The sequence below is a fragment of the Cottoperca gobio genome, chromosome 14 (assembly GCF_900634415.1).
Source record: "Cottoperca gobio chromosome 14, fCotGob3.1, whole genome shotgun sequence".
Lineage (NCBI taxonomy): Eukaryota > Metazoa > Chordata > Actinopteri > Perciformes > Bovichtidae > Cottoperca > Cottoperca gobio.
Genome location: NC_041368.1, coordinates 24022953 through 24095041, shown reverse-complemented (window position 1 = coordinate 24095041; position 72089 = coordinate 24022953). Strand labels below are relative to the sequence as shown.

General features: G+C 38.7%; 5 protein-coding genes across 5 annotated transcripts in view; 3 read left to right on the top strand and 2 right to left on the bottom strand.

Annotated features, from left to right (window-relative positions):
- The window catches only part of LOC115018555 (dual specificity protein kinase CLK4-like), a 6068-nt gene extending 852 nt beyond the window's left edge, over positions 1–5216 (bottom strand). Inside the window, exons 1-10 of the mRNA XM_029447606.1 lie at positions 5180–5216; positions 4933–5015; positions 4462–4615; positions 3926–3992; positions 2602–2715; positions 1690–1856; positions 826–920; positions 562–691; positions 346–428; positions 144–223 (exon numbers count right to left, since the gene is read on the bottom strand). Coding sequence (XP_029303466.1) covers positions 144–223; positions 346–428; positions 562–691; positions 826–920; positions 1690–1856; positions 2602–2715; positions 3926–3992; positions 4462–4615; positions 4933–5015; positions 5180–5216 — 1010 coding nt within the window. The remainder of the gene's footprint in view (positions 1–143; positions 224–345; positions 429–561; positions 692–825; positions 921–1689; positions 1857–2601; positions 2716–3925; positions 3993–4461; positions 4616–4932; positions 5016–5179) is intronic.
- A 31642-nt stretch (positions 5217–36858) lies between these two features.
- LOC115018546 (tripartite motif-containing protein 16-like) lies at positions 36859–39682 on the top strand. Its single transcript, XM_029447593.1, has 3 exons — positions 36859–38407; positions 38567–38797; positions 39488–39682. Exons 1-2 carry the CDS (start codon positions 36922–36924, stop codon positions 38749–38751), a joined length of 1671 nt encoding a protein of 556 aa, XP_029303453.1. The 5' UTR covers positions 36859–36921; the 3' UTR covers positions 38752–38797; positions 39488–39682.
- Positions 39683–43636: 3954 nt separating this feature from the next.
- Positions 43637–52361, top strand: LOC115019054 (rho GTPase-activating protein 24-like). Its single transcript, XM_029448383.1, has 9 exons — positions 43637–43685; positions 44313–44426; positions 44752–44959; positions 45043–45175; positions 48008–48081; positions 48309–48430; positions 48678–48912; positions 49112–50053; positions 50499–52361. The coding sequence occupies exons 1-9, from the start codon at positions 43637–43639 to the stop codon at positions 50737–50739; spliced, it is 2118 nt and encodes a 705-aa protein (XP_029304243.1). The 3' UTR covers positions 50740–52361.
- Positions 52362–54913: 2552 nt separating this feature from the next.
- LOC115018438 (putative monooxygenase p33MONOX) lies at positions 54914–61660 on the bottom strand. Its single transcript, XM_029447357.1, is given in 10 exon segments — positions 54914–56005; positions 57330–57481; positions 57647–57750; positions 58045–58172; positions 58611–58692; positions 58694–58726; positions 59017–59192; positions 59482–59546; positions 59619–59748; positions 61521–61660. Coding segments are annotated over 8 exon segments (915 nt in total). The 5' UTR covers positions 59507–59546; positions 59619–59748; positions 61521–61660; the 3' UTR covers positions 54914–55790.
- A 3500-nt stretch (positions 61661–65160) lies between these two features.
- LOC115018816 (GATA zinc finger domain-containing protein 10-like) lies at positions 65161–69522 on the top strand. The gene is made up of 3 exons (XM_029448037.1): positions 65161–65894; positions 69312–69356; positions 69469–69522. Exons 1-3 carry the CDS (start codon positions 65409–65411, stop codon positions 69520–69522), a joined length of 585 nt encoding a protein of 194 aa, XP_029303897.1. The 5' UTR covers positions 65161–65408.
- The last annotated feature ends 2567 nt before the right edge of the window (positions 69523–72089 follow it).

Below are 72089 nucleotides of genomic sequence, written 5' to 3'. Positions count from 1 at the left end.
TTATTTACATATTTGGTTTTGAGGAAATTCAAAAGAAACGGAAAGTAATCAAGAGACTACATGTGTGTGTGTGAGAGTGTGTGTGTGTGTGTGTGTGTGTGTGTGTGTGTGTGTGTGTGTGTGTGTGTGTGTGTGTGTGTTACCTTGTCTGTTTCAGCAGGTGGGGGGGAATCGGTCCCAGGATTTTCTCCATCATGGCCAGATGTTCTTTACTGTCATGAGTCTGAAACAACAGACAGGCAGGGTAGAGACAGGTATGTTGTTTCTGTGTGTGTGTGTGTGTGTGTGTGTGTGTGTGTGTGTGTGTGTGTGTGTGTGTGTGTGTGTGTGTGTGTGTGTGTGTACCGGGAAGATTGTGCATCCCAGGTAAAACTCCATGAGAACACAGCCCAGACTCCAAACGTCACACGACTGGTTCCAGCCCAGATCTGTGCACAAACACACGATTAAAACATGAACATGAATCATTACACATGCAGCTTAACTGGTCCAATTTAGTAATTATGTGTGTGTGTGTGTGTGTGTGTGTGTGTGTGTGTGTGTGTGTGTGTGTGTGTGTACCCAGTATGACCTCTGGAGCTCGATAGTGGCGTGTTGACACCAGGGATTCATGGTGTTCGTGGTCAAATGTGGCCGTACCAAAATCCACCACCTTCACATCCAGACTCTTCAGTGTCCTCTCGTCACACTTCTAACACACACACACACACACACACACACACACACACACACACACACACACACACACACACACACACGTAAACATCCTTCACTACTTGGCAAACCTTGAAATGAGCATTTGATTAGCTTTAACAAATCGTTCACCGTCTTGTCGTTGTGCTGCAGGTCGTAGTCGGAGCAGACAAACAGGATGTTTTCCGGCTTCAGGTCGGTGTGCGTCAGCTTGTTGCGATGCAGGACTGTGAAACACACAAGAACACAAACTGTTATTGTGATTTTATGCACGTTTCCATCCTGTTGTAGGAATATAATGATTTGGGAGCATCGAGATAAACTGGCTCTCCAGTTAGGTGCCATTAAACCACTGCAGAAGAAGACATCATTGAAAGAGCGCCAGTCGAACCTCACAGTGATGGAAACATCTTTTCGATCCATTTCTTTGTGATCTTTCAACTTTCTTTCCTAATTTCTGGTGTTTTTTATGCATAGAAAATACACAGAAACCAGTGGACAAAGCCTTTAATGCTCTACTTTGTATCAGAGAGAAAAGTGTTGACCAAGCACCACCATGAAGTGTTACCCGTGGTGACAGTGTGAGGAGCTCGGGGCTGAAACCATCAACATCTTTCTGCTGAACTGAATTTATCTGTTTGCAAACTAATGAACGTGAAACTGTGCAGCTGATGATTTACGCAGGAAGTGGCAATTCAGACAACGCAGCCACGGGTTATTTTATATTATAATATGTGAGTTTTATGAACAAAGAAGTACAAAAATCTCAGATTCTTATGCAAATTCTGCCTATCGACAACACTTTGAATTAAAGCATCCGACCAGTTTATAAAAAATGGAAGAAAACAATGGAAATGAGTTCATTTGAATCTGTGGGAACTGAACTTTGAACTTTGAACTTTGTGGGAAGTTGCACAACAGAGGTCAGAGGTCAGAGGTCACAGGGCTGGTAGAAAGTGACCAACACACACACACACACACACACAGTTGACTCACAGTAGACGGCTCTGAAGATCTGGAAGGCCATGTGTCTGATCTGCTCCACGTTGAACGGCAGGAACTCGTTCTGCCGGAGGAACTCGAAGGTGCTGAGGCCGAGCAGCTCGAACACGATGCAGATGTGACCTTCGTGATCGAACCAGTCCAGCATCCTCACACAGGCACTGGCAGGAGAGAGTCGGGGATCCACATGAGGCGGAGCATTACCTCACGCTCAGAGTTAAAGACCATCACATGAGGGATTAAACAGGGATTTTAAATTAACAGATTCTTTTTAGCCGACCGAAACTGAAGATAAAAAAGCATCAATTATCGCAGTGTGCTGTGAGAATAACCACAATATCTGTGGCGTTACTGCGAAAGGCATTCTGTAAATTATTTAAAAACTTTAAATTGCAATATCATAAAAAATAACAATTCATAACATTTTACTTGTTTAAGCATTTTGAAGACTTTTGAAATATTGATTTAAGACCTTTTAATACCAATGAAGGCTTTATCAGCTTATTAAGTTCAATGTCTTTGAAGACTTCTAAGATAAAGTCCCCCCCCCCGGATTGACTCCGAGGGTCTTCTGCAGCTACACAGTTAAAGACAGAAGCAGCATGAACAACGTTTTTAAGATCTGTTCTAGGATCATCGGAGCATTCGTGTTCTTGCAGGTGGATTCTCTCTGTAACTATGTTTTGTCTGCTTGTCAAACCAACCATTTCAAATCATTCATCCCCTCTGCAATCGTTCTTTTAAATGCCCATTACCATTAGGTACCATTATTTCTAAAATTACACATTTGAGCTCCTTTGTGTGATTATTTGTTTGTATGTTGTTGTACGAGTTGTGTTTCTCTGTGTACAAGCAGCTCATAACTAACTTGGTGTGATTAATCAAGTAGTTTTGAAATACACTCACAATGTGTTGTCATCGTCCAGGCTGTTGATCTCCTCCAGCACTGCGATCTCAGACTTCGCTACTTCACGGAAACACTCAGTGCTCCTCAAAATCTTCACGGCCACATGCTCCTCCCTGTTGAACATACAGAGAGGTTCACACAGATAGTTTACATGATCAACTGTTTCTGGTTTCTGGCAGTTGGATCATAAATCAGGATGTTGTCATGATGGAACACCAAAAAGGTTCTAAGGACCTTTTCACACCTGAAAGTCCTAACATAGGTCTGCACAAAGGTTTGTGTTTGTGTTGCATTGTAAACATATGAACTAAAGAAATACACGACATATCTACGTTCCGTCGCCGTCACCATGTGAGCTGCGTTTCCTGATACTTGACATTGATTGGTTTGTCGACTGCGTGTTGTCACTTCGGCTGGCAGCCTTCTAATGCAGTTTAAATGAACTAATGCAACGCCCGTTTGTAACATGTGCCCGTTTGTAACGGACCAATTGCTTGGCTCCTGGTCTTCCTGCTTGCAGTGTTGTCAGGGGGCGTGCCTGTTTGGAGCAGTTATGGCCTCGGAAATGTGCTTTTCTTTCGTTATCAAGAAGCATTCTCGAGAACGGCTCATCCAATCAACATCATATTCGAGACTCTGTTGTTTCTTCAACAATACACCCACCGAGTGTAAAGTTGATTGGTTGGTCTTCAGCTATACGAAGGAATGTCATACTTACATAACTTCCTTTTCGTTAGATGATGCTGTTATAGTGCCAAATGACACCAAATATGTCAATGTTACTCATATCTCATATCCACCAACAGTGGCTGCAATAGCACAAAGCGTTTTGGGTTATATGCCATTGTTGGCAATATAATGCACTGTTTTGCTATAGGGCCAGTTATAGCAAAATCGTAGGGAGCCAAAAATCTAAAATCCAAAAAAATAACTTTTTCTGGTTTAGACCAGAGACGCTCTGCTCAAAATTTGTACTTACTGTTCAAATTTACAGGCCAAAATACTTCATAGTTAGACGCAGCACTTTTATAAAGTCGTCCTACTTCTCTTCCTCTTCTCCCCATGTGCTCCATTTTGTTTTGATGTGTTATTCTTTTTTCCGTATGTGATGATAACCTGCCAGAACTTAAATAGACTGAAAGTCTGGACCATCCAGAAAAAAGAAAATTCACACTAGAAATTAACTATCAAACTGAAAAATCCGGAACAAACGAGATAGGGGAGGCAGGGCACTAAGTCGATACAGATTTGGATCGGAGAATCACAAGCAGTACAGCCACCCAACAGTTAGAAGGTCAAGGTTCACTCAGCATGCGTGCTTACTTGTCTCTATCAATACACTCCACCACTTTTGCAAAGGATCCTGCTCCCAGTGTAAATACCACCTCATCTGGGAAGGACAGAAAGACATTTATCAGTGAAAGCAGAAATGTCTTGAAGGGTAACTGGTATTTCTAGCTGGACCCTATTTGTTTATGTTTGTGAATAATGGGGACAACAATTTAATTGGTCCAGTATTGAGAGAGAGCGCTGCAGAAACAGGAAGCAATGTAATCCAATTGGGTAATTGCGCACCGTGACACTTATAATGACAAGCTGAGCCTGTCGGTGGCAAAAACAAGCACTTTTAGTGGACGTACATTGATGGTGCAGAATTGCCCAATGGGTTTATACTGTGGCCTGTTTAGCCGACTGCAGCGCTCTCTCTCAATGCTGGACCAATTACAGAAATAATGTTTCCATTAGTCATTTAGACTCAAAGACATGAGAAATAGCGTCCAGGTTGAAAAATACAGAAGTTACCATTTAAAAAGGCAAATATCAAGGAGACCAAACACTAAAGACAAAGTCTGGTGTACATCTTGCTTTCATCACGAGACCGATATGATAGTCTAGGTGACCCTCTTCATCTTCTTCACGGCTCTTTCCCTCGTGACTCGTCTTCACTTCGTCATCATTCGCGGTCTCACCAAGTAAAGCAGATTCCAGCTGGAGACTGGAGTTGTCGTCAGGCTGAGTTTAGAGGCGATGCCGCACATGGAGGATGGTGTTGGTGGTTGTGTCGGTGACATATGGACAAGACAGTGGAAGAGAAAGACATTTTTTTGTTGAGGGAACCGATGCAATGCTAACTTCAGGGTCGGCCTATGAGAATACGTCATCCCAGCACCACTCTGTATAGAAAGCTCTCACAAACTCAAACGTTCAACAAAATAAAATAAAAACTCATCTTTTTGGCTACTCTAGTTGTTTATCTGGTGAAGTCTGAACACACTTATTTATCAATGATCTGGGTGAGAGAAGGATGAGGACAAACAGAAGAATCGTACCGAGTCTTCTGTGGAGCTGCAGAGCGAGCGCTGCTTGAAGCTTCCCGTCTTTCTGTCAGCGTCTGATTTGGGGTCGTCATCGTCTACCAGCAGAAGAAAAAACAGAGAGTTGATTTCCTGCAGCGCGAGTACATTTGAAACTATAACTTTAAACATTTTGGTTAGAAGTGACATCACAAGTGTGGGGCCATAATTCAGATTCAACACATTCAGCCTACACTGGACATGATATGGACAGTACGGTCACCTCTCCAAGACCCATGTTTGCTGTCCTTCTTGCCCATCGTGCTGCTGGACACACTGGGCTGTGCGCCCACAATGTGTGGCCTCTGCTCCAGCCTCTGGAGGATTACAGATTACTAAACACATAAGAAGAAGAATCTCAGTCCGACGAGGCTCGAGTGAGAACAAAACATGGACCGACAACGTCTCTATTGCTTTGATCTTTACAACCAGTAGTTGCTAGCTTCCGCTAGTGAAAGAAAACAAATAAGTTGAGAAATGAGTCATTATAATAAATAAGAATCTTAACATAAAGACTTAGCATCAAGTATTAAGTTTCTCATTTTTAGAACATTTTATAAAGACACAATTTCCCTTAGCATGTTGAGTGTACTGTTCAGTATCTTCTGTATGTTAGTGGACATGTTGACACTTAATTAAAGTCATTTCCACTTTCTGAAAATAATAACAGAATGAAAGTTTATGATTACTTTGAGAAAGTGGGGATTCATCCTCCAAAATGTCACAGAAATATCCAATAATTATCAAAGTTCTACATAAATTGGACTTTCAGACTTCAAGGACCGACCTTGATTGCCAACGTTAGCTAACAAGACAAAGAATTATAATTATTTGGATATCTAAACGTGCGACTCATAACTCACGAGATCTGTTGCTGCAGTGAAGAACCCTCCTCCGCCCTCCTCCGCCCTCCTCCGCCCTCCTGCCCTTTGTCTGCAGGGACAAAGATTTCCTTTAACCCCTGATCTTAGTTTCCACAGCTAAACATAGAGCTGCATCCCTCCAACCTTCAAACCTGTTGGTGTCTCCATCGCTACCCCTCCCCTGGTTAGAGTTACGACCGCCCCCCAACATGAAACTATAATGGGCCCTGCGGGGAGACTGCCATATCTGATGTCTGCTGTAAAATCCCAAAGTAAAATACAAAAGGGAGAAGAACATAATGTTTACAGCATACATATTTAATTAGTCGCCCGTTTAATCATTTAGAAATATTCAAAAATAAGTATTCAACATTTTTTTAAATAAAATAAATACATCTCTTCCATTACGAGAGTTTAGTTTTTTATTTATTTAATCAACACTGTTACAGACTCTTATTTAAATAACCGACGGTTATGGATATTTACATAGTTTGATTATTATTTTATTAGTAGGCTAATAAGCCCATTTATCAGTTATGTCTGTTTTAAGCACAGAAATAGTATTTAGTTAAAAGGTTGTTAAAGCAGAAAGTCAAACAGAATAAAGAAATATGTCAATTATTAAAACAATAAACTACTTCTACGAATAGAAACGTTTATTTAAGTACATTTAAATTGTTAGCTTTACAGGTCAGACATAGGAAATGTAAAACTGGGCCTTGACAATTTAATAGTCCTGGTTTATATTATATAATATTAATAGAACGAGGGGAGGGGCCGGACTAAGAATGGTTCAAAACGACTTATTTGTGCCGAATACCCCAAACAGCAGTTTGGAGTATTCGGCCTTCTTGGAGCCCTGCAGGGGGCTCCATAGTCACCTAGAGCACCTGGGAAATTATGGAGCCCTGACCCCAAGTGAAGGAGTTCAAGTACCTCGGGGTCTTGTTCGCGAGTGAGGGGACGATGGAGCGAGAGATTGGCCAGAGAATCGGAGCAGCGGGGGCACATTACCGCACCGTTGTGACGAAAAGAGAGCTGAGCCAGAAGGCAAAGCTCTCAATATACCGGTCGATCTTCGTTCCTACCCTCACCTATGGTCATGAAGGCTGGGTCATGACCCAAAGAACGAGATCACGGGTACAAGCGGAGAGATAGAGTGAGAAGCTCAGCCATCAGGAGAGACTCGGAGTAGAGCCGCTGCTCCTTTACGTTGAAAGGAGCCAGTTGAGGTGGTTCATCTAGTGAGGAGCCACCTGGGCGCCTCCCTAGGGAGGTGTTCCAGGCACGTCCAGCTGGGAGGAGACCCCGGGGAAGACCCAGGACTCGGTGGAGAGATTATATCTCCTCACTAGGAACACCTCGGGATCCCCCAGTCGGAGCTGGAGGATGTGGCCCGGAGAAGGGAAGATTGGGGTTCCTTACTGGAGCTGCTGCCCCCGCGACCCGATGCCGTATAAGAGGTAGACGATGGATGGATGGATGGAATACAATTCTAAAAGTATTTTTATTGGATTTTCTTTGCTTTATATATATAGTTGATTTAATGTTCATTTATTCCTCTGATTAATTTTAATTAAAAATAAATTAATTTAAAAAAGACGACATCAAATACGTAAAAGTGATTTAAAATACATACTCTGTTGTTTATAGTCTGACAATAATACAAATAAGAATATCAGCTTTATCTTATAAACAATTACAATCCAAGCAGCTAAATCATGTCTTCAGGGTTGATTGACATGTTGACAACAGCACGTCCACATGTATGTCCCTCTTCCACAAATAGCAGACATGCCATTCACAGGGGGGGTGGGGGGGTGTGGTGGTCACTCTCTCTCTCTCTCTATGTTATTTCTTATTCATCTTTTCCCCCCCTCCTCCTCCACTCCTGCAGAATATCTGCTGCTATGTCTTTTTGTTCCTACGTTGCAGCTGATGTTATTCACCGCTGCCACCTACATTTAAGTACACGGTCTGTTGCATTGTGGGAGGATTTAAAGCTACACTGGTTGTTGTGCATACGACAGTAACTGAAGGTTACAGCTGCAGAGTCCACAGCAGGAGGAAGTCAAGAGTTACTCTTTTACTCTTCTTTAAATACACTCAATGTATTGAATATTTACAAGCGTTAGTTGACTAAAGGCAGAGGGGCTTTGCTTCTTATGGAGTGTTATACCCTCCGGAGCAGGAATGGACCCCCCCCCCCCCGGCTCAGCTGTCTCTGATCGACTGTAAATCAGCGCTGAGGACGACTCACTGCTGCTGACAACATGCAGGACCGCTGGGACGCCAACATCCTCCAACACTCACTACTCAGCAGCACTGACGGGGCTGAAGAAAGTTTCAGTCTGCACACAGCTTAATAGACTAAACAGGGGGGGGGGGGGCTAGTTCACATGAATGCTTTAAAAAAGGGACAAAAATCCCAAATAAATATTCTTTCTCCTTCTGTAGTGCAGCTGTTGGAGGGATTGGAACTAGATGTCTTGTAGTTATAAAAGCAACAGTAACGTTTCTTTACAGAAATCCTGACCCGGTTCCTGAAGACGATCCTTGTGAGCAGTTTCAAGTAGGAACTACTTTCTGCCGTATTACATCCCAGGTCATTCAGCAGACGCTCTTATCCAGAGCGACTTACAGTAACTATCTACAGGGACAGTCTCCTGGAGCCGCTCAGGGTTAAGTGCCTTGCTCAGGGGCTCAATGGTGCAGCCCTGGTATTGAACTCACAACCATCTGGTGTCAGCCAAACCACTAGACCAGTGGTCCCCAATCACCGGTCCTTGGACCGGTACATTTGGTACCGGGCCGCACAGAAAAAATGAAAAATCAGCGGATACATCTGTCTGTGCGTCTGTGTCTCTTGACATGTCAAGACGCTCGTCTGTCACGTGATACTTTACTTTAAAAAAATAAGCCCACAAGCAACAATGAGGGAAAACAAACGTCTTTAAAGAGCTTTGAAAAGGGAAAAGACCAACGAGGAGACATTTAAAGACGACACCAGGAGTCCACCTGTAGCGATAAACACCTCAATACGTGTTTATCGACAAAAGACGAGCCCTGGGAGTTGTTTTAAAGAAAGAAACATGAACAAGAAGGACATAAAGAATGACTGATGGCACCACATCAACACACGAGTGCACGGAGAGCGTCACACTTAGTGACTCACCTGTCGCTAAGAGAAGAAACCTTTTACCTCTGGTGAAGACTTTATCCCCAGAGACACCAGCTCAGGCTCCCACTGATTCAGCTAATGCTCAGCTTTTTATGCACTTTATATTTGTTTTTATGCCGGCCGTATCATATTAGTCCGTCATATTTATCCCCGCCCCCCGGTCCGCAAACATATTGTCTTACATGAAACCGGTCCGTGACATAAAGGTTGGGGACCGCTGCACTAGACCACTAGGCTGATAGAAGCTGATAGAAGCCGGAGAACTAGTTCTTAACCACATAACAATAATTACTTAGAGAAACACATCTCTAAGTGCCTTCACAATGAAAACAGTGTTTCCTTAATAATAATAATCAAAAAGGTGAAGAAGGTGTGAAGAAGGTTTGGATAAAAGCCAAACAATAAACCTGCAGGCGTTGGGTTATCGTCGGAGAAGCATAAAGTCTTCCACGAAAGGTAGTAAAATGTGTCCTTATGCAGGAAAGATGTTCTTTAATATTCAGTGCAGCTTTGTTTTTCACTGATGTTTCAGCTCCATTTGATTTAAACTCTTCCTGCATCAAGATGTGTTTATGATTCATGTTTACTTGACCTGCAGCGTCGACGTCATCACGCGTGCATGTTGCCAGCTTTAAACTTTTAATTAAAACTGTTAACGGCATCTAAATGTCTGCTTGTTCTGGGTTTGGTTGTCAGAATTGTTATTCCAACAGCTCCAGTATCAGAGGTGTTAACACATGTCATCTAGCAGACGCTCGGACTCACTGAACTAACTGCAGGGACAGTCTCTTCGGAGCATCTCAGGGTTAAGTCGTTCAGCCGTGGTCTTGAGCTCCGGCGTCATATATTGCATTATATTAGGAAGTCCAACCACTAGACCACTTCAACAGGATCCTTCCAGAGCAACAGGCAGCTTCTAGTGTTTATGTAAACTGAAAAGAGTGGCGCACAAACTTACTGTCTCGGAGGCTCATTCTTGAAGCTTTGGCTCCATTTGTTCTTTGTTATTTGAATGGAATATGATCTAATCCAATGCACATGGTTGCGATAGATGACGGATACCTTTTAATTGAAGGGGATTATCCAGACGTATCAGTTTTAGTTTAACAGTTCATCTGATATGGCTGAAAATACACTTAGAAGAACTCCAACAGCCCACACAGCGCTGACAATGAGCGCCATGTCTGTGCCCACACTGCAACGCACCACGTCACGAGATCGTGATACTGAACAGAAGCTGATTTAGTCTTCTACATGCAGAGCATAAGCAGCTTTTAAATACTCGTTTATTTTATTCATTAAACAATAATAATTTCAGATCATTTCTGCCAGTTAAAGAAAATAAATGTGATGAAAAATAATGAGTTAATATCTCAGAATAATTATCAGATACGAAGTCATTATCTTGAGACAAATCCATTACTGCCAACATTACGGTCAAATCCTTGCTGATGCACCGGTCTTTGTTGTTAAAGCTGTGGTGTCTCCTGCTTCTCTTCCTCTCTGGCTCGCTGCCGTTTGGTTTCCTGAGTAACTTTCCCTCCTCTTCTCCAGCTCTCTCGACCACTCCTCCCTACTTATTGCCACACTGCATAGCTGCCAAACATGGAGAGACAGAAGTGGTAGAGCAATAAAACATTATGTCCCACAGAAAACCAAGACGTGAACATTCCTGCTCACTTCTTAGCCGTAAAATACTCAGCCAGCTGCAGTGAAAAGAGACACGGGCAGCCCGACCCCTATCCTGACCCAGCAGGGGCTCTTCTTTCCTCCCGCAGGAGAAAACATAGTGTACTGTGTCTGATCTGGAGCTGCTGATGCAAAATGATGAAGCAGATTGTGTGACGTTGTTTTCAATCTGGACACTCAACCGACTGACAATGTGGCGTAACTTCAGCGGATTCAGAGTAACTTCTTGTCTTCTTGTCACAGGCCGTTTGCGCCGCGACGCGTGGGTTTGTCATTTCATACAAGCATCATTTGGACCTTCGTGGACCCTCCGTGGACCCTCGTGGACCTTCGTGGAAAGTATGAATCAGCCTGAAGGCTGAACGCTACGTTTATTCTATAACAACTTTATTTTAAAGTTCTGGGGAGTTTGGGGGTGAGGAATCACTGCACATATTCAGAAACATGGTGTATATGTCACAGCACCTACTTCTGAGAGCCAATTCTCAGCAGACATGACATGTGGTGTTCCTCAGAGCTCAATCCTAGGACCGCTTTTTTTCTCTTCATAAAGATATTTACAAAAACATCAGAGATGTGATAACTCTGACTTTCAAATGTTGAAATAGATTGAGACCATAAATAATGTTTAAATATATCTGTGTTTCCTACCATGGTAAATCATTGTTAATAATCATTGAGGCATAATTAACATTAACATGTGATCAGACAGTCTCTTCACATATATTATTATTATTATTATTATTAATAATGATAATATTATCATTAAAGGTGAACCGTACAACTATGTTATTCAGGAAGTTTCTATCAAACAAGTAGCCCTTCGTATTACTCTGTACCCTTGAAGTAGCTCTCAGTATCACAAAGGTTGGTGACCCCTGAGGTAGATCGTGTTAGCTATGAACGAAGCTCTTTACATTTAACAAACTTCACTAACAAATCCCAACGTTAAGTACGACCAAGAATCAAGGCTTTTGTCTGCCTTCAGGCTTTGTGTATTTTCCTAATGAAACACAGGTGTGACAGAAAACAGGCGGGAAAAAGACAAAAGCAGGAAGTAAAGCCACACATGACACATGAGATGATTGAACTTTCAAAATAAAACAGGAAACAGACTACAACCTAATCCCAGGACACTTTATATGCTTCGACTCAGAAACATCAGGAAATAATAACCAAAAGCGAGTCAGTCCCCAGAGACCCCCGTGTTAAAGCGCCCACAGACCCCCGTGTTAAAGCGCCCACAGACCCCCGTGTTAAAGCGCCCACAGACCCCCGTGTTAAAGCGCCCACAGACCCCCGTGTTAAAGCGTCCAACTTTACAGCAGAAATAAACATCTTACAAAAACTAATGTAATAGCTCATTTCCCCGTTAGTTTCACTTTGCTGGAATAAAGCTGGTGAGCAGAGGTGGAAGAAGTACTTTAGTCTTTTACTTAAGTTAAAGTAGAAATACCAAAGTGTTGAAATACTCTGGTAAGAGTCAAATCCAAAACTATCCACATCAAATTATACTTAAAGTACCAAAAAGTAGATAAATAGAAAGACTCAAGTAAAGTAAATGTACTTAGTTACTTCCCACCACTGTCGGTCCAAATGAGATAATATAAATCAGCTGATCAGACTAACGTCGCTTTTAAAAAGCAGGTTTGCAGTTAAATGTTTTCACAATAAAAAAACATTCACACTATCTTTATCTGTGCAGCCAGACGCCTCCAAGTTCCTGCAGTGACATCAATGATGATGATGTGGTGAGAAGAGTATACATTAAATATTTAAATGCAGTATATAATGCACATGTAATATCGTGCCACAGAGAACAACTATATATACATTTAGCACAACATTACTAGAGGTTAACTTTACATATTGAATCCAGAGTGGCTCTCTTGTCAGGTTTCATGCACTGGACTAAAGAAGTTCAGATTTAGTCTCTCAGTAAGAAGTTAAAATATTCAAGTTTTAAAAGGCCATAAATTCAACGTAGGAGGTTTGGAAAACAAAGAACAGGAAGCTAAAATTAAGCATTTTTATGTTTTCTTAACTGAGATCTTTTTATGTTTTTAACACGCAATTTATCAAAACAGCAGAGACGTTTGTAATGAGCTGGCAGTCTCACCTCCTACATGCACACATGACGGCTGACAGTCATTTGGAAAGGTTTAATTAACTTTGTGCGGCGTTTGTTCATGGTGATAAAAAGCAGGTGTGTGTCACGATTTATATCTTCTTCAATTATGTAAGCAGCCTTTTTAACGGCCAGGTTTGATTGCAGCTCGGTGTGCGGACGTGAAAGGTGACTGATGGCATTGACGCACATCTACCACGACACAGGCTTGTATTTCTGTCCTAAACATAAAAAATAAAAATATCCCCTTTAACAACTAGCATAGTTCAAATTCTGAAACTAGATGCTGACAACATCAAGTGTTTGGCCTTTCTTACATGTTCTCCTCATTATGATCTGACTGAGTAGTTTCCACTGGGCTTTACCTAGAAAATGTCACTCAAAGACAAAATGACCACAAAGAAACATAATAATAATAATAATAATAATAATAATAATAATAATAATAATAATAATAATAATAATAATAATAATAATAATAATAATAATAATAATAATAACACTACAGAGAGACACTCACGACTATGAAAAGGGTCAAACACACAAAATAACCTCACAGAAACAGAATAACTAGAAAAAGACCAAAAAAAACTACGAAGAGACACAAAACAAGCATAAAGTCTGTCTAATAATCCACCCGTATCTAAACAGTATAAGTGATTTGAACTGTAGTTCCTGCATGAGGCCACCGGGGGCGCTGCAGAGTCCGTCTGCAGATGGAGAGCTCCATTTCTCCAGACAGAGACAGAGACTCGATATTTCCATCATGTGATTCATTACAGACATGCAGTCAGAGTGAAGAGGAGAGGAGGTGACACATTTCATTTAGTAGAGAGAGCACACACACACACACACACACACACACACACACACACACACACACACACACACACACACACACACACACACTTCATTACACTGTGTGTGTAATGAAGAGTACTTGTATTGACAGATGTGAAAGCTCTCAGCTGTGATTAGTATTCAGTCTATAGACACACAAACATTAATGTTTATCAGCTTATGTGTCTGTCACACTATAAATTACTTATTTTTGGCGTTTCAGACGCAAAAACAAAGTAATTAAACACCGTACAGTAGATAAACACTGTTACAGTAGATAAACACCGTACAGTAGATAAACACTGTTACAGTAGATAAACACTGTTACAGTAGATAAACACCGTTACAGTAGTTAAACACTGTTACAGTAGATAAACACTGTTACAGTAGATAAACACCGTACAGTAGATAAACACTGTTACAGTAGATAAACACTGTTACAGTAGTTAAACACCGTTACAGTAGTTAAACACTGTTACAGTAGATAAACACTGTTACAGTAGATAAACACTGTTACAGTAGTTAAACACCGTTACAGTAGTTAAACACTGTTACAGTAGATAAACACTGTTACAGTAGATAAACACTGTTACAGTAGATAAACACTGTTACAGTAGATAAACACCGTACAGTAGATAAACACCGTTACAGTAGTTAAACACTGTTACAGTAGATAAACACTGTTACAGTAGATAAACACCGTTACAGTAGATAAACACTGTTACACCGTCCTGGTGCCTTCCTGGTTTGTGTTTTCAGTTTTATTTGTTACTTTGTATTTTTGACTAGCTCCGCTAAGGAGCCCCGCCCTTAGTGAAACCGAGCAGAGGAGAAACTGCACAAAGCAAGCAGTAGACCAGGGGGGGGGGGGTGTCAAACTCAGTCACAGAGAGGGCCAAACACGGTCCACATTTATTGAACAGGATACACATATTGGATAAAGTGCAAAAAGATATGGAACATATTTAAGTCAACTGCAAACGGATTGCTGAGCAGTTCAATTTAAATATCTGAGCTGCAAAGTCTCAGTTGATCAGCAGAATGCTGTCGGGAACACAGCGGGGGAGATGTTTGTCAGTGTTTGGAAACAGTAGTGACCAAAGTGTCCTGCTGCATCAGAGTCTCCCACAGGCAGCCGGCTCTCACTGCATCACACATGTCTGATCACACTGAAGCTGCAGGTTTAACAGGGAGATGCTTCGTTATGTCACACTAACAGTCCAGCTCACATCGTCCCAGAGATCTGTGCTGTGTTTCCCTTTGCTTTCCAAAAACTTTCATTTCATTCACACATTTAGATACTTCCTCAAATGTCCTTCCACCGTGAAGTATTACTGTAGTATTTGTACTTGTATTGAAGTATTACTGCAGTATTTGTACTTGTACTGAAGTTTTACTGTAGTATTTGTACTTGTACTGAAGTATTATTGTAGTATTTGTACTTGTACTGAAGTATTACTGTAGTATTTGTACTTGTACTGAAGTTTTACTGTAGTATTTGTACTTGTACTGAAGTATTATTGTAGTATTTGTACTTGTACTGAAGTATTACTGTAGTACTTGTACTGAAGTATTACTGTAGTATTTGTACTGTACTGAAGTATTATTGTAGTATTTGTACTTGTATTGAAGTATTACTGTAGTATTTGTACTTGTACCGAAGTATTACTGTAGTATTTGTACTTGTACTGAAGTATTATTGTAGTATTTGTACTTGTACTGAAGTATTACTGTAGTATTTGTACTTGTACTGAAGTATTACTGTAGTATTTGTACTGTACTGAAGTATTATTGTAGTATTTGTACTTGTATTGAAGTATTACTGTAGTATTTGTACTTGTACTGAAGTATTACTGTAGTATTTGTACTTGTACTGAAGTATTATTGTAGTATTTGTACTTGTACTGAAGTATTACTGTAGTACTTGTACTGAAGTATTACTATAGTATGTGTACTTGTACTGAAGTATTACTGTAGTATTTGTACTTGTACTGAAGTATTACTGTAGTATTTGTACTTCTACTGAAGTATTACTGTAGTATTTGTACTTCTACTGAAGTATTACTGTAGTATTTGTACTTGTACTGAAGTATTACTGTAGTACTTGTACTGAAGTATTACTGTAGTATTTGTACTTGTACTGAAGTATTACTGTAGTACTTGTACTGAAGTATTACTGTAGTATGTGTACTTGTATTGAAGTATTACTGTAGTATTTATACTGTACTGAAGTATTACTGTAGTATGTGTACTTGTACTGAAGTATTACTGTAGTATTTGTACTTGTACTGAAGTATTACTGTAGTACTTGTACTGAAGTATTACTGTAGTATGTGTGCTTGTATTGAAGTATTACTGTAGTACTTGTACTGAAGTATTATTATAGTATGTGTACTTGTACTGAAGTATTACTGTAGTATTTGTACTGTACTGAAGTATTACTGTAGTGTTTGTACTTGTACTGAAGTATTACTGTAGTGTTTGTACTTGTACTGAAGTATTACTGTAGTATTTATACCTGTACTGAAGTATTACTGTAGTATTTGTACTTGTACTGAAGTATTACTGTAGTATTTGTACTTGTACTGAAGTATTACTGTAGTATTTCTTGTACTGAAGTACTTGTACTGAAGTATTACTGTAGTATTTGTACTTGTACTGAAGTATTACTGTAGTATTTGTACTTGTACTGAAGTATTACTGTAGTATTTGTACCTGTACTGAAGTATTACTGTAGTATTTGTACTTGTACTGAAGTATTACTGTAGTATTTGTACTTGTACTGAAGTATTACTGTAGTACTTGTACTGAAGTATTATTGTAGTATGTGTACTTGTATTGAAGTATTACTGTAGTATTTATACTGTACTGACGTATTACTGTAGTATGTGTACTTGTACTGAAGAATTACTGTAGTATTTGTACTTGTACTGAAGTATTACTGTAGTACTTGTACTGAAGTATTACTATAGTATGTGTACTTGTACTGAAGTATTACTGTAGTATTTGTACTTGTACTGAAGTATTACTGTAGTATTTGTACTTGTACTGAAGTATTACTGGAGTATTTGTACTGTACTGAAGTATTATTGTAGTATTTGTACTTGTACTGAAGTATTACTGTAGTATTTGTACTTGTACTGAAGTATTATTGTAGTATTTGTACTTGTACTTAAGTATTACTGTAGTACTTGTACTTCTACTGAAGTATTACTGTAGTATTTGTACTTGTACTGAAGTATTACTGTAGTACTTGTACTGAAGTATTACTGTAGTATGTGTACTTGTATTGAAGTATTACTGTAGTATTTGTACTTGTACTGAAGTATTACTGTAGTATTTGTACTTGTACTGAAGTATTACTGTAGTACGTGTACTTAAGTATTACTGTAGTATGTGTGCTTGTATTGAAGTATTACTGTAGTACTTGTACTGAAGTATTATTATAGTATGTGTACTTGTACGGAAGTATTATTGTAGTATTTGTACTTGTACTGAAGTATTACTGTAGTATTTGTACTTGTACTGAAGTATTACTGTAGTATTTGTACTGTACTGAAGTATTATTGTAGTATTTGTACTTGTACTGAAGTATTACTGTAGTATTTGTACTTGTACTGAAGTATTATTGTAGTATTTGTACTTGTACTTAAGTATTACTGTAGTACTTGTACTTCTACTGAAGTATTACTGTAGTATTTGTACTTGTACTGAAGTATTACTGTAGTACTTGTACTGAAGTATTACTGTAGTATGTGTACTTGTATTGAAGTATTACTGTAGTATTTGTACTTGTACTGAAGTATTACTGTAGTATTTGTACTTGTACTGAAGTATTACTGTAGTACGTGTACTTAAGTATTACTGTAGTATGTGTGCTTGTATTGAAGTATTACTGTAGTACTTGTACTGAAGTATTATTATAGTATGTGTACTTGTACGGAAGTATTATTGTAGTATTTGTACTTGTACTGAAGTATTACTGTAGTATTTGTACTTGTACTGAAGTATTACTGTAGTATTTGTACTGTACTGAAGTATTACTGTAGTGTTTGTACTTGTACTGAAGTATTACTGTAGTATTTGTACTTGTACTGAAGTATTATTGTAGTATTTGTACTTGTACTGAAGTATTACTGTAGTACTTGTACTGAAGTATTACTATAGTATGTGTACTTGTACTGAAGTATTACTGTAGTATTTGTACTGTACTGAAGTATTATTGTAGTATTTGTACTTGTACTGAAGTATTACTGTAGTATTTGTACTGAAGTATTACTATAGTATGTGTACTGGTGAAAGTTACCAATGACCTTCTATTGGCTTCAGACAAAGGACTCGTCTCTGTTCTTTTCTTGTTAGACCTCAGTGCTGCTTTCGACACTGTTGATCATGACATTCTACTACAGAGACTGGAACATTGTGTTGGCATAAGAGGAACCGCACTAAGCTGGTTCAAGTCCTATTTATCTGAGCGATCTCAATTTGTACTTGTTAACGATAAATCCTCCATGACAGCCAAAGTCAGTCTCGGAGTTCCGCAGGGTTCTGTACTTGGACCGATTCTATTCACCTTATATATGCTTCCTTTGGGCAATATTATAAGGAACCACTCTATAAACTTTCATTGTTATGCGGATGATACCCAATTATATCTATCAATTAAACCAGATGAAACCAATCAATTGGCTAAACTTCAAGCATGCCTTAAGGACATAAAAACTTGGATGTCTAGCAACTTTTTGATGTTAAACACAGACAAAACTGAAGTTATTATACTTGGCCCTAAACGCCTCCGAAACGCATTTTCTAATGACATAGAAGCTCTGGATGGCATTAACTTGGCCTCCAGCACCACTGTAAGGAATCTTGGCGTCATCTTTGATCAAGATCTGTCGTTTAACTCCCACATAAAACAAATCTCAAGGACTGCCTTCTTTCATCTACGTAACATTGCAAAAATAAGACACATCCTGTCTCAAAATGATGCAGAAAAACTAGTCCATGCATTTGTTACTTCAAGGCTGGATTACTGCAACTCATTGTTATCAGGTTGTCCAAAAAAGTCGGTTAAGACTCTTCAGTTGATCCAAAATGCAGCGGCACGTGTATTGACTAGAACAAGGAAATGGGATCATATTACTCCTGTATTAGCTGCTCTGCACTGGCTCCCGGTAAAATACAGAATAGAATTCAAAATCCTTCTCCTGACTTACAAATCAATTAAAGGTCAGGCTCCAGCATATCTTAAAGATCTCATAGTACCTTATAAACCAACTAGAGCATTACGCTCCCAGACTGCAGGGTTACTTGTGGTTCCTAGAGTCTCTAAGAGTACAATGGGAGCCAGAGCCTTCAGCTATCAAGCTCCTCTCCAGTGGAACCAGCTTCCAGTTTGTGTTCGGGAGGCAGACACACTCTCCACATTTAAGAGTAGGCTAAAGACTTTCCTTTTTGATAAAGCTTATAGTTAGGGCTGGCTCAGGTTTGCCCTGGATCAGCCCCTAGTTATGCTGCTATAGGCTTAGACTGCCGGGGGACACCTCCCTGCTCTCTTCCTTCTCTCCCTCTCTCTTCTTCTCCCTCTCTTCTTCTCCCTCTCTATCTGTATGCATTTATGTAAATGTATGTTACTAACTCACCATCCGGGGTATCATCCCCGGAGTGTCTGTCTCTCATGTGGCAGGTTGCCACTGATAAAGTTTACGTCAGGATCATGAATCGTGGCTGCGCCTGCTGACCTGGTCCTGCTGGACACCGGGAAGCCTTATTGACATTTTCCTGGATTCATCCAAACTTTCTTTTTTTTTTTCCAACACAACATCATTTCTGTCAAATGTTGTATTTGTACTATGTTGTTTATCCTGTACACACGACATCTATTGCACGTCTGTCCGTCCTGGGAGAGGGATCCCTCCTCAGTTGCTCTCCCTGAGGTTTCTTCCATTTTTTCCCCTTTAATTTTGGGGTTTCTTTTAGGAAGTTTTTCCTTGTGCGATGCGAGGGTCTAAGGACAGAGGATGTTGTAACCTGTACAGTCTGTAAAGCACACTGAGTCAAATGTATAATTTGTGATATTGGGCTATACAAATAAATTTGATTTGATTTGATTTGATTTGTACTTGTACTGAAGTATTACTGTAGTATTTGTACTGTACTGAAGTATTACTGTAGTATTTGTACTGTACTGAAGTATTATTGTAGTATTTGTACTTGTATTGAAGTATTACTGTAGTATGTGTACTTGTACTGAAGTATTACTGTAGTATTTGTACTGAAGTATTATTGTAGTATTTGTACTTGTACTGAAGTATTACTGTAGTATTTGTACTTGTACTGAAGTATTACTGTAGTATTTGTACTGTACTGAAGTATTATTGTAGTATTTGTACTTGTATTGAAGTATTACTGTATTATTTGTACTTGTACTGAAGTATTACTGTAGTATTTGTACTTGTACTGAAGTATTATTGTAGTATTTGTACTTGTACTTAAGTATTACTGTAGTACTTGTACTGAAGTATTACTATAGTATGTGTACTTGTACTGAAGTATTACTGTAGTATTTGTACTTGTACTGAAGTATTACTGTAGTATTTGTACTTCTACTGAAGTATTACTGTAGTATTTGTACTTGTACTGAAGTATTACTGTAGTACTTGTACTGAAGTATTACTGTAGTATGTGTACTTGTATTGAAGTATTACTGTAGTATTTGTACTTGTACTGAAGTATTACTGTAGTATTTGTACTTGTACTGAAGTATTACTGTAGTACGTGTACTTAAGTATTACTGTAGTATATGTGCTTGTATTGAAGTATTACTGTAGTACTTGTACTGAAGTATTATTATAGTATGTGTACTTGTACGGAAGTATTATTGTAGTATTTGTACTTGTACTGAAGTATTACTGTAGTATTTGTACTTGTACTGAAGTATTACTGTAGTATTTGTACTGTACTAAAGTATTACTGTAGTATTTGTGCTTGTACTGAAGTATTACTGTAGTGTTTGTACTTGTACTGAAGTATTACTGTAGTATTTGTACTTGTACTGAAGTATTATTGTAGTATTTGTACTTGTACTGAAGTGTTACTGTAGTACTTGTACTGAAGTATTACTATAGTATGTGTACTTGTACTGAAGTATTACTGTAGTATTTGTACTTGTACTGAAGTATTACTGTAGTATTTGTACTTGTACTGAAGTATTACTGGAGTATTTGTACTGTACTGAAGTATTATTGTAGTATTTGTACTTGTACTTAAGTATTACTGTAGTACTTGTACTGAAGTATTACTATAGTATGTGTACTTGTACTGAAGTATTACTGTAGTATTTGTACTTGTACTGAAGTATTACTGTAGTATTTGTACTTCTACTGAAGTATTACTGTAGTATTTGTACTTGTACTGAAGTATTACTGTAGTACTTGTACTGAAGTATTACTGTAGTATGTGTACTTGTATTGAAGTATTACTGTAGTATTTGTACTTGTACTGAAGTATTACTGTAGTATTTGTACTTGTACTGAAGTATTACTGTAGTACGTGTACTTAAGTATTACTGTAGTATATGTGCTTGTATTGAAGTATTACTGTAGTACTTGTACTGAAGTATTATTATAGTATGTGTACTTGTACGGAAGTATTATTGTAGTATTTGTACTTGTACTGAAGTATTACTGTAGTATTTGTACTTGTACTGAAGTATTACTGTAGTATTTGTACTGTACTAAAGTATTACTGTAGTATTTGTGCTTGTACTGAAGTATTACTGTAGTGTTTGTACTTGTACTGAAGTATTACTGTAGTATTTGTACTTGTACTGAAGTATTATTGTAGTATTTGTACTTGTACTGAAGTATTACTGTAGTACTTGTACTGAAGTATTACTATAGTATGTGTACTTGTACTGAAGTATTACTGTAGTATTTGTACTTGTACTGAAGTATTACTGTAGTATTTGTACTTGTACTGAAGTATTACTGGAGTATTTGTACTGTACTGAAGTATTATTGTAGTATTTGTACTTGTACTGAAGTATTACTGTAGTATTTGTACTGAAGTATTACTATAGTATGTGTACTTGTACTGAAGTATTACTGTAGTATTTGTACTGTACTGAAGTATTACTGTAGTATTTGTACTGTACTGAAGTATTATTGTAGTATTTGTACTTGTATTGAAGTATTACTGTAGTATGTGTACTTGTACTGAAGTATTACTGTAGTATTTGTACTGAAGTATTATTGTAGTATTTGTACTTGTACTGAAGTATTACTGTAGTATTTGTACTTGTACTGAAGTATTACTGTAGTATTTGTACTGTACTGAAGTATTATTGTAGTATTTGTACTTGTATTGAAGTATTACTGTATTATTTGTACTTGTACTGAAGTATTACTGTAGTATTTGTACTTGGACTGAAGTATTATTGTAGTATTTGTACTTGTACTTAAGTATTACTGTAGTACTTGTACTGAAGTATTACTATAGTATGTGTACTTGTACTGAAGTATTACTGTAGTATTTGTACTTGTACTGAAGTATTACTGTAGTATTTGTACTTCTACTGAAGTATTACTGTAGTATTTGTACTTGTACTGAAGTATTACTGTAGTATTTGTACTTCTACTGAAGTATTACTGTAGTATTTGTACTTGTACTGAAGAATTACTGTAGTACTTGTACTGAAGCATTACTGTAGTATGTGTACTTGTATTGAAGTATTACTGTAGTATTTGTACTTGTACTGAAGTATTACTGTAGTATTTGTACTTGTACTGAAGTATTACTGTAGTACATGTACTTAAGTATTACTGTAGTATGTGTGCTTGTATTGAAGTATTACTGTAGTACTTGTACTAAAGTATTATTATAGTATGTGTACTTGTACGGAAGTATTATTGTAGTATTTGTACTTGTACTGAAGTATTACTGTAGTATTTGTACTTGTACTGAAGTATTACTGTAGTATTTGTACTGTACTGAAGTATTACTGTAGTATTTGTGCTTGTACTGAAGTATTACTGTAGTGTTTGTACTTGTACTGAAGTATTACTGTAGTATTTGTACTTGTACTGAAGTATTACTGTAGTACTTGCACTGAAGTATTACTGTAGTGTTTGTACTTGTACTGAAGTATTACTGTAGTGTTTGTACTTGTACTGAAGTATTACTGTCGTATTAATACCTGTACTGAAGTATTACTGTAGTATTTGTACTTGTACTGAAGTATTACTGTAGTATTTGTACTTGTACTGAAGTATTACTGTAGTATTTGTACTTGTACTGAAGTATTACTGTAGTATTTGTACTGTACTGAAGTATTACTGGAGTATTTGTACTTGTACTGAAGTATTACTGTAGTATTTGTACCTGTACTGAAGTATTACTGTAGTATTTGTACTTGTACTGAAGTATTACTGTAGTATTTCTTGTACTGAAGTATTACTGTAGTATTTGTACTTGTACTGAAGTATTACTGTAGTATTTATACCTGTACTGAAGTATTACTGTAGTATTTGTACTTGTACTGAAGTATTACTGTAGTATTTGTACTTGTACTGAAGTATTACTGTAGTACTTGTACTGAAGTATTATTGTAGTATGTGTACTTGTATTGAAGTATTACTGTAGTATTTATACTGTACTGAAGTATTACTGTAGTATTTATACTTGTACTGAAGTATTACTGTAGTACTTGTACTGAAGTATTATTATAGTATGTGTACTTGTACTGAAGTATTACTGTAGTACTTGTACTGAAGTATTACTATAGTATTTGTACTTGTACTGAAGTATTACTGTAGTATTTGTACTTGTACTGAAGTAATACTGTAGTATTTGTACTGTACAGAAGTATTATTGTAGTATCTGTACTTGTACTGAAGTATTACTGTAGTATTTGTACTGAAGTATTACTGTAGTATTTGTCCTGAAGTATTACTATAGTATGTGTACTTGTACTGAAGTATTACTGTAGTATTTGTACTGTACTGAAGTATTACTGTAGTATTTGTACTGTATTGAAGTATTACTGTAGTGTTTGTACTTGTACTGAAGTATTACTGTAGTGTTTGTACTTGCACTGAAGTATTACTGTAGTATTTATACCTGTACTGAAGTATTACTGTAGTATTTCTTGTACTGAAGTATTACTGTAGTATTTGTACTGTACTGAAGTATTACTGTAGTATTTGTACTTGTACTGAAGTATTACTGTAGGATTTGTACTTGTACTGAAGTATTACTGTAGTATTTATACCTGTACTGAAGTATTACTGTAGTATTTGTACTTGTACTGAAGTATTACTGTAGTATTGTACCTATACTGAAGTATTACTGTAGTATTTGTACTTGTACTGAAGTATTACTGTAGTATTTGTACTTGTACTGAAGTATTACTGTAGTATTTGTACCTGTACTGAAGTATTACTGTAGTATTTGTACTTGTACTGAAGTATTACTGTAGTATTTGTACTGTACTGAAGTATTACTGTAGTATTTGTACTTGTACTGAAATATTACTGTGGTATTTGTACTTGTACTGAGGTTTTACTGTAGTATTTGTACTTGTACTGAAGTATTATTGTAGTATTTGTACTTGTACTGAAGTATTACTGTAGTACTTGTACTGAAGTATTACTGTAGTACTTGTACTGAAGTATTACTGTAGTATATGTATTGTACTGAAGTATTACTGTAGTATTTGTACTTGTACTGAAGTATTACTGTAGTATTTGTACTTCTACTGAAGTATTACTGTAGTATATGTACTTGTACTGAAGTATTACTGTAGTATTTGTACTTCTACTGAAGTATTACTGTAGTATTTGTACTTGTACTGAAGAATTACTGTAGTACTTGTACTGAAGCATTACTGTAGTATGTGTACTTGTATTGAAGTATTACTGTAGTATTTGTACTTGTACTGAAGTATTACTGTAGTATTTGTACTTGTACTGAAGTATTACTGTAGTACATGTACTTAAGTATTACTGTAGTATGTGTGCTTGTATTGAAGTATTACTGTAGTACTTGTACTGAAGTATTATTATAGTATGTGTACTTGTACGGAAGTATTATTGTAGTATTTGTACTTGTACTGAAGTATTACTGTAGTATTTGTACTTGTACTGAAGTATTACTGTAGTATTTGTACTGTACTGAAGTATTACTGTAGTATTTGTGCTTGTACTGAAGTATTACTGTAGTGTTTGTACTTGTACTGAAGTATTACTGTAGTATTTGTACTTGTACTGAAGTATTACTGTAGTACTTGTACTGAAGTATTACTGTAGTGTTTGTACTTGTACTGAAGTATTACTGTAGTGTTTGTACTTGTACTGAAGTATTACTGTCGTATTAATACCTGTACTGAAGTATTACTGTAGTATTTGTACTTGTACTGAAGTATTACTGTAGTATTTGTACTTGTACTGAAGTATTACTGTAGTATTTGTACTTGTACTGAAGTATTACTGTAGTATTTGTACTGTACTGAAGTATTACTGGAGTATTTGTACTTGTACTGAAGTATTACTGTAGTATTTGTACCTGTACTGAAGTATTACTGTAGTATTTGTACTTGTACTGAAGTATTACTGTAGTATTTCTTGTACTGAAGTATTACTGTAGTATTTGTACTTGTACTGAAGTATTACTGTAGTATTTATACCTGTACTGAAGTATTACTGTAGTATTTGTACTTGTACTGAAGTATTACTGTAGTATTTGTACTTGTACTGAAGTATTACTGTAGTACTTGTACTGAAGTATTACTGTAGTATTTGTACTTGTACTGAAGTATTACTGTAGTACATGTACTTAAGTATTACTGTAGTATGTGTGCTTGTATTGAAGTATTACTGTAGTACTTGTACTGAAGTATTATTATAGTATGTGTACTTGTACGGAAGTATTATTGTAGTATTTGTACTTGTACTGAAGTATTACTGTAGTATTTGTACTTGTACTGAAGTATTACTGTAGTATTTGTACTGTACTGAAGTATTACTGTAGTATTTGTGCTTGTACTGAAGTATTACTGTAGTGTTTGTACTTGTACTGAAGTATTACTGTAGTATTTGTACTTGTACTGAAGTATTACTGTAGTACTTGTACTGAAGTATTACTGTAGTGTTTGTACTTGTACTGAAGTATTACTGTAGTGTTTGTACTTGTACTGAAGTATTACTGTCGTATTAATACCTGTACTGAAGTATTACTGTAGTATTTGTACTTGTACTGAAGTATTACTGTAGTATTTGTACTTGTACTGAAGTATTACTGTAGTATTTGTACTTGTACTGAAGTATTACTGTAGTATTTGTACTGTACTGAAGTATTACTGGAGTATTTGTACTTGTACTGAAGTATTACTGTAGTATTTGTACCTGTACTGAAGTATTACTGTAGTATTTGTACTTGTACTGAAGTATTACTGTAGTATTTCTTGTACTGAAGTATTACTGTAGTATTTGTACTTGTACTGAAGTATTACTGTAGTATTTATACCTGTACTGAAGTATTACTGTAGTATTTGTACTTGTACTGAAGTATTACTGTAGTATTTGTACTTGTACTGAAGTATTACTGTAGTACTTGTACTGAAGTATTATTGTAGTATGTGTACTTGTATTGAAGTATTACTGTAGTATTTATACTGTACTGAAGTATTACTGTAGTATTTATACTTGTACTGAAGTATTACTGTAGTACTTGTATTGAAGTATTATTATAGTATGTGTACTTGTACTGAAGTATTACTGTAGTACTTGTACTGAAGTATTACTATAGTATTTGTACTTGTACTGAAGTATTACTGTAGTATTTGTACTTGTACTGAAGTATTACTGTAGTATTTGTACTGTACAGAAGTATTATTGTAGTATCTGTACTTGTACTGAAGTATTACTGTAGTATTTGTACTGAAGTATTACTGTAGTATTTGTCCTGAAGTATTACTATAGTATGTGTACTTGTACTGAAGTATTACTGTAGTATTTGTACTGTACTGAAGTATTACTGTAGTATTTGTACTGTATTGAAGTATTACTGTAGTGTTTGTACTTGTACTGAAGTATTACTGTAGTGTTTGTACTTGCACTGAAGTATTACTGTAGTATTTATACCTGTACTGAAGTATTACTGTAGTATTTCTTGTACTGAAGTATTACTGTAGTATTTGTACTGTACTGAAGTATTACTGTAGTATTTGTACTTGTACTGAAGTATTACTGTAGGATTTGTACTTGTACTGAAGTATTACTGTAGTATTTGTACTTGTACTGAAGTATTACTGTAGTATTTGTACTGTACTGAAGTATTACTGTAGTATTTGTGCTTGTACTGAAGTATTACTGTAGTGTTTGTACTTGTACTGAAGTATTACTGTAGTATTTGTACTTGTACTGAAGTATTACTGTAGTACTTGTACTGAAGTATTACTGTAGTGTTTGTACTTGTACTGAAGTATTACTGTAGTGTTTGTACTTGTACTGAAGTATTACTGTCGTATTAATACCTGTACTGAAGTATTACTGTAGTATTTGTACTTGTACTGAAGTATTACTGTAGTATTTGTGCTTGTACTGAAGTATTACTGTAGTGTTTGTACTTGTACTGAAGTATTACTGTAGTATTTGTACTTGTAACTGAAGTATTATGTAGTATTGTACTTGTAGTACTGAAGTATACTGTATACGTTATCATATTGTAGTATTTTGTACTTGTACTGAAGTATTACTGTAGTACTTGTACTGAAGTATTACTATAGTTGTGTACTTGTACTGAAGTATTACTGTAGTATTTGTACTTGTACTGAAGTATTACTGTAGTATTTGTACTTGTACTGAAGTATTACTGTAGTATTTGTACTTGTACTGAGTATTATACTGTGGTATTGTACTTCTACTGAAGTATTACTGTAGTACTTGTACTGAAGTATTACTATAGTATTGTACTTGTACTGAAGTATTACTGTAGTACTTGTACTGAAGTATTACTATAGTATTTGTACTTGTACTGAAGTATTACTGTAGTATTTGTACTTGTACTGAAGTATTACTGTAGTATTTGTACTGTACAGAAGTATTATTGTAGTATCGTACTTGTACTGAAGTATTACTGTAGTATTTGTACTGAAGTATTACTGTAGTATTTGTCCTGAAGTATTACTATAGTATGTGTACTTGTACTGAAGTATTACTGTAGTATTTGTACTGTACTGAAGTATTACTGTAGTATTTGTACTGTATTGAAGTATTACTGTAGTGTTTGTACTTGTACTGAAGTATTACTGTAGTGTTTGTACTTGCACTGGAAGTATTACTGTAGTATTTATACCTGTACTGAAGTATTACTGTAGTATTTCTTGTACTGAGTATTACTGTAGTATTTGTACTGTACGGAAGTATTACTGTAGTATTTGTACTTGTACTGAGTATTACTGTAGTATTTGTACTTGTACTGAAGTATTACTGTAGTATTTGTACCTGTACTGAAGTATTACTGTAGTATTTGTACTTGTACTGAAGTATTACTGTAGTATTTGTACTTGTACTGAAGTATTACTGTAGTATTGTACTGTAAGTATTACTGTATTACTGTACTGAAGTATTACTGTAGTATTTGTACTTGTACTGAAGTATTACTGTAGTATTTGTACTTGTACTGAAATATTACTGTGGTATTTGTACTTGTACTGAGGTTTTACTGTAGTATTTGTACTTGTACTGAAGTATTATTGTAGTATTTGTACTTGTACTGAAGTATTACTGTAGTACTTGTACTGAAGTATTACTGTAGTACTTGTACTGAAGTATTACTGTAGTATTTGTATTGTACTGAAGTATTACTGTAGTATTTGTACTGTACTGAAGTATTACTGTAGTGTTTGTACTTGTACTGAAGTATTACTGTGGTATTTGTACTTGCACTGAAGTATTACTGTAGTAATTGTACTGAAGTATTACTATAGTATGTGTACTTGTACTGAAGTATTACTGTAGTATTTGTACTTGTACTGAGGTATTACTGTCGTATTTGTACTTGTACTGAAGTATTACTGTAGTACTTGTACTGAAGTATTACTGTAGTATGTGTACTTGTATTGAAGTATTACTGTAGTACTTGTACTGAAGTATTACTGTAGTACTTGTACTGAAGTATTACTGTAGTATGTGTACTTGTATTGAAGTATTACTGTAGTACTTGTACTGAAGTATTATTATAGTATGTGTACTTGTACTGAAGTATTATTGTAGTATTTGTACTTGCACTGAAGTATTACTGTAGTACTTGTACTGAAGTATTACTATAGTATGTGTACTTGTACTGAAGTATTACTGTAGTATTTGTACCTGTACTGAAGTATTACTGTAGTATTTGTATTTGTTCTTGTACTGAAGTATTACTGTAGTATTTGTACTGTACTGAAGTATTACTGTAGTATTTGTACTTGTACTGAAATATTACTGTAGTATTTGTACTTGTACTGAAATATTACTGTGGTATTTGTACTTCTACTGAAGTATTACTGTAGTATTTGTACTTGTACTGAAGTATTACTGTAGTACTTGTACTGAAGTATTATTGTAGTATGTGTACTTGTATTGAAGTATTACTGTAGTATTTGTACTTGTACTGAAGTATTACTGTAGTATTTGTACTTGTACTGAAGTATTACTGTAGTATTTGTACTTGTACTGAAGTATTACTGTAGTACTTGTACTGAAGTATTACTGTAGTATGTGTACTTGTATTGAAGTATTACTGTAGTACTTGTACTGAAGTATTATTATAGTATGTGTACTTGTACTGAAGTATTATTGTAGTATTTGTACTTGCACTGAAGTATTACTGTAGTACTTGTACTGAAGTATTACTATAGTATGTGTACTTGTACTGAAGTATTACTGTAGTATTTGTACTTGTACTGAAGTATTACTGTAGTATTTGTACTGTACTGAAGTATTATTGTAGTATTTGTACTTGTACTGAAGTATTACTGTAGTATTTGTTCTTGTACTGAAGTATTACTGTAGTATTTGTACTTGTACTGAAGTATTACTGTAGTACTTGTACTGAAGTATTACTGTAGTATTTGTACTTGTACTGAAGTCTTACTGTAGTATTTGTACTTGTACTGACATATTACTGTAGTATTTGTACTTGTACTGAAGTATTACTATAGTATTTATACCTGTACTGAAGTATTACTGTAGTATTTGTACCTGTACTGAAGTATTACTGTAGTATTTGTACTTGTACTGAAGTATTACTGTAGTATTTGTACTGTACTGAAGTATTACTGTAGTATTTGTACTTGTACTGAAGTATTACTGTAGTATTTGTACCTGTACTGAAGTATTACTGTAGGATTTGTACCTGTACTGAAGTATTACTGTAGTATTTGTACTTGTACTGAAGTATTACTATAGTATTTGTACCTGTACTGAAGTATTACTGTAGTATTTGTACCTGTACTGAAGTATTACTGTAGTACTTGTACTGAAGTATTACTGTAGTATGTGTACTTGTATTGAAGTATTACTGTACTGAAGTATTACTGTAGTATTTGTACTTGTACTGAAGTATTACTGTAGTATGTGTACTTGTACTGAAGTATTACTGTAGTACTTGTACTGAAGTATTATTGTAGTATTTGTACTTGTACTGAAGTATTACTGTAGTATTTATACTGTACTGAAGTATTACTGTAGTATTTGTACTTGTAATGAAGTATTACTGTAGTATGTGTACTTGTACTGAAGTATTACTGTAGTACTTGTATTGAAGCATTATTGTAGTATTTGTACTTGTACTGAAGTATTACTGTAGTACTTGTACTGAAGTATTACTATAGTATGTGTACTTGTACTGAAGTATTACTGTAGTATTTGTACTTGTACTGAAGTATTACTGTAGTATTTGTACTTGTACTGAAATATTACTGTAGTATTTGTACTTGTACTGAAATATTACTGTGGTATTTGTACTTCTACTGAAGTATTACTGTAGTACTTGTACTGAAGTATTACTATAGTATGTGTACTTGTACTGAAGTATTACTGTAGTATTTGTACCTGTACTGAAGTATTACTGTAGTATTTGTACTTGTACTGAAATATTACTGTAGTATTTGTACTTGTACTGAAATATTACTGTGGTATTTGTACTTCTACTGAAGTATTACTGTAGTATTTGTACTTGTACTGAAGTATTACTGTAGTACTTATACTGAAGTATTATTGTAGTATGTGTACTTGTACTGAAGTATTACTGTAGTATTTGTACTTGTACTGAAGTATTACTGTAGTACTTGTACTGAAGTATTACTGTAGTATGTGTACTTGTATTGAAGTATTACTGTAGTACTTGTACTGAAGTATTATTATAGTATGTGTACTTGTACTGAAGTATTATTGTAGTATTTGTACTTGCACTGAAGTATTACTGTAGTACTTGTACTGAAGTATTACTATAGTATGTGTACTTGTACTGAAGTATTACTGTAGTATTTGTACTTGTACTGAAGTATTACTGTAGTATTTGTACTGTACTGAAGTATTATTGTAGTATTTGTACTTGTACTGAAGTATTACTGTAGTATTTGTTCTTGTACTGAAGTATTACTGTAGTATTTGTACTTGTACTGAAGTATTACTGTAGTACTTGTACTGAAGTATTACTGTAGTATGTGTACTTGTATTGAAGTATTACTGTAGTACTTGTATTGAAGTATTACTGGAGTATTTATACTGTACTGAAGTATTACTTTCGTATTTGTACTTGTACTGAAGTATTACTGTAGTATTTGTACTTGTACTGAAGTATGACTTTAGTATTTGTACCTGTACTGAAGTATTACTGTAGTATTTGTACCTGTACTGAAGTATTACTGTAGTATTTGTACTTGTACTGAAGTATTACTATAGTATTTATACCTGTACTGAAGTATTACTGTAGTATTTGTACCTGTACTGAAGTATTACTGTAGTATTTGTACTTGTTCTGAAGTATTACTGTAGTATTTGTACTGTACTGAAGTATTACTGTAGTATTTGTACTTGTACTGAAGTATTACTGTAGTATTTGTACTTGTACCGAAGTATTACTGTAGTATTTGTACCTGTACTGAAGTATTACTGTAGGATTTGTACCTGTACTGAAGTATTACTGTAGTATTTGTACTTGTACTGAAGTATTACTATAGTATTTGTACCTGTACTGAAGTATTACTGTAGTATTTGTACCTGTACTGAAGTATTACTGTAGTACTTGTACTGAAGTATTACTGTAGTATGTGTACTTGTATTGAAGTATTACTGTACTGAAGTATTACTGTAGTATTTGTACTTGTACTGAAGTATTACTGTAGTACTTGTACTGAAGTATTATTGTAGTATTACTGTACTGAAGTATTACTGTAGTATTTGTACTTGTACTGAAGTATTACTGTAGTACTTGTACTGAAGTATTATTGTAGTATTTGTACTTGTACTGAAGTATTACTGTAGTATTTATACTGTACTGAAGTATTACTGTAGTATTTGTACTTGTACTGAAGTATTACTGTAGTATGTGTACTTGTACTGAAGTATTACTGTAGTACTTGTATTGAAGTATTATTGTAGTATTTGTACTTGTACTGAAGTATTACTGTAGTACTTGTACTGAAGTATTACTATAGTATGTGTACTTGTACTGAAGTATTACTGTAGTATTTGTACTTGTACTGAAGTATTACTGTAGTATTTGTACTTGTACTGAAATATTACTGTAGTATTTGTACTTGTACTGAAATATTACTGTGGTATTTGTACTTCTACTGAAGTATTACTGTAGTACTTGTACTGAAGTATTACTATAGTATGTGTACTTGTACTGAAGTATTACTGTAGTATTTGTACCTGTACTGAAGTATTACTGTAGTATTTGTATTTGTTCTTGTACTGAAGTATTACTGTAGTATTTGTACTGTACTGAAGTATTACTGTAGTATTTGTACTTGTACTGAAATATTACTGTAGTATTTGTACTTGTACTGAAATATTACTGTGGTATTTGTACTTCTACTGAAGTATTACTGTAGTATTTGTACTTGTACTGAAGTATTACTGTAGTACTTGTACTGAAGTATTATTGTAGTATGTGTACTTGTATTGAAGTATTACTGTAGTATTTGTACTTGTACTGAAGTATTACTGTAGTATTTGTACTTGTACTGAAGTATTACTGTAGTACTTGTACTGAAGTATTACTGTAGTATGTGTACTTGTATTGAAGTATTACTGTAGTACTTGTACTGAAGTATTATTATAGTATGTGTACCTGTACTGAAGTATTACTGTAGTACTTGTACTGAAGTATTACTGTAGTATGTGTACTTGTATTGAAGTATTACTGTACTGAAGTATTACTGTAATATTTGTACTTGTACTGAAGTATTACTGTAGTATGTGTACTTGTACTGAAGTATTACTGTAGTACTTGTATTGAAGTATTATTGTAGTATTTGTACTTGTACTGAAGTATTACTGTAGTACTTGTACTGAAGTATTACTATAGTATGTGTACTTGTACTGAAGTATTACTGTAGTATTTGTACTTGTACTGAAGTATTACTGTAGTATTTGTACTTGTACTGAAATATTACTGTGGTATTTGTACTTCTACTGAAGTATTACTGTAGTATTTGTACTTGTACTAAAGTATTACTGTAGTACTTGTACTGAAGTATTATTGTAGTATGTGTACTTGTATTGAAGTATTACTGTAGTATTTGTACTTGTACTGAAGTATTACTGTAGTATTTGTACTTGTACTGAAGTATTACTGTAGTATTTGTACTTGTATTGAAGTATTACTGTAGTACTTGTACTGAAGTATTATTATAGTATGTGTACTTGTACTGAAGTATTATTGTAGTATTTGTACTTGCACTGAAGTATTACTGTACTTGTACTGAAGTATTACTATAGTATGTGTACTTGTACTGAAGTATTACTGTAGTATTTGTACTTGTACTGAAGTATTACTGTAGTATTTGTACTGTACTGAAGTATTATTGTAGTATTTGTACTTGTACTGAAGTATTACTGTAGTATTTCTTGTACTGAAGTATACTTGTATTGAAGTATTATTGTAGTATTTGTACTTGTACTGAAGTATTACTGTAGTATTTGTACTTGTACTGAAGTATTACTATAGTATTTGTACCTTTACTGAAGTATTACTTTAGTATTTGTACCTGTACTGAAGTATTACTGTAGTACTTGTACTGAAGTATTACTGTAGTATGTGTACTTGTATTGAAGTATTACTGTAGTATTTATACTGTACTGAAGTATTACTGTAGTATTTGTACTTGTACTGAAGTATTACTGTAGTATGTGTACTTGTACTGAAGTATTACTGTAGTACTTGTACTGAAGTATTATTGTAGTATTAGTACTTGTACTGAAGTATTACTGTAGTATTTATACTGTACTGAAGTATTACTGTAGTATTTGTACTGAAGTATTACTGTAGTATGTGTACTTGTACTGAAGTATTACTGTAGTACTTGTATTGAAGTATTATTGTAGTATTTGTACTTGTACTGAAGTATTACTGTAGTACTTGTACTGAAGTATTACTATAGTATGTGTACTTGTACTGAAGTATTACTGTAGTATTTGTACTTGTACTGAAGTATTACTGTAGTATTTGTACTTGTACTGACGTATTACTGTAGTATTTGTACTTGTACTGAAGTATTATTGTAGTATTTGTACTTGTACTGAAGTATTACTGTAGTACTTGTACTGAAGTATTACTGTAGTATTTGTACTTGTACTGAAATATTACTGTAGTATTTGTACTTGTACTGAAATATTACTCTAGTATGTGTACTTGTATTGAAGTATTACTGTAGTATTTATACTGTACTGAAGTATTACTGTAGTATTTGTACTTGTACTGAAGTATTACTGTAGTATGTGTACTTGTACTGAAGTATTACTGTAGTACTTGTACTGAAGTATTATTGTAGTATTTGTACTTGTACTGAAGTATTACTGTAGTATTTATACTGTACTGAAGTATTACTGTAGTATTTGTACTTGTACTGAAGTATTACTGTAGTATGTGTACTTGTACTGAAGTATTACTGTAGTACTTGTATTGAAGTATTATTGTAGTATTTGTACTTGTACTGAAGTATTACTGTAGTACTTGTACTGAAGTATTACTATAGTATGTGTACTTGTACTGAAGTATTACTGTAGTATTTGTACTTGTACTGAAGTATTACTGTAGTATTTGTACTTGTACTGACGTATTACTGTAGTATTTGTACTTGTACTGAAGTATTATTGTAGTATTTGTACTTGTACTGAAGTATTACTGTAGTACTTGTACTGAAGTATTACTATAGTATTTGTACTTGTACTGAAGTATTACTGTAGTATTTGTACTGTACTGAAGTATTACTGTAGTATTTGTACTTGTACTGAAATATTACTGTAGTATTTGTACTTGTACTGAAATATTACTCTAGTATTTGTACTTGTACTGAAGTATTACTGTAGTATTTGTACTTGTACTGAAGTATTACTGTAGTATTTGTACTTCTACTGAAGTATTACTGTAGTACTTGTACTGAAGTATTATTGTAGTATGTGGACTTGTACTGAAGTATTACTGTAGTATTTGTACTGTACTGAAGTATTATTGTAGTATTTGTACTGTACTGAAGTATTACTGTAGTATTTGTACTGTACTGAAGTATTACTGTAGTATTTGTACTTGTACTGAAGTATTACTGTAGTATTTATACCTGTACTGAAGTATTACTGTAGTATTTGTACTTGTACTGAAGTATTACTGTAGTATTTGTACTGTACTGAAGTATTACTGTAGTATTTGTACTTGTACTGAAGTATTTTTACTTGTACTGAAGTATTACTGTAGTATTTGTACCTGTACTGAAGTATTACTGTAGTATTTGTACTTGTACTGAAGTATTACTGTAGTATTTGTACTTGTACTGAAGTATTACTGTAGTATTTGTACTGTACTGAAGTATTACTTTAGTATTTGTACTTGTACTGAAGTATTACTGTAGTATTTATACCTGTACTGAAGTATTACTGTAGTATTTGTACTGTACTGAAGTATTACTGTAGTATTTGTACTTGTACTGAAGTATTACTGTAGTATTTATACCTGTACTGAAGTATTACTGTAGTATTTGTACTTGTACTGAAGTATTACTGTAGTATTTGTACTTGTACTGAAGTATTACTGTAGTATTTGTACCTGTACTGAAGTATTACTGTAGTATTTGTACTTGTACTGAAGTATTACTGTAGTATTTGTACCTGTACTGAAGTATTACTGTAGTATTTGTACCTGTACTGAAGTCTTACTGTAGTATTTGTACTTGTACTGAAGTATTACTGTAGTATTTGTACTTGTACTGAAGTATTACTGTAGTATTTGTACTGTACTGAAGTATTACTTTAGTATTTGTACTTGTACTGAAGTATTACTGTAGTATTTGTACCTGTACTGAAGTATTACTGTAGTATTTGTACCTGTACTGAAGTATTACTGTAGTATTTGTACCTGTACTGAAGTCTTACTGTAGTATTTGTACCTGTACTGAAGTATTACTGTAGTATTTGTACTTGTACTGAAGTATTACTGTAGTATTTGTACCTGTACTGAAGTCTTACTTTAGTATTTGTACCTGTACTGAAGTCTTACTGTAGTATTTGTACTGTACTGAAGTATTACTGTAGTATTTGTACCTGTACTTAAGTATTACTGTAGTATTTGTACTTGTACTGAAGTATTACTGTAGTTATTGTACTTCTACTGAAGTATTATTGTAGTATTTGTACTTGTACTGAAGTATTACTGTAGTATTTGTACTTCACTACAGGACGACTCCTTTGTTTTTACAGCTGAAGTCTAAACTGACTGTAAGAAGTTTCCTGAAGCTGAAGTGAGTGTTTGTGAAACATGTTGAACACACAGTATCTGTCACGCCCTGCTCTCCCCCCACCCCTCCTCCTCTTCCTGTAATGTGGAAGAGCTTCTCTCCCCCCCCCAGCTCAAACTAGTTTCACTTCTCAGGAAGTGAGACTCACACAGTATCTGTCACACCCTGCTCTCCCCCCCCTTCCTCTTCCTGTAATGTGGAGGACCTTTATACCCTACACTTCTCAGGAAGTGAGACTCACACAGTCGCTGGCAGTGAAGGAGAAATGGCGCAGAAAGGAGTTCAGCTGGACCGCGAAACCTTCTCTTGTTCCATCTGTCTGGATCTACTGAAGGATCCGGTGACGACTCCCTGTGGACACAGCTACTGCAAGAACTGTATTCAAAGCTTCTGGGATGGAGAGGACGAGAAGAGAAGCCACAGCTGCCCTCAGTGCAGGCAGACCTTCACACCGAGGCCTGTCCTGGTGAAGAACACCATGTTAGCAGCTTTAGTGGAGGAGATGAAGAAGACTGGACTCCAAGCTGCTCCTGCTGATCACTGCTATGCTGGACCTGAAGATGTGGGATGTGATGTCTGCACTGGGAGAAAACTGAAAGCCTTCAAGTCCTGTGTGCAGTGTGTGGCCTCTTACTGTGAGAAACACCTCCAGCGTCATTATGATGTGGCTCCATTAAAGAAACACAAGCTGGTGGAGCCCTCCCAGAAGCTCCAGGAGAACATGTGCTCTCGTCACGATGAGGTGATGAAGATGTTCTGCCGTACTGATCAGCAGTGTATCTGTTATCTCTGCTCTGTGGACGAACATAAAGGCCACGACACAGTCTCAGCTGCAGCAGAAAGGACTGAGAGGCAGAGAGAGCTCGAGGGGAGTCGACTAAACATCCAGCAGAGAATCCAGGACGGAGAGAAAGATATGAAGCTGCTTCAGCAGAAGGTGGAGGTCATCAATCGCTCTGCTGACAGAGCAGTGGAGGACAGTGAGAAGATGTTCACTCAGCTGATCCGTCTCATGCAGAAAAGAAGCTCTGATGTGAAGCAGCAGCTCAGATCGCAGCAGGAAAGTGAAGTGAGTCGAGTCAAAGAGCTTCAGGAGAAGCTGGAGCAGGAGATCACTGAGCTGAAGAGGAAAGACGCTGATCTGAAGCAGCTCGCACACACAGAGGACCACAACCAGTTTCTACACAACTACCCCTCACTGTCCCCACTCAGTGAGTCTACACTCTCCTCCAGCATCAACATCCCTCTCAGATACTTTGAGGAAGTGACAGCGGCTGTGTCACAAGTCACAGATGAACTCCAGGACGTTCTGAGAGAGAAGTGGACAAACATCTCACAGACTGGGACTGAAGTGGATGTTTCACTGTCAGCAGAGCCCAAGACCAGAGCTGGATTCTTAAAGTATTCACGTGACATCACACTGGATCCAAACACAGCAGACAGACAGCTGTTATTATCTGAGGGGGGCAGAAAAGTGACATTCATGAGACAACAACAGTCTTATTCTCGTCACACAGACAGATTCACTGAATATCTTCAGGTGCTGAGTAGAGAGAGTCTGACTGGACGTAGTTACTGGGAGGTGGAGTGGAGCGGGGGAGACGTTCGTGTAGCAGTCGCATACAAGAACATCAGCAGAGCAGGGAGGGGGGGTAAATGTGGATTTGGATGTAATGATAAATCCTGGGCGTTATATTGTAACAATAACAGATATATATTTTGTTACAACAATATCCAAACTCCCGTCTCAGGTCCTGCGTCCTCCAGACTCGGAGTGTACCTGGATCACAGAGCAGGGGGGGGGGGTGAACGTGGATTTGGATATGGATACAATGATAAATCCTGGATGTTAGATTATGACGATGACAGTTATATATCTTGTTACAACGAAGTCGACACTCCCGTCTCAGGTCCTGCGTCCTCCAGACTCGGAGTGTACCTGGATCACAGAGCAGGTGTTCTGTCCTTCTACAGCGTCTCTGACACCATGACTCTCCTGCACAGAGTCCACCACACATTCTCTCAGCCGCTCTACGCTGGAGTTGGTTTATATTATTATTATGGATCCACTGCTGAGTTCTGTAAACTCAAGTAGACAGAAGTAAATCTCTGGTTCTCCTTCAGGGAGTCTTCTTCTCTCAGTGAGTAAACTAACCCCCCCGCACTAAGTGACATGTTCTATGTTTCATATTATATTCCAGATGATCAGCTGTACAATGAACCTGAATAATAATCACAATATAAGTGCAGGAGGTTTGTGTGACACCAGGATGAAGTGTGAGCAGATAGTTTCCTGTGAATGTTGATCACAGATCACATTTACTTTGAACACAATGTTCTTGTGATGTTAACAGTGAAGTTGAACATGACCCTCATCCTGGGTGGGGTTTGTATTAAACATGTTAAGACTAAAAAGACTTCTTCCTCTAAAATGAATGTGAACGTGTGATTTAAATTCTATATTCAATATTGTCATTTTAAAATAAAGAATAATTAAAGTGTTATTGATTTTTTATTAAACAGCAAAATAATTAAATACAATTTTTAGACGGAGCTCCATGGGGACTAGTGCTATTTTTAGAACATGCTCTGCGGGCGACTCACGTAGTCCCTGCGGGCGACCAAGTGCCCGCGGGCACCGTGTTGGCTACCCCTGACACAGAGGGATCAAGGTGCGTTCACTGACCTGCTTCTACAGTAGGAGCAGTGACTGTTGAACTGTCTGTCAGTCTGTGTGTGTGTCTGGCTCCACCTGCTGCTTCTTATTTTAATGACTGACAATCTGCATCCAATAACTTCTGCACTCTTTAATATTGAGCTCCACCTTCCAGATACTGCAGAACTTCTTCTGTGAAACACATCGACACACTGCAGCAAGTATTCATGTGTTCAGTGAAGACGAGCTCTAATGAACTCCTGCATGAAGGTGAACAGGCTCAAATAAACAGCTCACACATATCAGCTGACACTTCCCCACTTCATGTATAACATGAGCTGTGAGTGACATGTGAACAAAGCCCTCTGCACAAAGCTGCAGAATATAGAGAGGAATGAAAGTGGAAAGTTTGGTGTATGTAAGTGCTGCTGAAGTGGAGACTTCTGCTGAAGAGTGGGAGAAAAAGCTCCTTTAAAGATATGTATTGTAACATTCATACATGTTGTACACACTACAGGTGAACAGAGTCATACATGTTGTACACACTACAGGTGAACAGGGTCATACATGTTGTACACACTACAGGTGAACAGAGTCATACATGTTGTACACACTACAGGTGAACAGAGTCATACATGTTGTACACACTACAGGTGAACAGGGTCATACATGTTGTACACACTACAGGTGAACAGAGTCATACATGTTGTACACACTACAGGTGAACAGGGTCATACATGTTGTACACACTACAGGTGAACAGAGTCATACATGTTGTACACACTACAGGTGAACAGAGTCATACATGTTGTACACACTACAGGTGAACAGGGTCATACATGTTGTACACACTACAGGTGAACAGAGTCATACATGTTGTACACACTACAGGTGAACAGAGTCATACATGTTGTACACACTACAGGTGAACAGGGTCATACATGTTGTACACACTACAGGTGAACAGAGTCATACATGTTGTACACACTACAGGTGAACAGAGTCATACATGTTGTACACACTACAGGTGAACAGGGTCATACATGTTGTACACACTACAGGTGAACAGAGTCATACATGTTGTACACACTACAGGTGAACAGAGTCATACATGTTGTACACACTACAGGTGAACAGGGTCATACATGTTGTACACACTACAGGTGAACAGAGTCATACATGTTGTACACACTACAGGTGAACAGGGTCATACATGTTGTACACACTACAGGTGAACAGAGTCATACATGTTGTACACACTACAGGTGAACAGGGTCATACATGTTGTACACACTACAGGTGAACAGGGTCATACATGTTGTACACACTACAGGTGAACAGAGTCATACATGTTGTACACACTACAGGTGAACAGAGTCATACATGTTGTACACACTACAGGTGAACAGGGTCATACATGTTGTACACACTACAGGTGAACAGAGTCATACATGTTGTACACACTACAGGTGAACAGGGTCATACATGTTGTACACACTACAGGTGAACAGAGTCATACATGTTGTACACACTACAGGTGAACAGGGTCATACATGTTGTACACACTACAGGTGAACAGGGTCATACATGTTGTACACACTACAGGTGAACAGAGTCATACATGTTGTACACACTACAGGTGAACAGAGTCATACATGTTGTACACACTACAGGTGAACAGAGTCATACATGTTGTACACACTACAGGTGAACAGAGTCATACATGTTGTACACACTACAGGTGAACAGAGTCATACATGTTGTACACACTACAGGTGAACAGAGTCATACATGTTGTACACACTACAGGTGAACAGAGTCATACATGTTGTACACACTACAGGTGAACAGAGTCATACATGTTGTACACACTACAGGTGAACAGGGTCATACATGTTGTACACACTACAGGTGAACAGAGTCATACATGTTGTACACACTACAGGTGAACAGAGTCATACATGTTGTACACACTACAGGTGAACAGGGTCATACATGTTGTACACACTACAGGTGAACAGAGTCATACATGTTGTACACACTACAGGTGAACAGAGTCATACATGTTGTACACACTACAGGTGAACAGGGTCAAACATGTAACTAACAGATATCATGAAGCTTCCCCACTTCATGACTCACATCAACACAGTTTATATTACAAGTGTTTAATATGTACATGAGGCGTTATGTAATGTAGCTGTTACACACACAGTTACAAACACACACTCTGATGTTCTCATGTTCCTCTCGTCTGAAGAAGACGATGTTTCTGTGGGTCTATTATTTGATTGCTTGTATTGATTACTAAGCAGCTTCAGCAGCACACTGTACACTGAACTGTACTTTAGGCCAATGAGCTTTATTGAACTGGACGGTATTGAGAGGAGAAGAGAAACGTTCCTCATACTTTAATTGAGTTCAAAAGTTGACTGGGCCGACCAGCCTCTCTCGCTTTTATGTCCACTTGAATAATGGTTACAGTGTGTGTGTGTGTGTGTGTGTGTGTGTGTGTGTGTGTGTGTGTGTGTGTGTGTGTGTTGCAGCAGGCCATACTTCAGCAGCAGCAGAATTTGAGCCAGATCATCTCTCTCTCTCTCTCTCACCATCAGCTGTGATTACTTTGGTAAAACAGCGCTGCGTCGCAGAGAACCAATTTTCCTAATGCACAGCCTTCACACACACACACACACACACACACACACACACACACACACACACACACACACACACACACACACAGCATGGTTATTGATGAGGTAAATGGGGAGGGGGGCAACAAGGGGGCACACACACTGCTGGGAAATGGAGAGAGAGCGAGAGAGAGGATAGTGGGAACAGGACAGAAGGACGAGCTAGACGGGGACAAAGAGAGGGACAACGGGAGAGACCAATAGGAAGGAAAAAGGGACGGAGAGGAGGAAGAAGAAGAGGGACGGGGGAGGACGAGGACGTGTACACTGGGCTCTGGAAATGGAGTTAAGGAGCTAATAAAGGACAGAGAGGGAGACAAGGAAGGAGGGAGGATGCAGGAGGGAATACTAAGATCGTCTCCTTCCTCGTGGACGATGGAGTAGTTTGAGTCCATGGAGTCATGATACTTCCAGACTGAAGACTAAAACAGGTGGGATATAATATAATCATGATTTACTCCAAAGATAGGACGCAGAAGTCAGACATCTCCCTCCTCCTGCCTCAGCGTTCATTCTCCACAATCCTCTTCGCCACATGGAGACCGGCTGTCTGTGCACGTGGATCTGCACGGTTGCACTCTTAAAAGGTTTTGTAAATGTTTCCACCGTTCTGAAGAAGTGTCTACAGCGAGCATCTTGGGACATTGCACCTGCGTGTTGAGATCATTTTCTCAGGATGTATTCAGAAACAAGTCTCGTAAAGGAATCGACGGAAACGGTCTGTGAATCCAGGACCAGCTGGGTTTCCAAGGAGATTATTTAAAGTCACAGAGGAGCTTTCTGTGTGCTGAGTGGGGAGAGGTTGCAACATCCTGGCTCTTTTCTTTCCAGGAACTTCTCTTCACATTGTATTTCCACACGGGACCTCTGTTGAAGACTTCCAGGATCTGCTGCTGTGTCCAAAGATCTCCCTTTAACACTTGGTCCTCCTCTTGGGGTTAAATATCTCAGGCCCGACATCCACAAGGAATCAGTCTTTAATGATGAAGAAGCCACCATGACCTTCTCTCCAAGGCTGTATGAGGTTAGCATGAACACCAGGAACCGCTATACGAGCGTAAACATCTGCAAAGAACTGTTTTTAAAAGTTTAATTCACAACTGGAACTCGTCTTTTAGGGCTCCTCTTGAAACCTTTCACTCATGTCCATTTGAAATCTCTTTTAAGGCTGAGTTTCCTCCTCCAGGAACTGCAAACATTCACTCTCCTCCTCTTTTAAAATCTCTCACTATATCCACCTAGAACCTCTTTTTGAAGTTCTTCTAAGACAATTTCTACCAGGAACTTAGAGTTGAACATCTACTAAGGACCCCTGTGGAGATCTATCCACCAGCAGGACCCTTGAATCATCACTTGAGGTGAATGAAAGGCTCCATATCCACCAGAAAGTCTCTTTTTACAGCGTTTCCCTCTGTGGCCTCACGTGGACCAGGATGTTAAAAACCAAGAGCTTAGTCCAGCTAACTAAAACTGATATTCTGGGTGGCGATAGGGACTTAAACTGAAGAAAGAACTTCAAGTGGTGCTGACTTTCTGCACCGCTGCTGTTTCACGCTCTGAACTTTAAAGAAAGTCTGCAAAAAACATTCACATTGTTCTAACCGGAGCAAGCAGAGCAGGAGCGCTGCAGCATGGGACTCAGCTGCTTCAAGTCCTGGAAACATGAGGCAGGCCACAAAGGTGAGAGAAACACACACACACACACACACACACACACACACACACACACACACACACACACACACACACACACACACACACACACACACACTATCAACATATTATTTGTTAATCCCTCCAGGAGTCCAGCTGTGTGTTTCTATGTGTTGCCCTTCAGTGACTTCTGTAAAATGCTGACTCAGGGTCTTCTATCTGAGGTGACTGTGTGTGTGTGTGTGTGTGTGTGTGTGTGTGTGTGTGTGTGTGTGTGTGTGTGTGTGTGTGTGTGTGTGTGTGAGTGTGAGTGTGTGTTTCATACATGCATGTGTGTGTGATGTGATGTGACTTTGAGGAGGACAGACAGTGGAGCATGATGGGACATGGGGGAGAAGATGGTGTGTGTGTGTGTGTGTGTGTGTGTGTGTCTGTGTGTGTGTGAGTGTGTGTGTGCGTGTGTGTGTGTGGGTGTGTGTGTGTGTCGAATCATAGTGTGTGACAGAGCAGGAAATATGAATTTACATTTTAAAATATACATATGAGACTTTAAGACTTCCGTGTGTGTGTGTGTGTGTGTGTGTGTGTGTGTGTGTGTGTGTGTGTGTGTGTGTGTGTGCTTGTGCATGCGTGTGTGTGTGTGTGTGTGTGCAGGTAACAGAGACGTGTTGGCCAGCCCGGGCTCGTACTTCTTCCTCTCTAACAGCGCCGGGCAGGGGGACGAGTGGCTGAAGAGCCTCAACAAGGGAGTGTGGATCCCTTTCACAGGTACACACACACACACACACACACACACACACACACACACACACACACACACACACACACACCATAACAACATAATAAGGTGATATATATCACACAGCTGTGTGTCTTTCAGCTTTCTTGGAGTTTTTGTACCTTCTGAAACAAATCGATGAAAGATATAAATGATTTTTACCAAAAGTGTGATTTTCTGATCCTGGAAACGTTGAACAGACAGCAGCACATACACCTGGTGTGACAGGTACATGTCTCACTGTAAAAGGTTTTTGAAGACCTTACCTGAGTCATCTTCTTTTGATTGGATGATTAAAATCTCCCTCCCTTGCAGGGGTCTTCGGTCAGCGTCTGGAGGAGACGGTGCTGTACGAGCGACGTTATGGGGTGCGTTTGGTTCCTCTGGTGGTGGAGCAGTGTGTGAACTTCCTCCGGGAGCGCGGCCTTAATGAAGTGGGCTTGTTTCGCCAGCCGGGACAGGCCAGTCTGGTGAAAGAGCTGCAGGAGGCTTTCGACGCAGGGGAGAGGCCGTCCTTCGACAGGTAAAATCCCCCCGTTATAGCCTGTAATGTTTTCTGATCACTTGTTCTTCAAAAGGTTTTATCTCGCTGTGTTTCTCCTGCAGTAGCACAGACGTCCACACGGTGGCGTCCCTGCTGAAGCTCTACCTCCGACAGCTGCCGGAGCCTCTGGTTCCTTACAGACGCTACCAGGACTTCCTGCTCTGCGGTCAGAAGCTGCTCAGTGACCGCGCCCTGGTAACTGCAGCTCTTTGCACTCGTTAAAGAGCAGCTCATCACCTACTGGATTGTCGTAAACTGAAACTTAAAAACCTGATATCCTTTAAGAAAAACTAAACTGAAGTTAGTTTTTTAGCGATAATTTGTATAAAAAGGAGACAGCAGGAATTCACGAAGAAATAGAATGGATGATTGCATACAGATAGAGAGGACATGAGTACATACAGATAGAGAGGACATGAGTGCATACAGATAGAGAGGACATGAGTACATAAAGATAGAGAGGACATGAGTACATAAAGATAGAGAGGACATGAGTACATAAAGATAGAGAGGACATGAGTACATAAAGATAGAGACGACATGAGTACATAAAGATATTGACGACATGAGTACATAAAGATAGAGAGGACATGAGTACATAAAGATAGAGACGACATGAGTACATAAAGATAGAGAGGACATGAGTACATAAAGATAGAGAGGACATGAGTACATAAAGATAGAGAGGACATGAGTACATAAAGATAGAGAGGACATGACATGAGTACATAAAGATAGAGACGACATGAGTACATAAAGATATTGACGACATGAGTACATAAAGATAGAGAGGACATGAGTACATAAAGATAGAGGACATGAGTACATAAAGATAGAGAGGACATGAGTACATAAAGATAGAGAGGACATGAGTACATAAAGATAGAGAGGACATGAGTACATAAAGATATTGACGACATGAGTACATAAAGATAGAGAGGACATGAGTACATAAAGATAGAGACGACATGAGTACATAAAGATAGAGATGACATGAGTACATAAAGATAGAGAGGACATGAGTACATAAAGATAGAGACGACATGAGTACATAAAGATATTGACGACATGAGTACATAAAGATAGAGAGGACATGAGTACATAAAGATATTGACGACATGAGTACATAAAGATAGAGAGGACATGAGTACATAAAGATAGAGACGACATGAGTACATAAAGATAGAGATGACATGAGTACATAAAGATAGAGACGACATGAGTACATAAAGATAGAGACGACATGAGTACATAAAGATAGAGACGACATGAGTACATAAGATAGAGATGACATGAGTACATAAAGATAGAGACGACATGAGTACATAAAGATAGAGATGACATGAGTACATAAAGATAGAGATGACATGAGTACATAAAGATAGAGACGACATGAGTACATAAAGATATTGACGACATGAGTACATAAAGATAGAGAGGACATGAGTACATAAAGATATTGACGACATGAGTACATAAAGATAGAGACGACATGAGTACATAAAGATAGAGATGACATGAGTACATAAAGATAGAGATGACATGAGTACATAAAGATATTGACGACATGAGTACATAAAGATAGAGACGACATGAGTACATAAAGATAGAGATGACATGAGTACATAAAGATAGAGATGACATGAGTACATAAAGATAGAGACGACATGAGTACATAAAGATATTGACGACATGAGTACATAAAGATAGAGACGACATGAGTACATAAAGATAGAGACGACATGAGTACATAAAGATAGAGACGACATGAGTACATAAAGATAGAGACGACATGAGTACATAAAGATAGAGACGACATGAGTACATAAAGATAGAGATGACATGAGTACATAAAGATAGAGATGACATGAGTACATAAAGATATTGACGACATGAGTACATAAAGATAGAGACGACATGAGTACATAAAGATAGAGATGACATGAGTACATAAAGATAGAGATGACATGAGTACATAAAGATAGAGACGACATGAGTACATAAAGATATTGACGACATGAGTACATAAAGATAGAGAGGACATGAGTACATAAAGATATTGACGACATGAGTACATAAAGATAGAGAGGACATGAGTACATAAAGATAGAGATGACATGAGTACATAAAGATAGAGACGACATGAGTACATAAAGATAGAGACGACATGAGTACATAAAGATAGAGACGACATGAGTACATAAAGATAGAGACGACATAAGTGCATAAAGATAGAGATGACATGAGTACATAAAGATAGAGACGACATGAGTACATAAAGATAGAGATGACATGAGTACATAAAGATAGAGACGACATGAGTACATAAAGATAGAGATGACATGAGTACATAAAGATAGAGATGACATGAGTACATAAAGATAGAGACGACATGAGTACATAAAGATAGAGAGGACATGAGTACATAAAGATAGAGACGACATGAGTACATAAAGATAGAGATGACATGAGTACATAAAGATAGAGACGACATAAGGGCATAAAGATAGAGAGAATGATGGAGAAAGAGGAGAGGAGAGAGGAGCTTGGTGTAAGTCCCCCGGAAGTCTAAGCCTATAGCAGACTAGGGGCTTGTTCAAGGCACCCTGAGCCAGCCCTAACTACAAGCTTTATCTAAGAAAAATTAAATTGAAAACTCAAAACTATTATAACTTTGAAACCAACCTTCAGCATCAGTGCTGTGATTGTTTAGAGGTGAAACAGACTTTCAACCACAGTGGGCAACAAAAGACTGTTTTCAGTCTTTAAAGGTACAAACACAGTTTTCCTAACTTTCAGTATGTTTTTAGTTTATAAATTAGAAAACATTTGCAAAGCATATTTACATCAGCTATCTTCTTCTTTCTCTGGTTTCTTACCACCAATGACATTGCATACAATAGCATGTGAACTTCCATCCAGTAAACATTCAGACAACATTGAGCATGTTACCAACGTTGGCTTTTTTTCATTTCTTCTTTTCTTTCACCCTTCCTGACTCCCATCCTCTTAATATTCCTCTCTCAGGTTTTGGGGGAGTTGAGGACTCTTCTTCATGAGTTGCCAGTTGTAAACTTCAACCTACTCAACTTTATCTGCCAGTAAGACCATTGTTATTTAGGCCGTCTGTAGCCAGGTTTTTATTCAAGTAATTGTCTTGTATCATGAAATATCGAGTCGAAAAAATGGATGTAAATGGTTAAACTGGATAAGACTTACTTAAAAGATTTTGTTTTTGTGTGGTGTAAATGCTTTGCAATAAAATGTGAGTTTCTGGGAGTCATACACTTTATTATTAATTGACCTTTTTGTGTGTGTGTTTGTGTAGGTTTCTAAATGAGGTCCAGAGTTACTCCAGCAGTAACAAGATGAGCGGCAAGAACTTGGCCACTGTGTTCGGGCCAAACATCCTCCGAGCCAAAGCTGAAGACCCACAAAGCATCATGGGAGGTAGACAGCACCATAGTAACATTATGAAAATCATGGATTTTGGATCTATAATATTTACAATTTTATTTTAAATTTAAGTCTTTATATCTTCATTAGAACACTATTAAGTGCACGAGAAGGTGCTTACCTATTATCTATCTCAAGGGGTACCCAGCGCGTTAAAAAGGGATGCCAAAAGAAAACAATTTGTTGTTCTAGTGTATGACAAGAACCCGAGAGAACCAACGTCTCTTTACCTGTGTCATAGGTGCAGCACTAGTCCAGGTGCTGATGTTGGAGCTGATCAGACAGCATGAGTCTCTGTTTGCCAAAGTCCCCCCACTAATCTCTGCCCGTCCACCTGGAGGTTCCCATGCATCGCCAAGTGCTCTAAGACAGCCTCACCTGCACCTGTCACCCTGCCTCCGCCAGCTGTCTATGCCGCTCATAGTAGAGCGCTCCAGAGAGCCAGGACAGCCTGCTGCAGACGAACACAACCACAGGTACAACAGACCTACTGTAACAAAGCTTCACCCACAACATCTCATGTAAACATCTCAAAGACATACAGTCTATCTGGGTGCTCTGGTAACTAACATCTTCCAGGTGCCTCCAAAACAGGTAGAGCTTTACATAACCAGGTAAAAAGTCTATGAGTTGATCATTTTGAAAGTCTAACCTCCCTTTCCTTGCTTTCTGTAGCTGCATCTACCCTGCTTCTGCCAAATCAGACTTGTCCTCTGGCCAGAAGAGACTTCTCGGCCATCGCTACACCTCCTCCCACCCAGAGAACTGCTTCTACCCCCTGCCCTCCTCCAGTCAATCTGACAGACACAATATAGATTATCACCAGTGCCACGCTGGTCGAGGACCATCCACTTCAAATGTTCACGCCTCTATAACCAGCCTTGAGCTACAAGACCCACTACCAGACAGCTCCAAGCCCAGTCCGACGCTCATGAGCTGGGCAAAGGCCTGGCCTGATTCAGGAGAGGCAGGCGCTGGTTCCTGGAGCTCTGGTGCTGCAGAGGAAGAGGGTGCAGTTCCAGGAACAGCCAGCGGGGGCAGCAGTGAGGCTCAGGAGAACAGCAACCTTTCTACCTACGACAACCTGGAAAGAGCATCTTCTTCAGACGCATGTCTTCGGCAGAGGATGGAGGAAGTCACTGTTGAAACCAACAATCAAGAAGGCCATATTGGAACTTGTGAAGAGGAGGCGGAGCTAGATGAGGCGGGGCGGACGAAGTTCTCCATCTCTTCATGGTCTTCCTGCGAGGTGCTACCATTGGACGATAGCAGTGATGCTGTGGGAGCGGTTATTCCTGACACGTCGCCAAAGAGACTTCAAAGGTTACCTTCAAATCAGGCAGAAGAAGAGGAAAACAGTGATAATGACAATAATAATGAAGACAATGATGAAGAAGATGACGATGACATCCACCACCCTAACTCCCTTGCCTCCTGTTCTGTACTGAGTGACAGCTTTCTCAGTACGGGCAGCTCGGATGTGTTTCTCCCCTCAGGTCCTCCAGACATCCAGGGCCCTGAGCCTCAGTCACAGCCCAGGAACGGTCACTCAGTCCTGGCTGAGCTGCGGCATCAGATGGCTCAACAGAAGGCTGAGTACCAGGCCAGGGTACAGAGGTGAGACACCCGCACAAAAGCCATGTTTCCACTGCATGGTACGGTATGGTTTCCCACTAGGGATAGTGCATGGAGTTACAACATTGCAGACCACTGATGTGTGTGTGTGTGTGTGTGTGTGTGTGTGTGTGTGTGTGTGTGTGTGTGTGTGTGTGTGTGTGTGTGTGTTGTACTGCAGAGATGTGAACTCAAGTCACAAATTTGATGACTTCAGACTTGACTTTACAAAATCAAAAAGGACTTGCAACTCGACTTGAACTGTAACACCGATGACTTCACTTGGACTTGAGCATTTTGACAGACTGAGACACATCATTACATGTTTAGGACTCGAAACTCAAAGTTTAGGACTTAGGACTTGTCAGTCTTGACTTAGGACTTGAGTGCAAAGACTTATTTGTGACTTGCAAAAAAATGACTTGGTCCCACATCTGGTGTTCTGCAGGTTGGAGCGCTGTAATGATGTCCTGGAGCGACAGCTTTCGGTACTGCGGGTCAGTCTGGAGCAGCAGAAGCGCAGCCGAAGTGTCGCCGAGATCAAGATCCGTAACATGGAGCAAGCCAAGGCAGACGCCGACCTCCGAAACAACACGCTGCAGAGAGAGATGGAGGTCTTCTTCCAGATGTACGGAGAGATCAAGAGAAGAGGAGGGGACAAAGATGGAAGAGGAGGAAGGAGTCTCTGAAGATGGAGAGAAAGATTGAGGAATTCTTTAAGTGTACGGATAGGTTGGAACAGAGGAATAACAGAGGAAGGGAGGGATGGATAAAGAGTGTAAAAGAAGATGATCACGACAGGAGGTCCAACTCCTCTGAGTTGATCCTGAAGGCATCAAACACTGAAGGAAAACAGTCAGAAGTTATGTGTCATTTCCACCACTTCGCCTCAGGCCGAGTTCACGGTTTGCAGAAGAATTGTAAGAAAGTTTAAGTTTGAAGAGCAGCTTTGGACATTGGCAGTGACTCTCTTCACTTCCCCATTGGTGGGCTGGAGGATCGGGTTACTTAAGTGTCTTCCTGCTTTATGCAAAGAAAGTCACCAAAAGGTCTTTTCAGGGAGCCTCAGGCGCGGTATTATTCAACCTAAACCCATTCCTGAACAACCAAGATCTAGAAAAGGAAGGAATTGACATTCACAACCTCCACAACTGATCTCAGATGAGGTTCACAAGATTATTCCAGTTGGAGAAAAACTGCGACTGGAGTGCATGGATGCCAGAATTTGATCTCAGAGCTCATCTGTGTCCAGGATATAACACGGGGAACACTGATGCTGGATTTTGCCTTTTTTGAAGCCATGTTAGGTTATTTTGGCTGCCTCCCAATAACCTGACGCACCAGATGGTTTGTTTACCAACCGTCATTGGAAACTGTTCAGAAAATGGAAGCTGCTTTCAAAAAATACTTAGTAGCTGATTGGATGAACCATCAGTCAATCAAACTCTTTCCGAAGATAGTCGGGAGAAGAGCGAAAACACCTTCAGTGCCATTCTTTGCTCTTCTTTCAATGAAGAATACTCTCCACTTCTGATATAACTGAGGCTATCTGAGGCAGCATCTAAGCTAACCTGTTCAGGAGCCAAAACAAACACGTTACTCGAAGACTGACCAGATGGATTTTCATGTGACCTTGTTATCCTTTAATTCTCGCGTGATCTTGTGATACCGCGATGATATCATGATGCCGTGAGACTTCCCCGCCCATGTTTTCCTGACAATCTTATTGGGTTACTGCTCCGACTGGTCTCCAAACATACTCCAACAAAAAGCGCATCCTGCTTTTGTCTTTTCATCATGTTTTTACGATGTTTACTGTCGTAGCGTCGGTCACAAGATCAAGATGAGTCTCAGAACGGCTCAAACTCGACAATCTGTTAGTGCAGGAAAACACGTGGATTCACTTCAGACATAACGTTTCAGTGTCTGACGTTCTGCCGTTTCCAACATGTAAACAAAGAAGGACAACCCTTGGAGTTTTTCAGAAGACACTTAGAGACACTGTAAACTAGTCTTTTTTACGTATTTACTAACCCAACAATATCGTTTTAGTGACCTAACAGTTGTACAAGTGAACAGCTGACACCAGCTGGACACCTTTATGTTTGGAAAGTCTGAATGTCCAGGTTTCTTTTGTTTTTCACATCTCAGGGCACAGAACTAGACTTGCTTTGGACTGAAGGTGCAGTCCCACAGGAGCAGGGGAAGGGGTTTTATTTGAGTACAAGGAGTCGGACCCTCTCCAACATAAAGACACCACAAGTCCTGTTCGCTCTGCATGAAGATGTCCGCTTAAAAATAAACTCTTTAAAAAGTGAATCTTTTCAGTGTATTTGTCACTTTTGAACATGTTTTGAATCGTCGAATGTGGCGACATACAAATAATGACATAATAATAACATGCGATGCTGTAAGGAAGGCAAAATATTGCATGATTATGTTTTTAGTTTGTAAACACAGGAGGGAATTTCTTCTAATTTGGCACAAATGTCCACTTGGACTTGGTCAAAGGTCAAAGGTCAGGTTCACTGTGACCTCACAACACATGTTGTTTTGCCATAACTCAATAATTCACACACAAATGTGACACTTTGTGAGTGTTTTTAAGAATCAATACACATCACAGAAGGTGATACTCGAGTGTTGCTTTAAATCTCGGAGGTCGGCTGAAATATATATATATATATATATATATATATATATATATATATATATATATATATATATATATATATATATATATATATATATATATATATATATATATATATATATATATATAATAATAATCCAACTGATCTTTTGTTTGTCCTCCAAAGTCTGAGGGGCTGCAATGCATCTCGACAGATCCAGAGAATATTTGTGACACTGGAAGAAACGAGACACACAAATTGAAGCATGTTTTTCTGAGAATGGAACATTTATTCTCAGATTTCCAGCCGTTTCGGTTCAATGTACAGACGCTGCACAAGATCAAACTGGAAACAGAAAGTAGTTCCGTCACTTTGTACGACACACAGGAGACACTGCAGGGACACAAGTGAAGGGACTCTGAACGCCCGGACAAGAACTGTTTACGTCCACATTACACAACAGACTTCTATCACTTAACAATAAGAGTGAAATAATAACAACACAATGCTTCATTTCATTTGACCGATGAATCGTAGCTTCACACATCATCGTGCAGAGAATGTTTGACACGCTGGAAATGTTTCTGGAATAAAACCTCGTATTTCAGTCATTTTCTGTTATTTTGATGCTACAAGTTTTCTCAACGTTTCCTTGCTGACGACTGCATTTATCTTTAAAAGGGACACACAGAGCACACACTGTAAGTAACAGACATCATGGGACTCACATCAACACAAGTGTTTAATATGTACATGAGGCGTGATGTAATGTAGCTGTGGAGAGTTTACATCTACACACAGTTACACACACACACACACTCTGATGTTCTCATGCTCCTCTCGTCTGAAGAACACGAGTTCTGGAAGCAAGATCTCAGAAAAATATCAAAATTGAGCAGCGCATGAAAAACATCTTAAAAGGTGTGTGAAAAGCTTTCCCCCTTCGTCTCAGGGACACAAGCTTTCTGCAGGATGTCTTCAGTCACAGCAGCTGCTCAGAAACAGACTCTCTGAATCAATCTGAAACCCCAGTGTGTGTGTGAGTGTGTGTGTGTGTGTGTGAGTGAGTCCTGCAGCAGGTCAGTGTGTGTGTCAGTGTGTGTGTCAGTGTGTGTGTCAGTGTGTGTGTCAGTGTGTGAGCCCTGTCCACATGGAGATGTTTCCACAAAGGAACATCTGGAGCTGCAGTTTCATACAAAACATCTCTAAATGAAAAGGTAAAACGTGGAAGAGTGTGTGTCAGTGTGTGTGTCAGTGTGTGTGTCAGTGTGTCAGAGTGTGTGTCAGTGTGTCAGAGTGTGTGTCAGTGTGTGTGTCAGTGTGTGTGTCAGTGTGTGTGTCAGTGTGTCAGAGTGTGTGTCAGTGTGTGTGTCAGTGTGTCAGTGTGTGTGTCAGTGTGTCAGAGTGTGTGTCAGTGTGTGTGTCAGTGTGTGTGTCAGTGTGTCAGAGTGTGTGTCAGAGTGTGTGTCAGTGTGTGTCAGTGTGTGTGTCAGTGTGTGTGTCAGTGTGTGTGTCAGTGTGTCAGAGTGTGTGTCAGTGTGTGTGTCAGTGTGTGTGTCAGTGTGTCAGAGTGTGTGTCAGTGTGTGTGTCAGAGTGTGTGTCAGTGTGTGTGTCAGTGTGTGTGTCAGTGTGTCAGAGTGTGTGTCAGTGTGTGTGTCAGTGTGTGTGTCAGTGTGTGTGTCAGTGTGTCAGTGTGTGTGTCAGTGTGTCAGAGTGTGTGTCAGTGTGTGTGTCAGTGTGTGTGTCAGTGTGTGTGTCAGTGTGTCAGAGTGTGTGTCAGTGTGTGTGTCAGTGTGTCAGAGTGTGTGTCAGTGTGTGTGTCAGTGTGTGTGTCAGTGTGTGTGTCAGTGTGTGTGTCAGTGTGTCAGTGTGTGTGTCAGTGTGTCAGAGTGTGTGTCAGAGTGTGTGTCAGTGTGTGTGTCAGTGTGTGTGTCAGTGTGTGTGTCAGTGTGTGTGTCAGTGTGTCAGAGTGTGTGTCAGTGTGTGTGTCAGTGTGTCAGAGTGTGTGTCAGTGTGTGTGTCAGTGTGTGTGTCAGTGTGTGTGTCAGTGTGTGTGTCAGTGTGTCAGAGTGTGTGTCAGTGTGTGTGTCAGTGTGTCAGAGTGTGTGTCAGTGTGTCAGTGTGTGTGTCAGTGTGTGTGTCAGTGTGTCAGAGTGTGTGTCAGTGTGTGTGTCAGTGTGTGTGTCAGTGTGTGTGTCAGTGTGTCAGAGTGTGTGTCAGAGTGTGTGTCAGTGTGTGTGTCAGTGTGTGTGTCAGTGTGTGTGTCAGTGTGTGTGTCAGTGTGTCAGAGTGTGTGTCAGTGTGTCAGTGTGTGTGTCAGTGAGCAGGATGCTGCCAGGTGTTTTTGTTCTGTTGCTTTGATTCATATTAAACGACTCTTGGTTATTCTTCCCATCCTGCTTACTGAATGTCCCCTTTAAGAGGACAAAGGAAACATTAAGTCGTTTTCTCACACACGTGCATCCTGGAGGGCTGCGGGACACGGGGGGGCTTCGGGTCGGATGATCCAGCGTGGGGATAAAGTGCATTTACAGGGGATCCATCACCTTCACCTGCAGCTGCATGAAGTCCTGCAGGTCAGTCCGTCCATGCTGGATGTTGATGGCAGCAGCTACACGTGAAGAGGGCGAGAGAGAAGCGAGCACGCAGTCTGGAGGCAGACGGGAACAATGCTGCAGCTTCTGAAGGTTGGAGCTGCTGGTTGAAGTTCAACATGGATTCTGTTTGTAGTAATGAAACAAATAAACACTCAAAGTAAAACGCCAACATTAGACTATAAACGTCCTCTCAGCGTGACCCTACGCCTGATCCAGCTCAAAGTCTAAATCTACAAGCTGCAGAGTGTGTGCGGAGCCGGACTGGTGATCAGCTCTGTTGTATTTACAGACGGATTTTAAGTCGAAGGACAAAACTTGACACATTGGCGCTGCGTTGACGAGGTTTGACGCTTCGCCTTCCTTCGTTCTTCCCAATAAGTTTGTCTAAGCTTGAGCTTTGTTTGCATCTCGTGCTGTGAGATGATTCCTCCTACACGCTGAAGCAGAGCTGCAGGATTCATAGTGGAAGGGAAAGTCTCGTGTCATGGACCTTCACGTGTCGCGTCCTCTCAGAAGCCGGAGGGCGTCAGGATGTTCATGTCTCGGGGTTTCAGCTTGTGTGGCCGCGCTCCCTGCCGTCGACCCTCCACCGTGGGAATCTCCATTTTGGGAGGAGCCACCGACTGAGCGACGGTGCCGTCGGCCAGCCGCGCGGCCTGAGACTTCATCACCTCCATGGGGGTCGGCTTCTGGGCACCGCGGTACGCCTGCAGCGCAAAGCCTGCTGGGAGAAGAGAGCGCAGATTTAAATGCACGACATGTTGTTTTCTGCTACGAGTCAAATCAAAACAATAACAAAAGACGGCTTTATAAGTTTGGCGACATCGTGGAGAAGCTAAGGATCATGGGAGTTGTTGTCCATTCATGATGGAAGATTAAAACGACACCTTGTTAATTATATCAACAAGTTATCTGTGACTTCAGAGTTACACACTTGTCCCCACACACACACTTGTCCCCACACACACACACTTCTCTCTCCACACACCACACTTCTCTCCCCACACACACACACTTCTCTCTCCACACACACACTTCTCTCTCCACACACACTTCTCTCTCCACACACACTTCTCTCCCCACACACACACACTTCTCTCCCCACACACACACACTTATCTCTCCACACACACACTTCTCTCTCCACACACACTTCTCTCTCCACACACACTTCTCTCCACACACACACACACTTCTCCCCACACACACACACACTTCTCTCCCACACACACTTCTCTCCCCACACACACTTCTCCCACACACACCTTCTCCACACACACACTTCTCTCCCACACACACTTCTCCTCTCCCCACACACACTTCTCTCCCCACACACTTCTCTCCCCACACACACTTCTCCCCACACACACTTCTCTCCCCACACACACTTCTCTCCCCACACACACTTCTCTCCCCACACACACACTTCTCTCCCCACACACTTCTCCCCACACACACACACACTTCTCCCCACACACACTTCTCTCCCCACACACACTTCTCTCCCCACACACACTTCTCTCCCCACACACACACTTCTCTCCCCACACACTTCTCCCCACACACACACACACACTTCTCCCCACACACACTTCTCTCCCCACACACACTTCTCTCCCCACACACACTTCTCCCCACACACACACTTCTCCCCACACACACACTTCTCTCCCGACACACACTTCTTACTCGTCTTGAACGACCTACCCAAAGTCATCCTGGGAAAAAGCGACTGAATCGTCCCACATATGAAAATCGGAGTTGTTTCTCCGTCAGGTCTGTAAATCTGAACTCGTCTCACTGAGAACAGACTCTGAAGTCCGCTCCGTGTTTGCCATCAGTCTGAAGGTCGTTGCGTTTGCACATTAACCGTTCGTCCGACACGTGAGAACAAACAGGAGCTGGTTTTATTTCTTCACTTCAGTGAGAGCTTGACAAGCAATCAGCTGTGAATACATTCTTCCTGTCAGGACCGAGCGGAGCGCCGTGAGGAGCGCCGTGAGGAGCGCCGTGAGGAGCGCCGTGAGGAGCGCCGTGAGGCTGCTTACCTGCCGGGTCTGATCCCAGGTCAGATGTGGTCTTCTGGACTTGTGGCCGCGGCCCGAACACGCTCCAGCGCTCAATCGCCGCGTCTCCTCCCCCGAGGTCCACGCTGCTGTTGCAGGAGCTGATGTCTGAACTCGTACTGCCGAACCAGCCCCTGCACACACACACACACACACACACACACACACACACACACACTGTGTTTATACTGTTTATAAAACTATAACAAGAATTACAAAACGAATGAAAATTCATGGACAGAAAAATCTAATTGAGGGAATTAATAATTGTGTGTGTGTGTGTGTGTGTGTGTGTGTACCTGCGTTGCTGTTTTGGGGAGCTGTGTGGCGTGTTGGATGGAGTGGACTGGGCGGAGGAGTTCTGCCGCTCCTCTCGGGCCTCCATGCTCTGGATCTGCAGTTTCTAAACACAAACAACAAAGTGTGAATGTTCCTGAAGTGAACATGTTTGTTTACAGGTGTTGAGGAGTGTCACTGCACATATGTGATCTCTATATGATATATGATCTATATATGATATATGATCTATATATGATATATGATCTCCAGATCCAACTTAACAACCGGTTTTAGTCTCTGGAGCGAGTTTTAATTATATTAAGGTTTAAACTTCTGGTGGCTTTGAGTGACAGGTGGGTGCCGTCCCAGGACGCCACTGCAGCGTGTGCGTCGTGCTCCGTGTGCTACAGTTTCTCACCTGCAGGGATTCGGGCATGCGATGGTGGTGTCTCGTCTCCTCGGCGGTGAGGCCTTTGTGGGGGGTGTAGCTGGTGTCAGTGAGCCCCGCCCGCTGCTCAAACTTATACACACTCTCCTGAGTCTGCTCTGAGAGAGAGAGGAGTTTAAACATACTTTACATTTTAACACATTACAACTAACATTGTTTATAAATGACTTCTTCTCACAGAAGCTTATTTAGCTCCCGAAGATAAAGTACACATATAAAACGCTTATTATATATATATATAATTAAAGACTCTTTAAAGACCACACAATACATTTAACACTTATTTGTATTTCCCTAGAATTATTTAAAGTACATAAATGTATTGCAACATATAACTTTATTTTCAGTTAACACAACAGAGAATTCATTTTAACATTCACTTAAATCTTAGATAAGACCACTGAATTTAAAACCTTTAAAAAATATATATTTGACCTTTCTTCACTTTACTCATTCATGGCAATATTAATTCTCAGCGTTGGTATATTTAAAGTAAACAGGATTCATTTGATTATTTATCAGCAGGTGTAACATACTGGTGATGAGAGAGTTCATGATGATGGACGACGCCTTGGCTTTCACTACGGATGGCGACCTGGAGGGGGCGCTGTCCGCCACCAGTGGACTGTCTCGCCACACCGCTCTCGTCCTCCTGGTGGGAAAAACACACACACACACACCATCATTATCACACACACAAGGTTCAGACAGCTTTTTAAAGGAAGATTCAAGCACTTTCAAGGAACCTAAACCACAAACCTTCCAGACTCTAAAATTGTTACAATAAATGTAGAAAAAATAAGAATTTGGTTTATTGCAAAGTATCTTTTGTATGATGTCACTACATAAACACAGGAAGAAGTGTGTGTGTGTGTGTGTGTGTGTGTGTGTGTGTGTGTGTGTGTGTGTGTGTGTGTGTGTGTGTGTGTGTGTGAGACTCACCTCAGCCAGGCGTGTGAACTTCCTCTCCGGTATGACTGGCCGTCTCCACAGGTTGTTGATGCTGATGTCATGAGGGGGCGTGGACATGGGCGCCTCCAGGTTATCGTCGTAGCTGATGGCTCGCCGGGTCATCCCGATGGGAAGCTTCATCCCGCCCATCCCGGAGCCCTCGATGGCTGCAGACACACACACACACACACACACACACACACACACACACACACACACACACACTTTGTGTGACTGAGTGCGTCACTGATGGAGGGCGAGGCAGAAACCAACTGAAATCAATGCCTCAGAAAGAGGACAGTCATTAACTGCCCGACAGCTCCATGGGTTCGGTAAGTCAGTGTGTGTTCTCATGCAAACAGCAGTGTGCGGCAGGGATGACGTGTTTGTACAAGCTGACACCAGCACTTAGCATCGTCTTGGTGCCCTCAACATTTCTGCAGCAAGAAAACTCACCTGGTATGTCCCCTGAGCCAGACATGATGTCAGTGCGACGAGGATAAGATCCACCAGGAGAGCACCTGAGGAACAGATTCTCATTAAACACAGAGGGAAGTAAAGATAGTCACAGACGGACACGGTCAGGCTCCTACCTTCCCGCTGCGCTGCTGTGATGTAGATGTGCTGGTGAAGTGGCAGCAGCAACAGTTACATTGGTATGTCTGAGACACACAAAGCCCTCTGGCAATGCATTGTGGGTAAGCAGCCAGGCCAGGGAAACAACTATGGAGACAGAAAAGGTCAAAAGTCAACTGTGGACAATCTCATCTCAAACCCTCATTACGTTACAGACTGGGGGAGAACATGCTTTCACTTTGTAAAGGTAATCTCTCACTAATACTTTTGGTATTTAATCTACATATAATAACATATGGTGAGAACATATACATTTTCTTTTATAAAAAAGACATTTAAAAAGGTCCAATTCTCTCAGATTCAAGGACACAGTTTGAGGCCCGGATCGATGTTAATGATACCTATTGGAATGAGAACCAGCACAGGCTTTACAGAAGCCCACAGAACAAATATCTAAATACCTTCGTGTCCTTGCACAAAATATATAAACTCAAGAACTTTCAATGACCCAAGTTTATTTTCTAAAACTTTCATGGCCTTGATTTTTTCCCATTGAGTTCTCAAGGATTTTAATGAGCACCAGAAACCATGTGTGAAACACCTCGTAGTTACGCACCAGCTTCATCTGCCAGAAGAAAACAAAAACCTTAAAACACAAACATCTAACTCAGAGATACAATATTTGTTATGGCTATTAACTAGTTTTAGTTTCCTCACAATTTAAGACTTGGACAGAAAACATAAGAACAACTTTTTTTTATAATCATTTAAACATTTTATAGTTCCAACTTCTCAAATGTGAAGATTTGCTGATTTTCCTTTTTTCAAATTGCTTAAATGTATTTGTTGTTACGTTAGACCGACTGGCTTAACATAACTGTTGTTATAAAGCTTTTCTTTTAGGTTATTTACATGAAGAGAGACAAGATATAGTTGACATGTGTGTCAAAGGGAGCTCATCCTCTGTGATCTGCAGCGCGTGCGTGGTGCGTGGCTGCAGCGCGTGCGTGGCTGCAGCAGCTTTACTCCAGAGGATGGTGGAGATGACATAACACCTGCTGCAGCAGCAGGGGGGCTGCATCACTGACAGCCCCCACAGCTTTACCCCAAAATAAAAGCTTACATTATGCATTCTTGGGTTGAGCAAGCCTTGCAGTTTACACATTAGCAGATTTAATAATGAATAAAACTCTGAAGCTACATGAACAAGATTGTGTCCTGCAATTTGGTAAACAAATAGTTCTACGTTTTTACAATAATAATAAAATATCACACACACCAGATCATATATGTGAAATACAAATACATCATCCCTGAACGGTAATCAAATATGAATGAGTAATATTACTAATGTAGAGATAGTATGAAGCACATCCAGCATCCACGAGAGAGGCCACTGCATGTACACGCAAAACTCTATTCAGCTATTCGGCACTTTACAACACGGGGAATAATAACATATATAATAAATATATCTATTTGACGACTTCAATATATTTACGTGGCATATATTAAATTCAGCAAATATCGGAGAAGTGCTAAGCACATTTATTTCCCAGACTCATCTTATACTGATGTGCGTTTCGGCGAGGGAGGAAACATAGATGAGGCTGTTTTAAAACGTACAATTTACCTAAACAGATGATGCTTGGTGTATTGTAACTCATCCCGAATTGAAGAATGGCTACTACAAATTCGCAAAATGTGTAAAGGTTAGGTTTAACATTTACATACGTAAGCCGAAAACCGTTGCAACGTTCAATTATGTATTTTTAGGGTGTAGTTTGGTGGCGGCTGGTAGGGTCGACGCTAGATAGCGGAACGAACCGGTATCGGCTGGATGAAGGGCAACAAGATGCCCATCAATTGACGACTAACAACACGGTGATTTCAGCGGAGTGTGCCTTGTTTCCTCTCACCGGAAGTAATGGCGGCTTCAGGAAGACGACTGAGACATATGTGACCCTCCAATGTCAACTGGACGGCGTAGAAAACAACGGAATTGTCGGGTAGCAGCCATTATTGTGTCCGATAAATAAAAACCGCTTCCTCGATGGAATGGTAGATTACGTTGTCTGTTCTCGCTGAGTATCGCGAGAGTAGACGCGAACAGTAAAACATCACACATACAAAATAAATCTATATTTCTTATTTTTTCGTGGCAGTTTTCGCCTGACAGACGAAACGGTTATTTCATTATAAACCTTTTATTTATTTATGTATATGCATAATCAGAAGTAATACATCTTTATGCATATTTACTACATTCCTGTTTACATTACATTTATACATTTGCCACACGTATATTACTATATTTTATATTTTAGTTATGTTTATATTGTACTATTATATTTGAACTTGCACTGTTTAATCTCTTAGATTTTCATTTAGCTTTTTTTGTGGTTTTCTTTTCTTTTAGACTTTTAATGAGCATTGTTTGACTAGACTGCTTCTCTGTAATTGTTGTGCATATGTTAATAAATAACTTGACATGAACAATTTATTTAAGATATTTTTTATCAATACACTGTTTTATGTAACTGAGTAAAATCTCACCTGGGGTGAAAATGTTTTTTTATATTTGGTGTTGAAAACTTTTTGTTTGTTGAGAAAACATTAAATTAAATACATTAAAATTAAATACATTAAAATAAAAATAAATTAAACCCTAACCCTAACCCTAACCCTTTTACTAATAATAAAAAGAATACATGAATACACTTAAATATTATACTAATATACTAATTATAATATAATAATGGGGGGGGGGGGGGGGGGGGGGGTTCAATTACAGCAGAGAAGCAATGGTAAAACAATATGTATGTATGTAGTTTGACACAACAAAGGTGAACTATTTGAGACATACTACATACTGAGTATGTAGTACATAGTGATAATGCAGTAAATATTGAGTATGTAATATGCAGTACATAGTGAGTATGTAGTACATAGTGATAATGCAGTAAATATTGAGTATGTAATATGCAGTACATAGTGAGTATGTAGTACATAGTGATAATGCAGTACATAGTGAGTATGTAATATGCAGTACATAGTGAGTATGTAGTACATAGTGATAATGCAGTAAATATTGAGTATGTAATATGCAGTACATAGTGAGTATGTAGTATATAGTGAGTATGTAGTACATAGTGAGTATGTAATATGCAGTACATAGTGAGTATGTAGTATATAGTGAGTATGTAATATGCAGTACATAGTGAGTATGTAGTATATAGTGAGTATGTAATATGCAGTATATATTGAGTATGTAATATGCAGTACATAGTGAGTATGTAGTATATAGTGAGTATGTAATATGCAGTATATAGTGAGTATGTAGTATATAGTGAGTATGTAATATGCAGTATATAGTGAGTATGTAATATGCAGTACATATTGAGTATGTAATATGCAGTACATATTGAGTATGTAATATGCAGTACATAGTGAGTATGTAGTACATAGTGAGTATGTAATATGCAGTACATAGTGAGTATGTAATATGCAGTACATAGTGAGTATGTAGTACATAGTGAGTATGTAATATGCAGTACATAGTGAGTATGTAATATGCAGTATATATTGAGTATGTAATATGCAGTACATATTGAGTATGTAATATGCAGTACATATTGAGTATGTAATATGCAGTACATAGTGAGTATGTAGTACATAGTGAGTATGTAATATGCAGTACATAGTGAGTATGTAATATGCAGTATATATTGAGTATGTAATATGCAGTACATATTGAGTATGTAATATGCAGTACATAGTGAGTATGTAGTATATAGTGAGTATGTAGTACATAGTGAGTATGTAATATGCAGTACATAGTGAGTATGTAGTATATAGTGAGTATGTAGTACATAGTGAGTATGTAATATGCAGTACATAGTGAGTATGTAATATGCAGTACATAGTGAGTATGTAATATGCAGTATATATTGAGTATGTAATATGCAGTACATATTGAGTATGTAATATGCAGTACATAGTGAGTATGTAGTATATAGTGAGTATGTAGTACATAGTGAGTATGTAATATGCAGTACATAGTGAGTATGTAATATGCAGTACATAGTGAGTATGTAATATGCAGTATATATTGAGTATGTCATATGCAGTACATAGTGAGTATGTAATATGCAGTACATATTGAGTATGTAATATGCAGTACATAGTGAGTATGTAGTATGTAGTACATAGTGAGTATGTAATATGCAGTATATATTGAGTATGTAATATGTAGTACATAGTGAGTATGCAGTACATAGTGAGTATGTAGTACATAGGGTATGCAGTACATAGTGAGTATGTAGTACATAGTGAGTATGCAGTACATAGTGAGTATGTAGTACATAGTGAGTATGTAGTATGCAGTACATAGTGAGTATGTAGTATATAGTGAGTATGTAGTACATAGTGAGTATGCAGTGAATAGTGAGTATGTAGTACATAGTGAGTATGTAGTATGCAGTACATAGTGAGTATGTAGTATATAGTGAGTATGTAGTACATAGTGAGTATGTAGTACATAGTGAGTATGCAGTATGTAGTACATAGTGAGTATGTAGTATATAGTGAGTATGTAGTACATAGTGTGTATGTAGTACATAGTAAGTATGCAGTATGTAGTACATAGTGAGTATGTAGTACATAGTGTGTATGTAGTACATAGTGAGTATGTAGTACATAGTGAGTATGTAGTATGCAGTACATAGTGAGTATGTAGTATATAGTGAGTATGTAGTACATAGTGAGTATGCAGTGAATAGTGAGTATGTAGTACATAGTGAGTATGTAGTATGCAGTACATAGTGAGTATGTAGTATATAGTGAGTATGTAGTACATAGTGAGTGTGTAGTACATAGTGAGTATGCAGTATGTAGTACATAGTGAGTATGTAGTACATAGTGTGTATGTAGTACATAGTGAGCATGCAGTATGTAGTACATAGTGTGTATGTAGTACATAGTGAGTATGTAGTACATAGTGTGTATGTAGTACATAGTGAGTATGCAGTATGTAGTACATAGTGAGTATGTAGTACATAGTGAGTATGTAGTACATAGTACATAGTGAGTACATAGTGAGTATGTAGTACATAGTGAGTATGTAGTACATAGTGTGTATGTAGTACATAGTGAGTATGCAGTATGTAGTACATAGTGAGTATGTAGTACATAGTGTGTATGTAGTATATAGTGAGTATGCAGTATGTAGTACATAGTGTGTATGTAGTACATAGTGAGTATGCAGTATGTAGTACATAGTGAGTATGTAGTACATAGTGTGTATGTAGTACATAGTGAGTATGCAGTATGTAGTACATAGTGAGTATGTAGTACATAGTGTGTATGTAGTACATAGTGAGTATGTAGTACATAGACCCACAGGTTGGGTACCGGTGCTTGTTACAGGAGCATAACTAAACACATAACAGTTTTCAAAGAGATCATTTAAATAAATAGTCCATGTTGGCAGGTGACTTCCTGTCAGCTGTCTCTCCTCAGGTCCCTCCCAGCTCCTCTGCAGTATTTGCATACTGGGAAGCGGAGCACCTCCCTCAGTCGCTCGCCCTTCCTCCATGGAAGAACTTCTCTAACCGGACTTTCCTCTCCAGTTTGCCCAGCAGAGGAAGCAGTTAAACGGGGTCAATTCAACTCCGTCCACCGCTGAACAAACCCCGCACAGGAAAACAACCTGTGTGCTTTTATCCCGCAGCGGAAACTTCAAACTTCAAACTTTTTTTGAGTTTCTTGTTGTTGTTTTTTTCTTTCGGTTTTGTGGATCCAACAAGATGTCTGTCCATACGAGCCAGAAGACGACGACGAGCTACCGGACCGTGAATGTGGCCTCCCCGGAGCCGGTGACCAGCACGGTGATCTCGACCGAGTCCGTGTCCCCGTCGCAATACGGGATAAACGGCTCCTACGAGACGGTGCGGTACCTGGTGCCCATGCAGCAGCAGCAGCAGCAGCAGCTGCAGCAGCAGCACACCTACCTCCCGGTGCAGCAGCAGCAGCACACCTACCTCCCGGTGCAGCAGCAGCAGCACTCCTACATCCCGGTGCAGCAGGCCGTGCAGCAGCACTCCTACATCCCGGTGCAGCAGGCCGTGCAGCAGCAGCAGTCCTACGTCCTGATGCAGCAGCAGCCCATGATGCAGCAGCAGCCCCTGATGCAGCACATGGTGTCCCCGGTGTACCTGCACAGTATGCCGCACCTGAGCGTCAGCAGCCAGGAGTCCAGCGACCTCACGTACCAGCAGCACAGCGTGCTGGAGGTGAGACTGTGAGCCCCGTGTAGATGTTTTATTATACTGTTATTATTGTTATTATTGTTATTATTGTTATTATTGTTATTATTGTTATTATTGTTATTATTGTTATTATTGTTATTATAAGCAAGGATGGGACAAAACGTTTCCCTGTTCAGCAGAGTAACTTACGGTCAGTATGGAAAAGTTCGCCTTGTGAGGAACAAATAGATCCAAATAAATAGATATAAGTCTTTGTTTTAAGATATAAGTCTTTATTTTAAGATATAAGTCATTGTTTTAAGATATAAGTCATAGTTTTAAGATATAAGTCATTGTTTTAAGATATAAGTCTTTGTTTTAAGATATAAGTCATAGTTTTAAGATATTAAGTCATTGTTTTAAGATATAAGTCTTGTTTTAAGATATAAGTCATTGTTTTAAGATATTAAGTCTTTGTTTTAAGATATAAGTCATTGTTTAAGATATAAGTCTTTATTTTAAGATATAAGTCATTGTTTTAAGATATAAGTCATTGTTTTAAGATATAAGTCTTTGTTTTAAGATATAAGTCATTGTTTTAAGATATTAAGTCTTTGTTTTAAGATATAAGTCATTGTTTTAAGATATTAAGTCTTTATTTTAAGATATAAGTCATAGTTTTAAGATATTAAGTCATTGTTTTAAGATATTTGTTTTAAGATATTAAGTCATTGTTTTAAGATATAAGTCATTGTTTTAAGATATTAAGTCTTTATTTTAAGATATTAAGTCATAGTTTTAAGATATTAAGTCATCTTTTAATTCCTCACATTGGCTGTAATGGATGTAATGGACTCCCATAGCTCATATCATTTGGCCCATGCAACAGTTTAATAAGCTGAACTTGCATAACTGTGTTGTTGACAGACAACTCCAGCGCACAAGTTAGTTAAAGTATAAAAAACACTTTTCTTTTGTCAGCACAAGCAGCCCTTTAGTTTAATTGTCTCTTAGTAAGTATTCTTATTCTTATCTCTTATTCAGTATTTGGTGCACACACGTCTAAACTGCGTGACCTTGGATCAGAAGCAGCTTGTTTATTGGAGTTTGTGAAAGTAGAAGAGCAGATTCCAGAGAGGAAAACACACAAATAGAAAGCTGAACGTGAGCGTCGGTGCAAACAGCAAACGGCATCTTTTAGTCTTGAGTCCACACGTGAAGTCAGTCGGCTGTTAATGTGTCACTTTCTCACACAACGTGTTGGACTGCAGCGAGCAGAGTGTAAGCATGTGTGCTATGTGACCATGACGTGGGATTTCTGACAGCGTGCATTGAATTTTCACAGCTCAACATCTGAGATAATGTTATATACATATACATATATATATATATACATATACATATATAGATATATACATATACATATATATATATATATACATATACTATATATATATATATATACATATACATATATATATATATATATACATATATATCTATATATATATATGTATACATATACATATATATATATATATACATCATATATCTATATATATATATGTATACATATACATATATATATATATATACATATACATATATATATATATATATACATATATATAATATATATATATGTATACATATACATATATATATATATACATATACATATACTATATATATATATACATATACATATATATATATATATATACATATACAAGATATATATATATCATATACTATATATATATATATAATATACATATATATATATATATATATATATGTATACATATACATATATATATATATACATATACATATCCATATATATATATACATATACTATATATATATATATATATCATACATTATACATATATTATATATATATATATATATATATATATATATATATATATATATATATATATATATATATATTTATATACATATACATATATATATATATATATATATATATATTATATATATATATATATATATATAATATATTTACATTTATCTACAACATGAAGGAGAGAAAAGTTTTACATATTGTTCAATAAACAAACCGATTGATTGGGAAGAAAGCAGATCATGAAAATAATCGACAATAAAGACTAAAAATACAGAGAAGTAATTTCAAACAAAAAGAAAGGAGTTATTATCCACAGTGAGGATACGACGTGTCGGTCAACCATCGGAAATAAGCATCAGACAGGTGTAATCAGATTACAACATAAAAGTAACAACCTAAATTACATTAAACAAACTTTTAAATATGACAATACTTTTTATTATTTTCACGATGAAAAGTCCCACAGGTTGCAGAATACCCACAATGCACCTGCAGTTTGTGCCAGATGTTTTTGAATGTTTCAAGAGAAAAGAGTCAAATGTTTTTATTTTGTTTTATTTTGTCGTAAACCGAATGTATTCAGATCATTTTACTTTTATTTTGTAATCCAATGGATGACGTCACTAATTACAGAAACTCCCATGTAGTTTGTATTCAGTGACATTTCAGAGTAATTTGACCCAACCCTGGTGGTTCTTCTCGTTCTTGAATCATCAATTCTTGCATGGCTAGAAAAACCCCAAATGACCCCAAACACACCGACGCCCCGACGCACCGACGCACCGACGCCCCGACGCACTGTGCGAGTAAAGCTTGGGCTTTGTTAAGGAAACAGGTTCTGTTGGAAAGGTTTATTTGTGTTGATACTGAGACTGAGGCGCGGTGTTGGCACGAGGGAGGCTTTGAACCTCTAGTCGTCCTCAGAGTGGTGTCAGGGTTCATCTCTGCTTCGTCCTCTTCATTGATTTCTGATTTTGTGGCACATCTTCGTCCTTCCTCGATGGTTTACACGTCAGGGTTCCCTCTGGATCTGTCTGTCGTCTGCTTCCTGTGCTGATATAATTCACTACCGCAGATCAGACAGCTGAGAGACGTGTTTGATAGAGGCGTGGGCCGCGCCCGTCGCTCTCTGCTGAGCGGCACACCCTCACATTCTTCCACCTGGCTGGATCACGTTGATCAGACAGCAGACCTTTATTTGAGCTTTGATGGACACTCTGCCCGGCAGGAATACTCCCTTCTGATTGGCTGCAGCTCACCATTACTTTCTTAGTTGGTAGAAAAGAGTAAGGAATGTTTCTCAGTCTAAGCTGACGTCTTTAAATGTCTTGTTTTGTCCCTTTAATAGGATCATTTAATAATAATAACACATTTGAGAGGCTGAAAACATTTAAAGACACTTTTACATGAAAAATGACTTTAAAGATAATTCTTCTGAAAATTAACAAATGAATATAAACAGGATATTTGACCTTTTGGAAATGTTTGGCAGATTTTTATAAAGCAATTCAATGATTCATTTGTATTTATAGTTTTAGTTTTTTATTTTCTGTTCAAATCTGACAGTTTTCTCTTTTTGTCTGTTTCAGAGCATCAGCGGGAAGTCTTCATCAGTGTTCAGTGCTGAGGAGGAGGCAAGCACACACACACACACACACACACACACACACACACACACACACACACACACTTGTTCTACTTTATTTCAGATATTTCTCATCTGTTAAACTTTGTGTTTTGATGAAGATGAAAACACTCAAACATAAAATGAACACATGTAAGAATCAGAACATCGTGTAAAGCAGAGCAGCCTGAGAAAACATGAAGCCAACATGGCAAAAGGACCTGCTGGACCTCTAATGCAGCGTTCAGTAATAAAACATGTGGGAACTGGTGGGACACATTTCCACATTCCTATGAAGGCAGCAGATATGGACATCTTGAATGTAAGCTGGAGGGTGTCACCTTAAAGCGCTCTTCATACTGCGACGCTTTGCATAAAATAAGACTTTCTGCACTAGGAGAGGTGTGTGTGCAGCTGTGCAGGTTCAGGGCAGACACACCTCTCAGCATGGGAACATGTCGCTGTGTGAAAGTACAGCAGTAGGCCGGGGGGGCGTCTCCCTGCAGCCTCGCCCTGCCTCCACACACACTCTTACAACACCACTTTGTTCATAATCACAGGCCCGTCAACTGTCGCAACACTGACAAACCATCCAGTGTGGGTGTTACCTGGGTGTGTCCCGGCCTCCGCTGTGCCGGGTGCATTCCTGTGACTGGAACCTGCAGCGTCATGTGTCTGCTGTCGACAGGGAGGCTTCCTGACTCAACGCGGCTGTGACAGCGCTTTGATGCCGCTTGTCTCGACATGAAAGACGTATATGTTCAAAGCTGCGTGCCACTAATGATTATCGTCATCAGCGGTTTCACTGTTTGAGCTTTACACCTAAATGTTCGAGTATAAAGAAAGAAGCACACGCTGACATCACGTTGCTGTTCAGAGTTTGAGAGCAGCTGATATTTTGTTTTGATTATCTGAGCGTTTTGACTCGTGGCTGTTTGCATCGTTAAAGTCCGCTCAGATGAGTTTATGTCTTCACCAGGAGAGTCTTTCTGCAGCAGCCGTTTCAAAAACAGTAAAACACAATAAACCTGAAAGGTGTCGCAGAGCGCCGACCACCACCGCCAAGGCCATGAGCTCGCGCCTGTTAGTGAAGCGAGAAATAATGCACTTTAAAATGTAATCAGTTTTTCTTTGGTTCTTCCTGCACGTTTCATGAAACTGAAAACATGTAAGAAGGTCCATAATAAAAACACTACAAATAAGAGTAAAGATAAGAGCGTGCCAGGCTCTGCTTGTGGTTTATATTTGAATTAAGTGCATTTATTAAATAGGAATAAAGTAAATGTAAACTCTTATGTGCGGCCAAATGTTTCCTGTCATGATTGTCTTCATGCTCGTTGAGTCTGTAGGGTCTCATGTGTATCGTGATAATCTCTCACGTCCTGCTGCCTGAGATCTGTGTGTGTGTGTGTGTGTGTGTGTGAGGACGTTTGGGTCTGAGGCTCAGTCACACTTTATGGATCTCTTCTCACGAAGCTTCACACACTCCGTGTAGATCAAAGTGAGTGAAAGCGAGATTTATTGCAGGTGACAGTTGAAGCTGATTGACAGAATGTGTGTGTGTGTGTGTGTGTGCTCGTCACCGCTGCAGGTGTTCAGTGTTCAGTGTTAACGTAATGACAGGAGGTGCCTCAGTGTTTCTGCTGTTGAAGCTTCCACCTGCATCTGTTGAAGCTTCTGTTGGAGCTTCTGTTGGAGCTTCCTCCTGCATCTGTTGAAGCTTCCTCCTGCATCTGTTGAAGCTTCCTCCTGCATCTGTTGAAGCTTCCACCTGCATCTGTTGAAGCTTCTGTTGGAGCTTCCTCCTGCATCTGTTGAAGCTTCTGTTGGAGCTTTCTGTTGGAGCTTCTGTTGGAGCTTCCTCCTGCATCTGTTGAAGCTTCCTCCTGCATCTGTTGAAGCTTCCTCCTGCATCTGTTGAAGCTTCCTCCTGCATCTGTTGAAGCTTCCACCTGCATCTGTTGAAGCTTCCTCCTGCATCTGTTGAAGCTTCCTCCTGCATCTGTTGAAGCTTCCACCTGCATCTGTTGAAGCTTCCTCCTGCATCTGTTGAAGCTTCTGTTGGAGCTTCCTCCTGCATCTATTGGAGGTTCTGTTGGAGGTTCTGTTGGAGCTTCTGTTGGAGCTTCCTCCTGCATCTATTGGAGGTTCTGTTGGAGGTTCTGTTGGAGCTTCTGTTGGAGCTTCCTCCTGCATCTGTTGAAGCTTCCTCCTGCATCTGTTGAAGCTTCCTCCTGCATCTGTTGAAGCTTCCTCCTGCATCTGTTGAAGCTTCTGTTGGAGCTTCCTCCTGCATCTGTTGAAGCTTCCTCCTGCATCTATTGGAGCTTCTGTTGGAGCTTCCTCCTGCATCTGTTGGAGCTTCCTCCTGCATCTGTTGGAGCTTCCTCCTGCATCTGTTGGAGCTTCCTCCTGCATCTGTTGAAGCTTCCTCCTGCATCTGCAACACAGGCTTGCACAAGGAAATGCAGCCGTAATATGTTTATGCTGCACAAGAAAAAGAAAATCAGCGGTGCATTCTTTAAATGAGCATGATGAGGTGGAGTCTCTGCAGCTGTATGTCCGCCTGAGCTTCAAATGATCCTGCAGCTGCTTCAGCAACCGGGAGGACATTAAACATTTCGGGTTTCTGTGGCAGCAAACAAATGTGCCTGTGCAAATATGCACTGCATGTTAAAACTGGTGAGCGTCCAGGAGCAGCTCCCCCCCCCCCTGTCCTGTTTACAGAACCTGTGTGTGTGTG

Bases quoted from the DNA above. Each gene is read 5' to 3' on its own strand.
- LOC115018546 (XM_029447593.1), top strand. From the start codon at position 36,922: ATGGCGCAGAAAGGAGTTCAGCTGGACCGCGAAACCTTCTCTTGTTCC. The intron at 38,408-38,566 runs GTCCTGCGTCCT...CTCCCGTCTCAG, and splicing joins TATCCAAACTCCCGTCTCAG to GTCCTGCGTCCTCCAGACTC.
- LOC115019054 (XM_029448383.1), top strand. From the start codon at position 43,637: ATGGGACTCAGCTGCTTCAAGTCCTGGAAACATGAGGCAGGCCACAAA. The intron at 44,427-44,751 runs GTACACACACAC...CCTCCCTTGCAG, and splicing joins AGTGTGGATCCCTTTCACAG to GGGTCTTCGGTCAGCGTCTG. The intron at 48,082-48,308 runs GTAAGACCATTG...GTGTTTGTGTAG, and splicing joins CTACTCAACTTTATCTGCCA to GTTTCTAAATGAGGTCCAGA.
- LOC115018816 (XM_029448037.1), top strand. From the start codon at position 65,409: ATGTCTGTCCATACGAGCCAGAAGACGACGACGAGCTACCGGACCGTG. The intron at 65,895-69,311 runs GTGAGACTGTGA...TGTCTGTTTCAG, and splicing joins AGCAGCACAGCGTGCTGGAG to AGCATCAGCGGGAAGTCTTC. The intron at 69,357-69,468 runs GCAAGCACACAC...GTTTTGATGAAG, and splicing joins TGTTCAGTGCTGAGGAGGAG to ATGAAAACACTCAAACATAA.